This window comes from Gossypium hirsutum, chromosome A08 (assembly GCF_007990345.1).
Source record: "Gossypium hirsutum isolate 1008001.06 chromosome A08, Gossypium_hirsutum_v2.1, whole genome shotgun sequence".
Taxonomy (NCBI): Eukaryota; Viridiplantae; Streptophyta; class Magnoliopsida; order Malvales; family Malvaceae; genus Gossypium; species Gossypium hirsutum.
Window position 1 is genome coordinate 10810810 of NC_053431.1, and position 72089 is coordinate 10882898.

General features: G+C 33.4%; 1 protein-coding gene and 2 non-coding genes across 16 annotated transcripts; 1 reads left to right on the plus strand and 2 right to left on the minus strand.

The window, feature by feature from the left end:
- Positions 1–24193: 24193 nt before the first annotated feature.
- LOC107950993 (uncharacterized) lies at positions 24194–27910 on the minus strand. Of its 14 annotated transcripts, none has more exons than XR_005900133.1 (5): positions 26775–27910; positions 26497–26689; positions 25399–26341; positions 25266–25320; positions 24194–24662 (listed from the first exon to the last, which is right to left on the minus strand). XR_005900133.1 is itself a non-coding variant. In XM_041075841.1 (3 exons), the coding sequence occupies exons 1-3, from the start codon at positions 27195–27197 to the stop codon at positions 25731–25733; spliced, it is 1230 nt and encodes a 409-aa protein (XP_040931775.1). In that variant the 5' UTR covers positions 27198–27715; the 3' UTR covers positions 24194–25730. The 14 variants fall into 14 exon arrangements, 2 of the variants coding, with proteins under 2 accessions (XP_040931775.1, XP_040931776.1); XR_005900131.1 differs by having other exon boundaries at positions 24194–24578; positions 25399–26344; positions 26775–27715; XR_005900128.1 differs by having other exon boundaries at positions 25399–26344; positions 26775–27715.
- Positions 27911–53767: 25857 nt separating this feature from the next.
- Positions 53768–53874, minus strand: LOC121205162 (small nucleolar RNA R71). Its single transcript, XR_005900247.1, has one exon. It is a non-coding gene; the product is annotated as a small nucleolar RNA R71 (small nucleolar RNA).
- A 12825-nt stretch (positions 53875–66699) lies between these two features.
- Positions 66700–66806, plus strand: LOC121205429 (small nucleolar RNA R71). Its single transcript, XR_005900507.1, has one exon. It is a non-coding gene; the product is annotated as a small nucleolar RNA R71 (small nucleolar RNA).
- Positions 66807–72089: the final 5283 nt, after the last annotated feature.

Here is a 72089-nt window from a genome sequence, read left to right on the forward strand (position 1 = left end):
TATAATCAATAAACATTGAGTTAAATGGTAAATACGTATTAGTTTTGAATTTGATGTCATTGAATTGTACGTGAATTAAATGGAAATTTCTAGTGATATGATTTAAATTATGAGCATGAGAAATTGCGAATTGAATGAAATGGAAATGAAGCATTAAATTGCATGAGTATGTATCGGGTCTCGCAGGCCCTAATTATTATGATTATAATATTTTGAGGATATATTGTGAAAAGTTATAGAAACATGTTAATTATTTTTGAAAGTTTTAATTTTGATGAAATTTTATAACTCGGTTAAATACGTTTACAAGTGTATGTGTTTTGGTAATGCCTCGTACCCTATTCCGGTGTTGGATACGGGTAAGGGGTGTTACATTTAGTGGTATCAGAGCTACGATTTAGTCGGTTCTCGGACCAAACGTAGCATATGTGAGCCTAGCTATACATGCCACGTTATTACTCTTGATGATGTGATATCTCCGGGCTCTAACGAAATTGCTTTGTTAAGACAGAGATGATTTTCAATCGAGCTATTTTCGATAATGCTAAAAATGATATTGAGATAAATGAAAAATGCTCACGTTATGTTGGAATTTGGAAAGGTAAGTATAAAAATTTGTGATATGGATGTGTTCATGTATGAAAAGAGATGACTATAAGTTAAAAAAAAAAGTTTATGTTGTGATAAGCTCATCCAAGTATGTTGGTGATTATATAATGCTATGTGCTCAACATATTTGATTAAGTGAATATGATAAGCAAATTTACTTAAATAGATGGAACGTGTGTATGTACATCTGCTTGAATAAGTGAAATTAGTATGTTCATATGATAGAATCTTATGTTTAATTGTTAAATTAAAGATAATAAGATATTTTGTTTTATGTCTAAACCATGAATATTATAATAGTATGAAAAATTGAATTGGAAGTCAAATGAGTAGAACGCAGGAATGAGTACTTTCGTTCACTGATATGTGATGAATTGACGGAAAAGACCATGGTTTGACCATGGCAACATGTGAACATGTGATTATGTGATTCCGTGTAAGACCATAGCTGGGCTATGGCATCGGTAAGTGATATGTGATTCCGTGTAAGACCATAGCTGGGCTATGGCATCGGTAAGTGATATGTGACTCCGTGTAAGACCATAGCTGGGCTATGGCATCGGTATGTGATTTGTGATTACGTGTAAGACCATAGTTGGACTATGGCATCGAGAAAACGAAGTACTCAATTCCGTAAGACGTTCTCTAATTTGGCAAATGTCGGTAAGTAAAATAGAAGCCAAGTATTGGAATTTAATTAGATATTAACATTGAGCTTGAGTAAGTAAATTCGTTGTGTGAAATTGTGAGTGACAGAAAACATTTGTAATAAATAGATGTGTTAATTTGCTTGGAATGAATTACGTGGTTTTGATGGTATTACATTGATGATGAATACAAAATCATATATATATATATGTATCTATGAGAGCAAGTTGAAAGATTTATGACTTCACCAACACCCCCTTATCAGTATTGTTCTATGACGAAAATTATCTTGATGAGACAGATATGTTTTTCAACTGAGTTAATTCTAATAGTATAGAAATAAATACTAAAATGTTTGAGTGAAAATGTATTAATTATGAGTTGAAACTCATAAAAGTATGGATCAAAGAATAAAACATTTTTTTTATTGATGAATGTTATAATTATACAAGCATATGAGTTATGATATTTGGATTATGATGCTATATAGAAATTTTGATTGTGAATTAGTGATTTGAGTTAGAATTTTGTGTTGAGAACAAAAGTGATTAAAAGCAAATGTTTATTAAATGCTTTGAGAATGTGAACTTAGTAATGAATTGGCTATTTGTGATGGTATGTGTTATGCGCATTTATGTGTAAGATAAATTTGAGGCTTTACTACACTCACCCCCATATTAGTAAAATGTTACAATGAAATTTGTGAGATTCTGGTTGAATAAGCTTACGAGTGTAGTGTTACAGAAGTTCGTGTACGAAAGAATAATAATGTGGTCGGAAAAGTGAATGAATTAGAAAATGAGGACAATATAAAAAGAGAGAAATATTTGATAGTTCTGAAAACTACTCAGATTATCAAAATGGATATCATTCTATATGGATTGTAATTTTTCGATACTTTGTGTAGCTTCAGATGCTAAAATATCGCTATCCTGATTTTCTTATGAATCTATGTGATTATCTGTAAAAGATATGAAAATCCAAAATCATGTGCGAATTTGAAATATACTGTGGAAGTAAATCATTAACCTACCATCTGGTAAGATTTTCGGGGACGAAAATCCCTAAAGGGGGAGAGTTGTAATAGCCCGATTTTAGGCTTAGTCGGAACAGTGGTTTCGGGACCACAAATCCGACGAAAAAAAAATGTAATGGCTTGAATTTTCAGAGGTGTCGGAACGGTGATTCGAGATCACTAAATTCGACAAATGGGTAGAAAATATTATTAATTTAGCAAGTATAAGTTAAATATGAAGTTAGGAAAATTTTTGAAATAGTGAATAGTGCACTAGAAATAAATATTAAAATAATTAGAATCGAAATGAGGTATCAAGACCTCGGGGATTTTAAACTGAGCCATAATATTTTTATAAATATTTATGGAGTGTTAAAAGTTAGTATTAAAGTTTCGTTAAGAAATTTTAAAGTTCCGATAATTAATTGAACAAAAAGGACTAAATTGTAACAAATGCAAAATTTTGGGAAATGATTAAATAGCTTAAATGATAAAAGGAAGAGGGCTTAAAAGCAAATAGACCCAAGGTCTATTTGGGCTGGACGGCAGAGGCATGAAATCAGCAAGAAAGTAAGCAGAATTAAGGGCAAAATTGGAAAATTGCAAAATTTGCTTAATAAAGTTAGGACCCAAGTGGAATTATCTAGATTTCTCTTCATTTTTCTGAATTCTCATCAGCTAAAACACCATGGAAGGGCTTCTTCAAGCTGGTTCTTCATATATTTATTACAAGTAAGTTCAATTCTTGATTATTTCTTGAAATTTTTGTATTTTTATGACTTTTACAACTAGGCCCACTTGTTAAATTCATTAGTTTTGATTTTATGAAAGAAGTTGAAAGTTGATATGAATATGTGCTGGAAGTATATGATGATTTAGCATGAAATTAGAGCTTTAAATTGTTCATATGCTGATTTTATTGAAAGAATTGAATAGAAAGTGAATGTTTGGGACCTAATAGTAAAAGAGTTTGAAGATAGAGTTATATGTGGAAATTCTGAATTTCTATAGTTGTGTAACAACTTATAATGTCTAGTAAAGTACTAATTGAGAAAATTAGATTAATTGAGGGGTTAATTGAGAAAGGACCGAATTGTATAAACTGTGAAATTTGGGGCAAAATGGAAATCAACATTTTGCACTAAAGCAGTTTTGGACAGCAGCAGTAGTGTAACTTTGAAAAATCACCAAAAATTGTAGAGATTGAATTAGAGGATGAATAAAATATGAAATTAAATCTTATTGAGTCTAGTTTCTTATAAAAGAAATGATGTGAGCAATGGAATTGTAAATCATGAGATATAATAGATTTTGTGAGACAAGGTCAGAATGAATTCGGGTTCCCCTGTTCTGACTTTGGAAAATCATTAAAAATTGTACAGAAATGATTATGAGTTATAGTTTATATGGTTATAATCCTTAATGAGTCTATTTTTATAAGAAACAAGCTAAAACATCATCCGAATTCTGTACAATGAGATAATTAATTTTTAGTGAAGAGTGGTCGGAACTGTCAGACAGCAAAACAGGGGAAACTTTAAAGAATAAACTGTACTATTTGGCTGAACAAAAAATTATGAAAATTATATGGTATGAAGATATGTGAGTCTAGTTCCAGGGAAAATTAACGGATCTTAATTTGGAGCTCTCTAGCTCCGGATAAAATAATTTAGTGACTCTGACTCGGATAAACAGCTTTGAATATACATGTTAGTGAATATTGAAATTATGGTTAATGTTGTTTAAGTGTGTTATACACATTAAGGATGTGGAATGGAGAGGAGGAGGAGGAAAATTGGGAAATATATGAATGATTCGTGTATAAATGGTCATATGTTTGATTATAACTCATAACGATAAAATATGAATGATGCTTATTTTTGTGCATTATTGGTCATGGTTTAAGCTCATGTATTGAAAATAAAGTTTCATAGTATGTGTGTATGGTATATTCAGTATATGATTTGGCATGAAATAATACCATGAATGGTTTATGAATTAACATATGTTGGTAAGCCTGATATATGAATAAATGATCAAATTGAGCGGAACGCCGGATTTGAGTACTTCTGATCAAGTGATAAAGTGATAAGTGGTAGCTTTAGCTACACTTATCTGATCAAGTGACAAGTGGAAAGTGATAAGTAATAGCTTCGGCTATACTTATCTGATCAAGTGATAAAGTGATAAGTTATAGCTTCGGCTATACTTATCTGATCAAGTGACAAAGTGATAAGTGATAGCTTCAGCTACACTTATCTGATCAAGTGACAAGTGGAAAGTGATAAGTGATAGCTTCGGCTACACTTATCTGATCAAGTGACAAGTGAAAGTGATAAGTGATAGCTTCGGCTATACTTATCTGATCAAGAGATAAAGTGATAAGTGATAGCTTTAGCTACACTTATCTGATCAAGAGACAAAGTGATAAGTGGCTACACTTATCTGATCAAGAAACAAAGTGATAAGTGGCTACACTTATCTGATCAAGGGACAAGTGATAAGTGATCATACGTAAGACCATAGTTATACTATGGCAAAGTGAAAGTGAAGTACTCAATTTTCCGTGACCGTTCCCTAATTTGATTAAGGATGGTAAGTGACAAATGGGCCCAAAAGAATTAAGTAAATGGACAAGTGGTAGTGTATTTATATCAGGACGATGTTGTTATTCAAACTAAAGTGATATTTTCATTGCTAAATTGAGAATTTCATAAATGTGTTATTGAATGGTATAATCAATAAACATTGAGTTAAATGGTAAATACGTATTAGTTTTGAATTTGATGTCATTGAATTGTACGTGAATTAAATGGAAATTTCTAGTGATATGATTTAAATTATGAGCATGAGAAATTGCGAATTGAATGAAATGGAAATGAAGCATTAAATTGCATGAGTATGTATCGGGTCTCGCAGGCCCTAATTATTATGATTATAATATTTTGAGGATATATTGTGAAAAGTTATAGAAACATGTTAATTATTTTTGAAAGTTTTAATTTTGATGAAATTTTATAACTCGGTTAAATACGTTTACAAGTGTATGTGTTTTGGTAATGCCTCGTACCCTATTCCGGTGTTGGATACGGGTAAGGGGTGTTACATTTAGTGGTATCAGAGCTACGATTTAGTCGGTTCTCGGACCAAACGTAGCATATGTGAGCCTAGCTATACATGCCACGTTATTACTCTTGATGATGTGATATCTCCGGGCTCTAACGAAATTGCTTTGTTAAGACAGAGATGATTTTCAATCGAGCTATTTTCGATAATGCTAAAAATGATATTGAGATAAATGAAAAATGCTCACGTTATGTTGGAATTTGGAAAGGTAAGTATAAAAATTTGTGATATGGATGTGTTCATGTATGAAAAGAGATGACTATAAGTTAAAAAAAAAGTTTATGTTGTGATAAGCTCATCCAAGTATGTTGGTGATTATATAATGCTATGTGCTCAACATATTTGATTAAGTGAATATGATAAGCAAATTTACTTAAATAGATGGAACGTGTGTATGTACATCTGCTTGAATAAGTGAAATTAGTATGTTCATATGATAGAATCTTATGTTTAATTGTTAAATTAAAGATAATAAGATATTTTGTTTTATGTCTAAACCATGAATATTATAATAGTATGAAAAATTGAATTGGAAGTCAAATTGAGTAGAACGCAGGAATGAGTACTTTCGTTCACTGATATGTGATGAATTGACGGAAAAGACCATGGTTTGACCATGGCAACATGTGAACATGTGATTATGTGATTCCGTGTAAGACCATAGCTGGGCTATGGCATCGGTAAGTGATATGTGATTCCGTGTAAGACCATAGCTGGGCTATGGCATCGGTAAGTGATATGTGACTCCGTGTAAGACCATAGCTGGGCTATGGCATCGGTATGTGATTTGTGATTACGTGTAAGACCATAGTTGGACTATGGCATCGAGAAAACGAAGTACTCAATTCCGTAAGACGTTCTCTAATTTGGCAAATGTCGGTAAGTAAATAGAAGCCAAGTATTGGAATTTAATTAGATATTAACATTGAGCTTGAGTAAGTAAATTCGTTGTGTGAAATTGTGAGTGACAGAAACATTTGTAATAAATAGATGTGTTAATTTGCTTGGAATGAATTACGTGGTTTTGATGGTATTACATTGATGATGAATACAAAATCATATATATATATATGTATCTATGAGAGCAAGTTGAAAGATTTATGACTTCACCAACACCCCTTATCAGTATTGTTCTATGACGAAATTATCTTGATGAGACAGATATGTTTTTCAACTGAGTTAATTCTAATAGTATAGAAATAAATACTAAAATGTTTGAGTGAAAATGTATTAATTATGAGTTGAAACTCATAAAAGTATGGATCAAAGAATAAAACATTTTTTTTATTGATGAATGTTATAATTATACAAGCATATGAGTTATGATATTTGGATTATGATGCTATATAGAAATTTTGATTGTGAATTAGTGATTTGAGTTAGAATTTTGTGTTGAGAACAAAAGTGATTAAAAGCAAATGTTTATTAAATGCTTTGAGAATGTGAACTTAGTAATGAATTGGCTATTTGTGATGGTATGTGTTATGCGCATTTATGTGTAAGATAAATTTGAGGCTTTACTACACTCACCCCCATATTAGTAAAATGTTACAATGAAATTTGTGAGATTCTGGTTGAATAAGCTTACGAGTGTAGTGTTACAGAAGTTCGTGTACGAAAGAATAATAATGTGGTCGGAAAAGTGAATGAATTAGAAAATGAGGACAATATAAAAGAGAGAAATATTTGATAGTTCTGAAAACTACTCAGATTATCAAATGGATATCATTCTATATGGATTGTAATTTTTCGATACTTTGTGTAGCTTCAGATGCTAAAATATCGCTATCCTGATTTTCTTATGAATCTATGTGATTATCTGTAAAAGATATGAAAATCCAAAATCATGTGCGAATTTGAAATATACTGTGGAAGTAAATCATTAACCTACCATCTGGTAAGATTTTCGGGGACGAAAATCCCTAAAGGGGGAGAGTTGTAATAGCCCGATTTTAGGCTTAGTCGGAACAGTGGTTTCGGGACCACAAATCCGACGAAAAAAAAATGTAATGGCTTGAATTTTCAGAGGTGTCGGAACGGTGATTCGAGATCACTAAATTCGACAAATGGGTAGAAAATATTATTAATTTAGCAAGTATAAGTTAAATATGAAGTTAGGAAAATTTTTGAAATAGTGAATAGTGCACTAGAAATAAATATTAAAATAATTAGAATCGAAATGAGGTATCAAGACCTCGGGGATTTTAAACTGAGCCATAAATATTTTTATAAATATTTATGGAGTGTTAAAAAGTTAGTATTAAAGTTTCGTTAAGAAATTTTAAAGTTCCGATAATTAATTGAACAAAAAGGACTAAATTGTAACAAATGCAAAATTTTGGGAAATGATTAAATAGCTTAAATGATAAAAGGAAGAGGGCTTAAAAGCAAATAGACCCAAGGTCTATTTGGGCTGGACGGCAGAGGCATGAAATCAGCAAGAAAGTAAGCAGAATTAAGGGCAAAATTGGAAAATTGCAAAATTTGCTTAATAAAGTTAGGACCCAAGTGGAATTATCTAGATTTCTCTTCATTTTTCTGAATTCTCATCAGCTAAAACACCATGGAAGGGCTTCTTCAAGCTGGTTCTTCATATATTTATTACAAGTAAGTTCAATTCTTGATTATTTCTTGAAATTTTTGTATTTTTATGACTTTTACAACTAGGCCCACTTGTTAAATTCATTAGTTTTTGATTTTATGAAAGAAGTTGAAAGTTGATATGAATATGTGCTGGAAGTATATGATGATTTAGCATGAAATTAGAGCTTTAAATTGTTCATATGCTGATTTTATTGAAAGAATTGAATAGAAAGTGAATGTTTGGGACCTAATAGTAAAAGAGTTTGAAGATAGAGTTATATGTGGAAATTCTGAATTTCTATAGTTGTGTAACAACTTATAATGTCTAGTAAAGTACTAATTGAGAAAATTAGATTAATTGAGGGGTTAATTGAGAAAGGACCGAATTGTATAAACTGTGAAATTTGGGGCAAAATGGAAATCAACATTTTGCACTAAAGCAGTTTTGGACAGCAGCAGTAGTGTAACTTTGAAAATCACCAAAAATTGTAGAGATTGAATTAGAGGATGAATAAAATATGAAATTAAATCTTATTGAGTCTAGTTTCTTATAAAAGAAATGATGTGAGCAATGGAATTGTAAATCATGAGATATAATAGATTTTGTGAGACAAGGTCAGAATGAATTCGGGTTCCCCTGTTCTGACTTTGGAAAATCATTAAAAATTGTACAGAAATGATTATGAGTTATAGTTTATATGGTTATAATCCTTAATGAGTCTATTTTTATAAGAAACAAGCTAAAACATCATCCGAATTCTGTACAATGAGATAATTAATTTTAGTGAAGAGTGGTCGGAACTGTCAGACAGCAAAACAGGGAAACTTTAAAGAATAAACTGTACTATTTGGCTGAACAAAAAATTATGAAAATTATATGGTATGAAGATATGTGAGTCTAGTTCCAGGGAAAATTAACGGATCTTAATTTGGAGCTCTCTAGCTCCGGATAAAAATAATTTAGTGACTCTGACTCGGATAAACAGCTTTGAATATACATGTTAGTGAATATTGAAATTATGGTTAATGTTGTTTAAGTGTGTTATACACATTAAGGATGTGGAATGGAGAGGAGGAGGAGGAAAATTGGGAAATATATGAATGATTCGTGTATAAATGGTCATATGTTTGATTATAACTCATAAACGATAAAATATGAATGATGCTTATTTTTGTGCATTATTGGTCATGGTTTAAGCTCATGTATTGAAAATAAAGTTTCATAGTATGTGTGTATGGTATATTCAGTATATGATTTGGCATGAAATAATACCATGAATGGTTTATGAATTAACATATGTTGGTAAGCCTGATATATGAATAAATGATCAAATTGAGCGGAACGCCGGATTTGAGTACTTCTGATCAAGTGATAAAGTGATAAGTGGTAGCTTTAGCTACACTTATCTGATCAAGTGACAAGTGGAAAGTGATAAGTAATAGCTTCGGCTATACTTATCTGATCAAGTGATAAAGTGATAAGTTATAGCTTCGGCTATACTTATCTGATCAAGTGACAAAGTGATAAGTGATAGCTTCAGCTACACTTATCTGATCAAGTGACAAGTGGAAAGTGATAAGTGATAGCTTCGGCTACACTTATCTGATCAAGTGACAAGTGAAAAGTGATAAGTGATAGCTTCGGCTATACTTATCTGATCAAGAGATAAAGTGATAAGTGATAGCTTTAGCTACACTTATCTGATCAAGAGACAAAGTGATAAGTGGCTACACTTATCTGATCAAGAAACAAAGTGATAAGTGGCTACACTTATCTGATCAAGGGACAAGTGATAAGTGATCATACGTAAGACCATAGTTATACTATGGCAAAGTGAAAGTGAAGTACTCAATTTTCCGTGACCGTTCCCTAATTTGATTAAGGATGGTAAGTGACAAATGGGCCCAAAAGAATTAAAGTAAATGGACAAGTGGTAGTGTATTTATATCAGGACGATGTTGTTATTCAAACTAAAGTGATATTTTCATTGCTAAATTGAGAATTTCATAAATGTGTTATTGAATGGTATAATCAATAAACATTGAGTTAAATGGTAAATACGTATTAGTTTTGAATTTGATGTCATTGAATTGTACGTGAATTAAATGGAAATTTCTAGTGATATGATTTAAATTATGAGCATGAGAAATTGCGAATTGAATGAAATGGAAATGAAGCATTAAATTGCATGAGTATGTATCGGGTCTCGCAGGCCCTAATTATTATGATTATAATATTTTGAGGATATATTGTGAAAAGTTATAGAAACATGTTAATTATTTTTGAAAGTTTTAATTTTGATGAAATTTTATAACTCGGTTAAATACGTTTACAAGTGTATGTGTTTTGGTAATGCCTCGTACCCTATTCCGGTGTTGGATACGGGTAAGGGGTGTTACACCAAACCCCTATAACACACTATATCTCGATAATACTCTGCCCTGCATTCAATCCGATCTAAACATCAAAATTTGCTAACATTTCTCAATTAACTTTTCATCAACAACAATTAAATATATCTATTTTATCATCTTAAATTGTTTAAAAATTCATATACATATTAAATTTTAAACTGTACGAGCTTAGCTGGACTGAATTGTGGTAGTTGTAGAAGTTTAGGGACCATTCTACAATTTTTCCTTTTCCATGAGTATCTACTGGATCTTGATTTAAAATGTAAAATTTCTCAATTACTAGCTTGCATTTCAAATTCCAATTCATTTTACATTTAATACCCTTTTAATTTCTAAATTTACATAATTACCCTAAACTTTTATAATTTTTATAATTTAATCCCTTAACCCGAAAATCATCAAATTCACTGTTTTTCTCAAGTCAAAATTATAGCCGAATATACTAGGCCTTTATACAGTCCATACTAAACATCAAATTCACTATAAAACCCTTAAATTTTGACATTTTCACAATTTAATCCTAAAATTTAAATCTAACAAAAATCATTTTACAAAATCATCAAACAACACAATCAAAGCTTCAAATATATGGTTATCATAAAGAAACATTAAAGATTCATCAATGGAAACTTCTAAAATTTTTAACAGATTCAAAACGAAGGTGCGGGCTAGTTGGACCTAGTTGTAACGAAATCAAAAACATAAAAATTACAATAAAATGGGTAAATCTCCATACCATGCAAAGTTAAGAGATGAACAAAGCTTCCAAAGTCTTTAATGGTGAGGTTCGACCAAGAAGAAGAGAAAAATGAAAAAAAAATAAAGCCTTTGATTCAATTTTTTTGTTTTGAATAATTTACAAAATTGCCATATAACCAATTTTCTTTAAACTTTTCTTTAATTATTAACCCCATTACCATCCAGTACTAACTAATAAGGTCTAATTGCCTTATTGGTCCTTCCACCTTTATTAATTAATATATTAAATCATCTAACTACAATAATTACTAAGTTTTGCATTTTTTTCAAATTAGTCCTTTTTCTTTAATTAACTATTTAAACGTTAAAATTTCTTGACCAAATTTTAATACAACTCTAATGACTCTATAAATATTCTAAAAATAATATTTATGAGCTGATACTACAGAAATTTGTGGTCTCAAAACCATTGTTCCGTTACCATTGAAAATCAAGTTATTACAACTCTCCTCCCTTAGGAAATTTCGTCCTCGAAATTATTACCTGATAATATATTCAGATACTGTAGTTTCATTGATTCCTTGGTTTCCCAGTTAGCTTATTCTGTTCCATGATGATGCCACAAGACTTTTACTAACAGTACCTATTTATTCCGCAGTTCTTTAACTTCTCAAGCCCAAAATTTTCACTTGTTCCTCTGAATACGTTAAATCTGGCTGTAACTCAATGTCACTATAAGGAATCACATGTGAAGAATTAGATCTGTACCATCTCAGCATCAAAACTTGGAATACATTATGAATTTTCTCGAGTTTAGAGGGCAAAGCTAATCTGTAGGTTACAAGGCCGATTCTTTCAATAATCTCGTACGGTCCAACAAAATCTCAGACTCAGCTTTCCTTTCCTTTCAAAACGTAGTACTTTCTTCCATGGAGAAACTTGTAAAAATACTTGATCGCCAACTGCAAATTCTATATCCTTTCTTTTTAGATCTACGTACGATTTCTGATGATCAGATGCAACTTTCAAACAATCTCGAATAATTCAAACTTTGCTTTTAGTTTCTTAGATCAAATCAATTCCCACCATTTTAGATTCACTCAATTCAGACCAATACAATAGTGTTTTACACTTTTTCTTGTAAAAAGCTTTGAATGGTGCCGTTTTTATATTGGACTCATAACTGTTATTATAAGCGAATTTAGCTAATGGTAGATAATTTTCTCAGCTACCTTCAAACACAAGTTTATAACATCTCAGTATATCTTCCAAAATCTGTATCACTCGTTCTGATTGCTCGTCTGTTTGAGGATGAAATACGATGCTGAAATTAAGCTTAGTGCCCAAAGACTCGTGAAGTTTGCTCCAAAATCTCAACATAAATCTTGGATTACGGTCAGAAATAATAGATGTCGGAACTCTGTATAATCTCACAATCTTAGACACATATAATTCCGCTAATCTCTCAAGAGAGAAATCTGTTATAACTGGAATAAAGTCTGCCAATTTAGTCAATCTATCACTAATCAACCAGATCAAATCTTCTTCTTCTTTTTTTTTTCGGAGTTACAGGTAAACTAGATACAAAATCTATCGTGACTCACTCCCACTTCCATTCAGGAATCATAACAGATTGTAGTAAAACTGATGGTACTTGATGCTCCGTTTTTACCTGGTGACATATTAAACATTTAGCTACGAACTCACAAATTTCACGTTTCATACTTGGCCACCAATACATCTGTTTCAAATCACAATACATCTTTGTGCTTCCTAGATGAATAGAATACGTACTACTGTGAGCTTTATACAGAATAGTATGTTTCAAATCTAGATCATTCGGAACGCAAATCCTATCATGATAATGCAATGTACCATTATCATCAACACTGTACTCAGTATTCAAATTATTTTGAACCAGTTGTCATTTCAACATCAACTTCGGATCATCATTTTGCAATTCTCGAATTCGTTGTAGAAACAAGGGTTTAGTTCTCAACTCTGCCAGAACAAAACCATTTTCATTCATAACTAAATGAGCGTTCAACGCTTGAAGTGAAAACAGTGATGACTTTTAACTTGAGTACATCTGCATCCGCAACTGTATTAGCTTTTCCTAGATTATAATCGATAACCAGATCATAAACTTTCAGTAGCTCTAACCAACGTCTCTGTATCAAGTTCTGTTCTTTTTGAATCATCAAATACTTTAAACTTTTGTGATCCGTAAACACGTGACATTTCTCGCCATATAAATAATGTCTCCAAATCTTCAAAGCGAATACAATCGCAGCCAATTCAAGATCATGAGTAGGATAATTCTTTTTATGTGGCTTTAATTGTTGAGAAGCATAAGCTACTAATTTTCCTGCTTGCATCAACACACAACTTAAACCATTGAGAGATGCATGGCTATAGACAACATATGCTACCCCAAACTTAGGTTGCGTCAATACTGAAGCTTCTGTTAACATGTTTCTCAGCTGATGAAAACTCTGTTGGCACTTATCAGACCAAACAAACTCAACATTTTTCTGTAATAATCTAGTCATCGGTGAAGCAATGATCGAAATGTTTTTAACAAGACGACGGTAGTAACCTACTAAACCGGGAAAACTTTGCATATCAGAAACATTCTTCTGAGTTTTCCAATTCATCACAGTAGAAACTTTACTCAGATCGACTCGAATCTTGTCAAATGATACTATGTGACACAAAAATCCAACTTCGCGAAGCCAGAATTCACATTTACTGAACTTTGCATACAATTATTTTTCTTTCAAAGTTTGTAATACGATTCTCAAGTGTTGAGCATACTCGGATTTTGTCTTAGAATAGATCAGTATATCATCGATAAACCAACCAAAAATCTGCCCAAATGAGGTTGAAGAACTCGATTAATCAAATCTAGAAATGCAACAGGGGCATTTGTCAAACCAAATGACATTACTAGAAACTCATAATGATTGTAACAGGTTCTAAAAGCAGTCTTTGACACATCACAGTCTTTAACCTTCAATTGATAATATCTAGATCTAAGATCTATCTTTGAGAACACTATGACACATTTTAATTTATCAAATAAATCGTTAAAACGTGGCAAGGGGTACTTATTTTTTATCTTGACTTTGTTCAACTGTTTGTAGTCTATACACAATCTCAAAGAGCCGTATTTCTTTTTCACAAACAACACAGGTGTACCACAAGGAGATACGTTGGGTCGAATAAACCCTCTGTCTAACAACTCTTGCAACTGTGTTTTCAACTTTTTTAATTCAACTGATTCTATGTGATATGGTGGTATTGGTATCGGTGTAGTTCTAGGAACTAGATCAATCACAAACTCAACTTCATGATTAGGAGGCAAACCCGACAATTTTTTAGGAAACACATAAATAAACTCACTAACAACTGGTAACTCATCTAACTTCAATTCTGAATCTCTGGTATCAAGAATGTATGCTAAAAATACTTCACTACCTTTACGTATTAATCTCTGTACAGAAATTGCTGAAATGATTCTAACAGTAGTATTCGACCCATCTGATTCAATTGAAACCATCTTTCCTATCTGACATCTCAAATCAATCCGCTTCTGTCTACAGTTTACCATAGTATTATGCAATGATAGCCAATCCATACCCAGAATAATATCAAATTCCTGAAAGGGTAATAACATCAAATCAGCAGGGAATTCAAAGCCTCTAACTTTTAGCGGACATTTACGACAAACTAAGTTAACTATCACACTCTGACCTAGCGAACTAGTAACTTGAATATCATATTAGTTAATTTAACAGGTAATTTCTTTTCCATTACTAATGCATTGCAAATATAAGAATGAGTTGATCTAGGGTCAAGCAGTGCATACACAAAAACATCAAAGAGATAAAATATACCAGCAACCACATTAGGTGAAGCAACTTCTGCTCTAGCTTGAAAAGCATATGTACGAACAGGTGCTCTAGCCTTTGACGGAACAACGGTGTCTTTTGCTCCCGTATGAGAAGTCCCAGCAGTATTGTTCTAGCCTGGATGTCTACTTTTCTAAGATGCAGACATTTGTTTTCCATTCTATTCTTCATTTTCTTTTAACTATTTAGAACAATTTCAATGAAAGTGTTCAGTCGACCCACATCTATAACAGACTACCGACTTAGCTATACATTCTCTAGGATAATATTTCCACAATGTTTACAATTGGGCTTTGGAATGTTTCTTACACTTCCTACACTATCAACTGGTTTGGTAGGAGTTTTAACATCATGCTGAATCGATTTATTTTTGTTCAGATACTCAGACACTGAAGTAGCTCGACTAAAATCTTCTTTAGTCTTCTTTGCCGGTGATATAGAAAAAGACTCAGAAGAACTTCTCTTGTGAAACTCTTTAATCCGTCTATCCCTTTGTATCTCGTGGTTGTACACTTCTTCCATTTTCTGTGCACGATTGAACAAAACAAAAAATTCTCGAATTTCTTTACCGCCAATCATCATTCTGATTTCATCGTTCAGGCCATCTTCAAATCGGATACACATCTCTTTTCCAATAGGTACAATTTCCCAAACATATTTACTAAGATACATAAACTCTCTCTCCTACTCAGCCACCGATTTATTTCCTTATTGTAACTTAAGAAATTCTTTTTTTTCTTGTCCAGATACCATTTCCTGACATACTTTTTTTTAAACTTACTTTGAAAGAAATCCTAGGAATTTTTCTCTCTCGGTACTATAGTTACCAATGTAGTCCACCAACTATATGCTTCCTCTTTTAATAATAAAACGTTACATATCAGAAAATCCTTAAGAGGGCACGTCATTTCTTCGAAAACTCACACAATATTTTAAGGCCAATACTCAACTTTAACCGGGTCATCTTCCGATCTACTTCTAAATTCTTCGGCACCACACTTTCTAAGCTTCTCTATCGGAATACGTCGACTAGGCTCAATCACAAGAAGAGGTAGAGGTGCAACTAGAGGTATAACAGGAGGTAGAGGTTGTTGAGCCAGGGTATTAATTTGCATAAACTCATTGAACCACTGGTACATAAATCCAAAGAACATGTTTTTATGTTCATGTTCCTATACTTGTAGAATCAGTATATTACTACTCGTCTCATGATCAGAGGTCGGTACATTACTATTAATCTTATCAGTGTCAGCATTATCAGATCTGTCTGACATCTTTACGATTTAAAAGAAAAACAAAGGTTAGATCAGATCAAACACGTCACACTATCACATGTTATATGACATGTAATTCTAAACATTTCACATGTTGTCTTCAGTCTGAGAATCGACTAAACCGTAGCTCTGATACCACTAAATGTAACACCCCTAACCCGTATTTATTTTGGATTAGGGTATAGAGCATTACTGTACAAACAAAACATTTAAACGTACATTAAAACCTACAAGGGACATACGACCATGTAGCTAGGCCGTGTGTCACATACGGTGAGTCACACGCCTGTGTGGACCCAAAATGAACCTTAAATAACAAGTCTAGCATTTCAAGCTTACTTGGACTCTAAGCAATCCATTTACCAGCCAAAAGACCTATTCAAAGTGACTTTAAACAAGCCAAAACATGCCAAATTAACATCCTAAGTGCCTAACCAATGTATCCTCATAGATACCACAAGTATATACAACTATACAACAAAATAAAACTTCAAACACAACGTATCAATTCATCCAATCTAACATCTAACCACTGTACCTATCATAGGTACCTCAATCACAATATATCATTAACACATATCATTGATTTTAGCACTGGAACCTTACCTCATTCAGATGTATCATATAAGTTGGCAATTTACACCGAAGATCATACTTAATATTTACATATCCTAAAACATTAGTAAAAATAACACAAAAGCCTATTAAATGCCATATAATTCGAAATGAACATTTGAAAAACTACCTAGATTTATGGATAGTGTGACTCGTGTGCCAATCCAATCATCCAACTTTCTGAGTATCTACAAGAACAATAAATATACAAGTAAGCTCAATGAAGCTCAGTAAGTTGGACGTGTTAAAACAATAAATCTTACCGAAGTAAGTACAACTATTCAAATAATAATATTTCAACCATAAATGTTTCCTGTACATCCAGAACCTCAACCGATAAATCATAAAAGTTCAAATCAATACTCCAATATATATAGCAAAAACATCATAATCATAAAAAAAGTTATCTTACCAAGATTTTCAATTCGTTGAACGACTTACAGATACGAACACGTCGACAATCCAACCAAAACACACCAGATGCTCACAAGAGCCAATCCATCGACACACAAATGCTTATAAGAGTTAATCCCTCTGAAACACACTAATGCTTGTAAGAGCTAATCCCTACGAAACACACCAATGCTCATAAGAGCTAGTCCCTCCAAAACACACCAATACTCATAAGAGCTAGTCCAACCGAATCATACGAAAATAGGGAGTATAACACGAGAGTTCACAACAAATGCTGAACCTCGGTCCACTCGGGAAACATTCTCTATAACAATCTCCACTCCAAACCCTCATAACACACCATATCTCAATAGTACTCTACCCCGCATTCAATTCGATCAAAACATCAAAATTTGATAACATTTCTCAATTAACCTTTAATAAAAAACAATTAAATATATCTATTGTATCATTTTTATAACACCCCAAACCCAGCCCAGACATTATGGCCGAATTTGGTGATGTCACATGGAAATATTTTGAAGACGGATTAACTTAATTAATCAATCAATTTTAAAACCCATATTCCATCGTGATTAATACAGAAAACATTACTTAGCAGTTTATTTGCCAATTACTTACTATAGCGAAAGCTTTAATCATTCATGTTCGATAACGCAGTCGTTTGTAGGAAATTCATTTTTTGCATAAAACTATTTTTTTAATAAAATGTATTACCAAAGTAATTAATTCCAAACCAAGTTAAAACGAACAGTACAGAGAGTCCTAAAAAATTACAACTCTCAAATCAGTCCAAAATTTAAAATAACTTAAATACCAAGTTTAAAATAGTTTTACTGTAATGTGGTCACCGCTGAGCCAGTACAACACCGATCCGCCTAAGTTTGTAGATTACCTGAACAGAAGCAAACAAATAGAGATGAGTTTACTTAAACTCAGTGTGTAAACCAATAAAATTAAGCATGAAAGCATATAATCTTCAAATACATAGCCAGTAGCAGATGCCGATCCGGACTCATGTCCTTTTCAGTTACAGTAACAGAATCAGATACAGATGTAGATATGTAAAATCCTACCCCCATCCTCTACACACCATCTTTGTCCGTCCCATCACACCATGTGGGGTTAAAAAAACACCCACTCATCCCTACACACAATGTCGTGTCACTAAGACACATATCAAATATAATATACAGCTAAGCTGCCAGAATGTAGGCGTTTAACACCGATCAAAATACTTCCTCATACAAATCCCACCCCAAAAAAATTACAAAGCATACATACAAATTTAACAGATAAATCATACTTAACATTCTTACATAATCAAATAACAGATACACATGACATAATCATACTCAGAATAGTGTTTCAGTCTTACAGATCATAAAGACTTAAGGTTTAATTAACCTTTACCGACCCTACGATTGGCCCACAGTCAATTAGGATGACCTGTGCGACCTGTCAGAGAATTTTAGTAAAATGGGCCCATATGCCCGTGTGGCCTACACGCCCAAGTTGGCCTTGCCCGTGTGGTCTACACGGCCTGGCCCAATAATCAACACGTCCATGTAAAATGCCCGTGTAAGCCCATACGCCCAACTTGGCTTAACCCGTGTGGCCCACATGGCCATAACTTTGTCGATCATAAGGCTCGACAGTAGTCATTTTCAACTTTTGTCGAAACTTAATTTCTCATGTTTTGGGTACACACCATTACGATTTTGATGCGAAACTAGCCCCGAGACCACCAGAACCCGAACACTTCGAGCAATACTGATTACGATTCAACCACAGGAGAGCCCTGTTCCTCATGATTCTACTTACCAAACGCACAAGAGTAACGAAGAATCGAAAATCAAAATTGAAGGCAGAATTTCAATTGGATTCCAACCGCAAGAAAGTAAAAAGAAAAAAAAGAAAGAAAAAGAGACGTAGGGAGAGGAAACAGAAACGTTAGAGTCTAGAGGGAGAGATTTTTGGGAAAACTAAGTTTTACCAAATCCCACTACATCCACTATCATAACCACCCACTATCTGAATTCTAATTACATCAAAACTCCCTCACAGAGTCGAACTAATGAGACATATACAAAATAACCAAAACCTATACATGCCATTGAAACAAAATAAAGTATCTATATACCAACACAAGACAAGTTGATAGTGTTGACAATGCTTTAATCGTCTTCCAATCTTCACGAGTCTACGAGCTCTGTAAAACAGGGAAAAGAGTGGGGGTAAGCATTAACATGCTTAGTAAGTTCGAATAACGGGAAAGTAAACTTACCGGTTATTTAGCATGCAACCATATAAGACAACCAGACCAAACATTAATAGTAAAATTTCCTATCACATGTATTCAACCATCAAGTTAGTCTCACACCAGTACAATGTAACATCTTTCATAGATGAGCTCATCAATTCAAACATGTGTATTCTTATTTAACATTTTAATCCCGTCGAATTTCTTGGAATCTCGATGGATATCTCGTTTACCATCAAATTATGCAAGTGCTCTTTTAAATACGCACTTCTATGAACCTCACTTTTATGGCAGGATTACCAGTCCAGGCTAAATCCCCTACAATGACATATACTCCTACGAGTTCAGGTCTGAATTACCAGTCCAGGCTAAATTCAGATCCTATTCGGATTACCCGTTCGGGCTAAATCCATCAAAGCTCACATATTATTCGAGATGCTAGATCACTATAAGATCACCCGTCCGGGCTAGATCCTTTATACCATTATTTCATTTTCGAGTAATCTATCAGACATTCCTTTTTATTCAGTCGGAACATTTCATCATAACATTAATAATTCATGAATTGTCATATAATAAATATTACTATTATAATTTATACATGTACATACATCTTTAATGTATTTAAAGATAGTTTACATTCGAGTTACACAAATTTACCTGGTAATTGCTTAGGTTTCGTATTTCAATTATTCCAAAACCTTTCGTTTTCCACGATCGATCTCCGGAATCGGTTCCTCGGGGTTTATATCAGTAAAAATAAATTATTAATACCTCATGCTATTTATTTTGGACCTAAAATTCACCCCTAGATAAAATGACCATTTTGCCCCTAACATTTTAAAATTTTACAACTTAGTCCTTAGGCTCGTAAAATGCAATACATGCAATTCCTTGGTTACCAAAGCCTAGCCGAATGTATTATAAACTCATACTAGCCCACATTTTCCTTTATTTTACATTTCTACCACATATTTTGTACCTTTTGCAAAAAGGTCCTTTTAGGGGTTTTTCATGAAAATCACTTAGGAAAAGATGTTTAACACACATCTAACTTTCATATTCCCCCATAAATCATCAAAGAACAAATCCCCCATAAATCATCAAAGAACAAACATGTCACACATGGGTCATTTTGCATACACGAACACTAGCTTAAAATATGGGTAGAAATGGAGAGAACATGTTTCAAGGATCTCAAAAATAAAAGAACATTAAAAATGGGGCTAGGAGTCACTTACTATTGAGCTTGGAAAGTGAAGAAACCCTAGTTATGGTGTCCCTTGGAATTTCGACAGTAGAGGGAGAAGAATGGTTGATTTTTTCCTTCATTTCCTCTTCTTATTGATTTTATTACCAAATAACCAAAATGCCCTTCCTTATTAAACTTCCAAAATTTTCCATGCATGCCCAATTTTCTTTTCAAAAAATTAGAAATTGGGAAAATTACTCTTTAAGACCTAATTAATAATCTAAATCAATTTCATGCAAATTGCTTCTAAAATCCAAGTTTTGCAATTTATTCAATTTGGTCCCTAATTTCAAATTGGACACCTTACACTAAGAATTTCTTCATGAAAATGTAACACATGCTTACTTTCATATTCTAGGCCTCATAATAATCATAAAATAAATATTTTGATATCGGATTTGTGGTCCCGAATCCACTATTCTGACTAGGCTAAATTTTGAGATGTTACAGCATCGGCATCGTACCTTATGTTTGAGGCTTAGTGATTATCCTGTGGTATTCCAAATGGTTCAACAGGAAACTTAAAGTTTAAGTCGAAATGATAGAGCTTATGGCTATGTTGTGAGTGGTACAGGTACTTACATGAAATTGATGAGATGTGAATTCAATTCATATTGTATGATTAGTAAGGAATGAATATGAGCATGTTAAGTAACATATGTATGTATGCCAAGCTCATTAGAAATGATTTCGGTTTATGATGTACATTTGGTGAAGATGTAAATAGGTAATTCATGCCTATGGGAATGATTTGTGGTGACCTTGTGATTATAGGTCTATACTTATGATGTATTAATATGTATCTTTACCAATGTGGTGAAAATGAATTAATAAAGTGTGATAAGCTTAGTATCATTAATTTACACTAAAATAGTTTTGGACAGCAGCAATAGTCCGACTTTGAAAATCCACCAAAAATTGGGAAAATTGATTTAGAGGTTGAATAAAATATAAAATTAAATATTAATAAGTCTAGTTTCACATAGAAGAAACAGTGTAAGCAAAAGAGTTTCATATTATGAAATATTTAAATTGTTGTGAGATAGAGTCAGAATTATTTCGAAATCCCCTGTCCTGATTTGGGAAAATCATTAAAAATTATAAAAAAATAATTATGGGTTACAATTTATATGATTAGAATCCTTAATAAGTCTGTTTTCAGAAAAAAAACAAACGTGAACATCATTCGAATCCTGTGTGAGTAGATAATTAATTTTTAGTAAATAAAGGTTGAAGCTGTCAAACAGTAGAATAGGGGTGACTTTGAAGGATAAAATGTACTAATTGGCTGAACCAAAAATTTTGAAAATTTTATGGTAAGAATATATATGAGTCTAGTTTCTGAAAAAATTAGCGGATCTTAATTTGGAGTTTTGTAAATCCAGATATAAATAATTTAGTGACTGTGACTTAAGAAAACAACTTGACCTGAACATAGGTAAAAAAGGCAATTATGATAGTATTACCTTGAGATCATGTTGTAAGAATTGGCGGAAGCATATTGATAAATTTCTTATTATTTTCATGGACTTACTAAGCGTGAAGCTTACTCCCTCCTTTCCATTTCTTTTAGCTTGTCAGGTTAGCTCGGGATTGAAGATCGTCAGAGGCAGCATCATACTATCAAGTCACTATCTTTGGAATAATGAAGCATATAATAAAAATTTCAAGTGAGTGGCATGTACAGAGATCTAGTTTGTTGACATGTGTTATTATGCTTTTTCCAAATGTATTGGCTTATATTGACTTATATGTATATGGCCATGAAATGTGGCTCATATTGATTATGGTTTGTAAACCTAGCTATTCTTTGTCATGTCTAATGTTTATGATGTGATTATGTTTGTTTGCCATGCATGGTTGGTAATATGATATGTGTGTTGGATGTATGCTTTATGACTGATTGTTGCAAATCGTGATAAGTTTTATAATTGATGAATGTCCATTCTTCAAAACTAACTATTATCACGACAAAGGCAAACGCACCTTATCGAACAGTAGTATAGCATATGGCAAGACCTGGATGTCGAACCCAAATGAACTAAAAGTACTAGTATTAACTTTCTTTTTATTATCTAGCCTAAAAATAAAGGGGTTTGTTTTATCTAAACTAATTACTAAACTAAGAATGTACAGAAAGTGAATTGGGAAAATAACTTTTAGGAAAACTGAATGATTTGGACAATACCTAAGGAAAAATCCACCTAGACTTCACTTGTTATTGACTTTGAATTAGACGATTTATTCATTTGACTTGATCCGTAGAAATCCTTAATTTATTTTATTATCTCTCTCGAGACTAGCAACGTCTAACCCTAGGTTGATTAGTAGAAATCTCTTTCTAATTAAAACTCCTAATGTTGCATTAACTCGATTTATGGATTCCCTTATTAGGTTTCACCCTAATCCGGCAAAATTATGTCACCCTATCTCTAGACGTGCAATCAACTCCGCTTAATTATGTTAAATCTACTCTTAGATAGGGACTTTTGCTCCTCTGAATAAGCACATCAAAACTTGAATTAATATCCTGGAATATCAAAGCAAGAATTAAGAACACATAATTAAGAACAAATCAAATATTTATCATATAATTCAAATAATAATAACAAGATCCATCTTAGGTTTCATTCCCCTTAGGTATTTAGGGGGTTTAGTTCATATTTATGAAAGAAAACATCTCAAAAGAATAATGATAACAAAACATAAAGAAAACCTAAGAACTCTTGAAGGGAATTGAAGGGAGATTTTCAGTCTTGAAGGTGAATCCGGCTTCTGAGATGGATCAATCGGCTTCCTTTGAGTAACTCCTTGCCTCCTACTCCGTGTGTCTACCTCCTAGGGTGTTTATATAGGCTTTCCAATACTTCAAAACCCTTAAGAGTGACCTTTTCTGAATAGGACTAGACTTGGACTCGACAGGGACACGCCCGTGTAAGGTGGCTTAGGCCGTGTTGCAATCTGTCAAATAGACACGGGCGTGTGAACTACCCGTGTGAGGAAGTCCAGGCCATGTTGATTTCCTACGTTGACTCGTTTTCTTCGTTTTTGGCCCGTTTCTCTCTCTTTTTACTATGTGGACCCCCCGCCTAAATCAGTACGAGGCACATAAATTAACACCATTTGCTGCACCTTACTAATAACTGAAACCAAAGAAATTAGATTTAGATCCAATTCTGCCTCCGCTTTGAAATTTAATCTCTCCTTTTTTTTTTAAATTTCTTTATTTGCTTAATTTGAAAATTAACCATTATATTTATAGTTGCTTTTGTGAATTGCGTGTAGTTTCAGTTTCATCTATTTTATTAATTAATTTTATATATTTATAGAAAAATGGGGAAAAAAAGAAGAAGTCAACCAAGTATATCCGAAACAATAACTATATACAATTACAGGATCACAAAATTAATATGTTCTTGCAGGTAGGAGGTTTCCATAAGTCACAGAATTGCAAACCGATTGCCCGACTTGCAATTAAAATACATTTTGTTTTTCCAAACAAAAGCACTCCCACTATCCCCACTGTGAAATTAGGTCATTAAATTCGGGAATTATCAAAAAAGTTAAAACGAGGGAACTTGTGGTAAAAGCAGTTTCAGAAATTCACATTCTTATGGATATCTTTGGACTATCATCCTCCCCTACCAGTTAACCAAAGGTAGGAACTGAAGCACGAGTCTTTAAAATCTCTAGGTAGGGGACCAACAACACCCACCAAAGCCACAAGGTGGCTCCACCCGTCAATAGCTACCTAACACAGGTCTTCGAAGTCAGTTGATAGATAAAATCCATTATTCAAATGGAGATTATGCTGTTTTCAGTTTCACATCCTTTCCTTCATATTGGGCGACAAAAAATAAAAGAAAAAAAAAAGGGAAAAAGAAAAAGGTAAGAAAACCGACACTAGGCCACATTCATATGGGCATCTGGCAATAAATCAAAGTCAGGATAAATATATAGAAAATCCCAAACTACTAGATACACAGAAATGAGAAAACTTCATTCAGAAGCCAATATTAACCAAATATTAAATTTGTACTACAAGAAATGAACCCAAATTAATCTGCAATTAGAATATCTTGTATACTTTTAAAGCAAAAAATATTACTATCAAAATCGTATCCCTTTAAACTTTAATTACCGTCAATAGAAGTTTTAAAATTTCAACGCTTTATCTTAACACCGACCAACACAGCTACAAATGACAGTTAGGTTCGCATATCTATCTTTCTAATCAAACGTAATTAGAAAATGAATTTAGTCTAATGATGAGAAAGCAAGGTAAATGGAGGAGTTCAATCGAAAACCCTCTAGCCAGACAAATAATTGCAAAATTATTTCATACTATCAATAAAATAAAATAATGCATAGAAAAATGTAAAGAGCAAAGAATCAGTTGAAGAAGCAAATAAAAAATAGCTTAAGAGTCAGGACTAACCTCACAAAGCTCGAGACTGCACAGGCTGCTTCCATCATTATAAAATTTAGTTCCTCTGCTCCTTTAAAGATAAGAACAGTAAATAAAGATTTGGAAATGATAATATAAAATGAAATGGAGGGGGCGAAATCACCTTTTCCTCTTTGCTTTGGTTCCACACCTGCAGAGAAAATATATATTTAAAAAAAACCTCAACAAGAACACAATTACATGAGAATACAAAAATGAACCTGAAATGGAAGAAAGAATAAGAGGCACCAACAGAAAATAATATATATTTTTTATTTTATTCTTTACTATTTTTATAACAAAAATTATTCATATTAGTAAAAATCAGATCAACCCTTACATAAAAAAACTGAAGGGGATTCAAACAGTTAAATCATGTACTATAGTATATTTGATTTTCCAATAACCCAAATGGGAAAAAAAGTAAAAAAGAAAAGAAAAAAAAAAGTCCAAAATTTATTGTTCATCTTCTTCAATTGCTGAAGCCAAACCAGCCACGATCTTAACCCCAATCTGTGAGCTCCTGGGATTTATCTGAGGTGGCTTCCTTTCTTCTTTCTTCACATTTTTTTCATTCCGTTCTTCTTCAGAACTCTCTGACAAAGCAAATATGGGTTCCCCCAAATCAGCATCGTCAACGGAGTTTTTACCCTCAGGATTCAATTCAAACAAAGGTTGGCATTGTTTTTTAGCTTTGGGATCAAGCTCAAATTCTTTGAGCGTTCCGGTTATAGATGTTGATGTTGGAGTAGGTGAAGGTGAAGGTGAAGGTGAAGGTGAAGGCGTGATTCGATTATAAGGAGAAAGCCATTTGGCCTTGATATACTCGGCCTTTCGCCATGGAGGAATGTGCATTCCCTTCTTCTTCAGGCATTGCTTTACCGCCTCTGAAACAGTAACAATTATCTTCTGGAGACGATCAGCTTTGCCAACGAAGATGAAGGGAAGCATTTGGAGGATTGATTTGTAAGTCTTCGTTGATCGGGCGAGTTCGAACTCTGATCTGAAATCGATGTCGATCAACATTCGTTCCCCCTCAATTATCACGTCTATGTATTCGTACTCCCCTGCTAATTAAAAATAGAAAGTGTTATTATTTCTAAATTGTTAAAATAAAATAAAATCAAGCCATTAGCATAGGAATCGGATACTAGCATAAATATCTGTATGACAAATTTGAAGACGAGTTAATAATACAAATAAAAAGGGAGAAAGAAAGTACCGGCGGGGCAAGAGGGAGATTTTTCCCAGCAAGATTTGCAGATAGAAGCATCATATCCAAGGGTCAGTAATCCATCAGTGACCATTTTCCTGCAAAAATCATCTTTACTCTTACAGATCTTGTTCTTCTCCACAATCTTCGCCGTATCCGCCAATAAAATCTTTTCACTCACACTCATAGGACAAATCAAATTCTGTTCCATAAAAGATGAGCTACACATTTAAAAAATAAGCTACAATTTTACAATTTAAGGAAAAAGGCGGAAAATATTGTAATACCTTTAGGATTTCAGATGCTTCAGCGGGAGAATTAAGATTGGAGTCACCAAAGAAACTATCCATATCGTCTTCGGAGCTGTCGCTGCAGTTACGGTTGAAGCAGTTACAGCGGTTACGGCTGCATCTAACAGCACAAGATTGTTGTTTCTCGTTGTTTTCTTCTATGAAATTCTGAACCATCTTGGCCAAGCAAACAGAGCTCGGCTCGAACTCACCGGCGTATTCCTTGCTTAAAGGGAGCTCATCGGCGGCGATGGTACCGATCTTATCCGTCGTGGAATTTCTTAGAACGCTAGGGAACGGCCGTTCAAACAGCCGCTTGAACCTCGATTTCACCAAAGGCTTTACTGTTTCCGACCGCGGCAGCGCTGCCTCTTCTAGCGTGTTGAAATCGATCGGCTGGATCTTCATTGGGAAAGGCATGTTTCTCGGTCTTCAAAAAAAAAAAGAAAAAAAAAGCCGCTTCTACCTTTACTACGGCAACACTTCAAACTCTCGTTGATTCTTCTCTTTCTGATGAGATCAGCACACGCAATTGACACAGAAATTCATGTTGGAGAGACAAAAAATAATGCAGTTAATCAAGACACGAGACTCTTAACTCTTAACGTTGATTATAATATACAATTATTTGCTTCTCATTTGCCAAACAAGGGATGGAATAACTTCATAACTCTGCTAAGTAGAGTCGCTTTGCTTACGAGTTTTTTTTTTTTTCACTTTTTTTTTCAGATACGGTTAAAGTTACCGAAACACGCAACAGCCCGAGAACATAATGTTATTTCCATGGGAATTCACGCGAAGATTGTGAGTGACCAGCGAGTCCATTTTTCCGGCAACAACTCGCCGGCGAAGAGAACGAGAATTAAGAAATAAAACCGATGAAACAAGAGGTGGTGAAAAAGCCAGAAAATGGAAATGAGATGAGACTGTTAGCAGGGGCAGTGGTCCAGGGCCTTATAAAGGGTGGAGGGGTAGGGATATCTGACGTGGACCTGTTGACAAAATTTTGAAGTCCTACGTGGCGAAATATTTAATCCGTTGAATTTGGGCTACGTGTTGAACCGTGAACCGGTTCATTTTTAGTGGTGGTTACACGATGCCACGTAAAGGAGCGTGACGATAAGGTGCCGGTTTCCGTAATGGAGTCCCATGGTACTCAGGCGCTGTTAATTAGTGAAGTTAATTTAATAGGGTTTAGATAAAATTACCTAATTGGACCTCAAAGGTTGTGGTTAATTTGCTACGTCAATAGTCATCATGACTAGGAAAAAGCAATGAGAGTGTGGGTAGGATAGTCTTTTCAGTAAATTATGGTAAATTAGTGGGAAAGTGATAGGGGAGGTTAAAACTGGAAAGTACAAGTACATGGGAAAAGGTGAGGTCCACAAATCAATGACGGTTTTATTGCTTTTTTGGGATTAAAGGGGGGTGTTAAAGTAAAACGGGAAGACTGTGGGGGGGGGGGGGGGGGGCTAAATAGGGAAATCAGTGGACTTTTCCTTCCGATGCATTAAACCAGTTACCTGATGTCGTTTAGGATTAAGGAGGACACGAGTTGTTTGGGTTACGAATGAGATGTCATTTATTGCGTGTCTATTCCCAAGTTCCTATACTTTAAAAATGTTTCAGATTTAATTCTTGTATTTAAAAAATTAAATTATTTTATTTTTTCAATTTAAATATCCTAATTGTTAGTATTTTTTAAAAAAAATTGTCATTATATTATATTTATTTTTTAACAATCATATGCCTTATTATAGTTTAATTAACATGGTAAATTTTGATATAAATATTAATAATTTTAATGATTAGTTCAAAATTTAAAATTAAAAAATTAATTAAATTTTTTTTAAATACATGGGCTAAATGTCAAACTTGATCAAAACACATGGATTGTATTTGTGTATAAATTATAATATTAATAGGATAATACATACATATTTTCTCCAAGGTTGGTTTCATATTTGCAAATAAGTTTTATGTGATTCCCACATGACACGTAACATTTTTATTAAAATTCTATGTAGTCAAATCGATATGGAGAATTGGTTTAATATCTATGTTCATCTCTCTCTCCCTTGTTTTTTCAAAGTCAAAATAAAAATTGCTTAAAAAGTTGTCAGTAAATAAAGAGTGATTTTTAAATAATAATAAAAAATACAATTTAATCATTTTAATTTTAAAAATTGTGATTTGGCGGTTAAATGGCACATTTTTTTTATTAGAAAAGAAGAAAATCAATTATTATATTTTTATGAATAATATATGTGTGAAATGCATGTATTCATATTTATATATCTTCTTATAAAATATTGTTTTCTAATATTATTAATTTTTATTAAAATTTAGTTTTGAAGGACAATCTGACACCTTTACAAACTCTTTATCTTTCTACTTGTTTGATATGAAATCTGATAATATGATATTAGTTGGGAGTAATTGAGTATATGATGGGCCATTGATATATTATTGTGTGGGGACTCCAAGGAGAAGAAAGGACAGCCATGTGTTTTGATCCCAACATACATCTCTCTTATTATGGGCCTTGTTAAGAAATGATATCTCCTCAATTTAAGGGCTATATATCTCCATTTTATCAACTTTTTAAGTTCACAAATGAAATTAAAAAAATCCTACCAAAAAGAAATTAGGGGAAAAGAAGTAAGAAAGGTAAGATGTGTGAGTTTCACCGTGAGGACCCCACAAGAAAGTGAAGGGTATGTACATTTTAGTGGCGATAATATTGATATGCCTTCCGCAACATTTGGGTTGTACAACATGGTCAGATATCATATCGATTCCAAGTCTAGAGAGTGTGGAGTAGAAAAAATAAAAAGGGCAACCCACAAAAGCAAATAATTATTAATTTATTATCATTATTTTGGTAACTGCCTACTCTTTATTTCAATCCACCAACCATGGTCTTAGTTTTACCCTATCACCCTAGTTAGGATTTTCTTTTTCTTCAGTTGATTTTGTAGACAAATGAATATAAATTCCTCCACTTTCAACATTTCAATGGAATGTTGGACCTTTCAAATAAAAGATTAGATCGATTGAATCAATAACTAAATCGTTTTTTTAAAATATATTTTTAAATAAATTTTTATTAAAATAGATAAATTAATCGAATTAATTTTATTTGATTTCATCATCAGTCTAGTTCTAAAATCCTTCTTTACATTAACCCCAAGACATATATTTATTGCTTAAAATTTTGTTTTCTTTATTGTTTTATTTGGGAAAATCCAAATTTACTATTTAATAATAGTGAATATCATTTGAATTTAATTATAAATGTTTATGTATAATTTTTTTAATTAAAAAAACACAATTGTAAAGTCGGCAAAATAGGATTAAGCCCAAAAGTATGTTTGTTTGATCCAAATCCTTAATAATTTGAGTTTGAAAAAATTCAAATTTATAACGATTAAATTCCAAGAAAATCTGAAATAAAAAAATTAGAGTTAAAAGAATTTGTTTGAGCTTAGCTTATTTAAGTCTAAGAAAACCAACGTTGAGCACATAAAAATTTAAGCAAAGAAAGATTTAGGTCTGAGATAGATATGATCCTAAACTCAAAATACTCAAATTTATAACTAAATAGACGTTGATGATAAATATAATTATATGATAATATTTAAATTAAAAATAAAATATAAATAAATGATAATTATTCAATTTGTGAAAATGCATTTATAAATATTATATAATTATATTAAAAATTATTAACAATAAAAGTATTTATATGAAATTTTTACATTAAATTATAAATAAAAATACGTTTAAATAATATTAATTATGAATATAAAATATATTTTAATACAAGAATTATGTATACATAACAAATATGAAAATTAATAATTATTCAAATTTATAAAATTAAAATTTAATGATTATATAAAATATATAATTATACAATACATTATTTTAAAAATAAATTTTATGTGCAAGGGAAATCTACCTCCCAACCCTTTTTAATATAAATATGCTTGTCTAACAATAAGCTACCATGTTTCAAGTCACCCTTATGTTCCTATCACTTCTGAAAAGAAAAAAAAAATTGAAACAATGTGGAATTCTAAAGCTACTGGTATGTAATAGTCCGTTTTCTACTGGTTTCGGGACCATAATTTCAATGTGTATTCGTAAATATTAATTAGTTAATTAAGTAATTTTAACGTTTAAATAGTTAATTAAGTAAAAATGACTAAATTGTAAAAGTTATAAAAGTAATTGTTATTAGGGATTGTATGAGAATTGGTTATAAATGTATAAGTGGATGGTTTCATAGGGAAATTATGCCATTGTTAAGGTTAGTGGCCGGCTAAACTTTAGTGTTTTTATAATTTATATGTTTTGGATTAATTAAATAGGTTAAAATAAAATGAATCTAAGTTGAAAACAAAAATTAGGTGCTATCATCTTCTTCTTTCTCTCATTCCATGGTCAAACACCATTGTTAGGGAGAGGGAAGCTTCGGCCTTGTCCATTTCTTTGCATGTAAGCTTATTTTCACCTGTTCTTAGTAATTTTTATATTTTTGTAATCGTTTTAGCTTAATCTAGCTAGCCCGGGGGTTCATTTGTAAAACCGTTAAATTTTTGAAAGATATCATTGATGATTTTGGTGTGTTTTTTAAGTTTAATGGTAGAATATTAATCTTGCTTGTTGATTAAGACTATTTTGTAAAATGATTTTAGTTAGTTTTTAGTTAAAGGATTGAATTGATAAAATATTAAAATTGACATAAAATTATTGTGAATTTTGAATAATTATGGGCTATACAAATATGAGTGAAAATTTGGATAGCATAAAAATTTATGAATTTGTGATAAATTTGAATGTTTTGGGTTTAGAGACTAAATTGTATAAAATGTAAAAGTTTGGGGCAAATGTGAAAAATTGTGAATAGGAAGCCAATGCATTAAATTGAATATTATATGAAATTGAGGCTGATGAATTGAAATAAATTACTCTAAAAATCAAGAACTAGTAGATAATCGAGGAAAAAGGAAAGTTGCTGACTAGCCCCTGAGCTTTACTATCTCTGTAGTTTAGCTCTGGTAAGTTCGTTCGGTTTAATTTAGTATAATTTGAACTGTTATATTGATTGTGAAATTGGTTATGAATTGAGTAAGTATTTGTTTTGAATGATGTTAAACGATGATATGTTTTGAGTCGGATGAACGTAGGATAGAGTACAATTGGCATGCCAATAGGTTATAATGCACGTGGTATGGGATTGACTTGTGATGAGATGATGATTATTGACTTGATACTGTCCACTGAATATATTGAAGTCCAACATTTGTTGTGGATTATCGTGTTATATTTACAGTGATTCTAGCGTGATACTGGGGGTAGATATAATGCCTTCGAGCTCGGCAATTGGTGTCCAAGCGTGTTTTCGGAGGGATGATAGCCTACGGTCTAGGCACTTGGTGTCGAGGCATATTTTCGGTTGGATTGGCTCGTTTGAGCTTTTTGGTGCATTTCAGGTGGATAACTGCATACTTGTATTTGTTATATCGTTCATCAGGAAAATTTTCAATGATAGTTGACTTGTTATTGAATTGTATAATGGATTGCATGATTATCTGATATTATCATGACTTGATATTGAATGATCTCATGTGACTGAACATATTATGCAACTCATAAATGTATATGTATAAACTCACCTGTTGAATGACTATGGTTGACATGATTTATATATTTTGTTAATCTTGTTAATGAAATTGCTATGTTTATATGATGAGTTTTATCGTTTTAACCGTTGAACTTATTAAGCTCTATAGAAGCTTACCTGTGTCATTTTTCTGTTTCTTTGTAGATATCGTTTTGTGGAATTAGACGATTGGATCAACTTGAAGATCACACTATCCAGAGACCTATCGATAGATTTTGACATGTTTATCTTAGGGTTATATGTCATGTAATATGAGTCTTGTATGTGTTTTGAATACTTATCCCATGTGATGCGTTTTGTACTTGGATGATGTTGTTTTAACTTGGTTTTTGGTTTACTTGTTTATGTCGTTAGCTTTTGGTTTGTAAAGTTCCATATATATACAAGTTTTGTCATTTTAGTTTATGCTATTTGTGAATGAATGGGTTATGGTAGAAGTAGATATGAATGGATTGGCTGAAATGTTAAGTTTGACATGTGTTAATGTATGAACTTGTGAACTTTGAATGCAAATTAGTTTGGTATGAAATGTGGTTTTGGTTTGATAATTGAATTGTGGTGTCAATGATGGCACATTGGTTAGGCACTTAGGTTGAATATTTTGATATGTTTTAAGCAGGTTTCAAGTTGTTTTGAATGTATGGAAATGTTTTTTTTTTAGGTTTGGCTTAGTGCCTAAGTTTGGATGAAGCTTTGCCTTGTTTTGAAAGCTATTTAAGGTGCACACGACCTGGGACACAGGTCGTCACACGGTTGTGTATCATCTTGATTTTAAGTGCAGGATTTTCCACTTGACAACAGGCTGTTACACGGCTGTGACCTTATTTCGATTTGTACTCAAGTGGACATGGTCGTATGACCCTTACTTCAATTTGTACACGATTTGGCCACACAACCATGTTTCTGAGCCATATGGTTTGGGCTCTGTCACACAACAATGTAACTCATGTTTCCAAAATTTTTAAGTTTTTTCCATATTTTTTTTATTTTGTTTCATATTAGTCTCTAATTGTTCCTAAACTATTTTAAAGGTTCTGTAAGCTCGATTTAAGGCATGTTAGTGTATTTATGCTATGCTTAATATGTGGAATGAATATTGATATTTAATTTAATATTGAAATGGTTTAATGACATTATTTGATTTGATTTATGCTGTAATACTTTGTAACCCTATTCTGGTGATGGAAACGGGTTAGGGTTGTTACACGGCAGATGTTGTAGATGCTATCAGGAAGAAAAAAAAATGTCTGGTTGAAAAGAGAAACCAAATGTTCTTGAACCATGCCTATTCAAAGAAGTATGTCTCTATGTTAAAGAAAAGTTTTATTGAAGAGCAAAACATTGAGAAAATTACTTTCCCTGAAAACAATGAGTTAATAGGTTCAGTTAGTTTTGTCAAACCCTATGTCTATAGTAGTGTCTTGGAATTCTATACTAATATGCTTTGCAACATTAGTAATAAGGAAAAAAAATCCATCACAAAGACTTTGTCAAAGGTAAGTGGTATGATTTTAGCCCAACAGTAATTAGAAAGGTGTTCAACTGTTATTGCCAAAACATGGTCAAGCTAGATGAGACTATGGATCAAACTACTATTTCCGTAACCAACAACATTCATTTGACTTGGTCTAAGAAAGGTACTATTCATGCTTCGTCCCTTTCTACAATTTATGCTGTTCTATATGCTATTGAACACGAAAAATTGGCTTCCCAAAAACTGAGGTGAATTAATGTGCAAGTTACTATCCTTCTAAGAAAAATTCTATAAATGGTAGAGTTTGATCCAAGGTAAATGATTTTTGATAAAATCATCAAGCATGCAAAAAAGGTGCGTGGAAGATATCTATTGCCATTCCCTTCCCTGATCTTCTAAGTCCTCCATAAACAAAACTCTTAAATTGTCTATACCACTAAGCACTATGAAAAGCCAATACTTAAACTTAAATTTTCCCAAAAGTGGCCAAAGGGTAAACATACTATTAATGAACTAAATGAGTTGCCAATAAGCACTGAGGAGGATGATTAAGAGGGGGTGCTTCAGGACAAAGAAGTGACTGATCTACCGTAATCCGATATAGAAGATTAAACTAGTTTTCACACTTGAGGAGCTTGAATACAAGCACTTTTATTATGTATTAAGTAAGTTTTCCTAGTTTTGTTTACATTGAATAAAAAGTTTAATTTGAGTCTTTTATAGACCTTAGGGGTTGAATGAGTCCTAAGGGTGAGCTAATATACTTAGTGAGTGTGTAGGAGACCATCAGAGGGCTTACAAACTCAATAATGGTAATTGTGTTGCAACACGGGGAGTTTGATGTCACAACATAGGGAGTAGATTACAAGAATTCTGAGGCTGCCTTCAGTGTTGCGACACAGCCAAGGGATGTTGCAACACACCCTTGAAGCCACCCTGAATTTGAGCGTACTACTTTTGATGTCGTGACATGGGCACTAAGGTGTGTCGCGACATCAATCCTGTACAAGAAACACTTATGAGTTAGAGGCATTTTGGTCCACATAATCAAATGTTTAATACGAGAGCGTCAGCTGACCTAGGGTTGAGGACGACAACAACCCTAAATCTATAATTAGGCTCATTTAACACTTGTTAGGGGCAACTTTTCATACTTTAGAATTTTCTTTATAATTTCAATTTTCAGTTTTTCCCTTTTTTTAGGTTTTAGGTTATTTCTAGTTTTTATATTTGTATTTGTCAGGAGATTTGATTTGTAGACTCGACCAACTCTTTGTGGATTCTGCACTTCATTCAATACAATTCAGGATTCTCTTAAACCTTTTCTCTTAATTCATTATTCATGTTTATCTTTCGTATCAAGTTTATTTTGTTTATGGAATCCATGAGGAACTAATCCTCCTATAGGGGATTAGCGAGTGGAGGTATGGCTAATTAGTTTTTGTGTAGGGATTTCTTCTGATCAACTGTTTGGGAAAGAACTTAAACCCTAGGCTTGACAATCCTAGAAAGTTATTTAGGTGGGAATTAACCCAAAATTAGTATGACTTATCTGTGAATACCTTAGCCTCGAACCAATCTGGACTGCGAGGTCGAGAGATAAGTAGTTCTTACTTACTCGTCAGTTTAGTGGAAGATTGAGAGATCCTGCTAGGGTGATGACTAGTTGATTGAATAGAAACTCGAAGCGACAGTTAATTATGATTACCAAAACAAGATAATGCTTCTGCTTAGATTTGATTTAGTTTACATAATTAGTTTCCTGAAGTCTCTTTATTTATGTTATTTTTTTATTGTTATAAAAATGCCAAAAATCTCTCTTTATGTTTATTCGTAATATAATTTATTTAAAGTACTAATTAGATCTATTTGCGTTTAGATTAGGATTAGTTTAGTATTCGCCTCTCATGGGTATGATCCTTGGAGCACCTATTTACTTCGTTGTAACTATATTACAACCTGACTCGTATACTTGCGGATATCACTTATTTCATATCTTTTGTGCAGGTTTCTTACTCTAGACGTTGGTATGTTCAGAGGCGGTCAATGCCCACTTCCCTAGTGTAACAGCCCGGTTGCTAGTGGTGTCGAAGAAAGGCGGAGTTATTATATAGGTGAATCAAATTTTAGATAAGTAATTTAGTCGAAATTATGTTTAATTAGGGTCAAGGACTAAATCGTAAAGTCCAATCAATATAGTTTTTTAATTAGAAAATGTCTTGAAGACTTAAATTGCAATTAACCTAAGGTCTAAAATAGTAATTAAACCATCTTAGAAATGTTATAGTGGACGATAAAGGTTAAGAATTAATAAGCTAGATTAGTGGTAAGATTAGTTTATTAATTAATTAAAATTAGACCTTAATATATGAATATATATTAATAGTAAATAGACTATCACCTCAATTTTTTGTCATCTCTTTACCGTCCGTAAAAGAAGAAAACCTAAAGAAACCTGGTAATGATTCAAAAGTCAATGGTGTCAGAAAATATGGTTTTGGGATCTCGTTTTCGTAAATTGAGCCCATAAATATTTAATAGAAATATTTATAGGGTTATTATGTAGGTAAATTGAATTTTTGATAAATAATTTGTTGAATTAGAGATTAATTAATGCATAGGGACTAAATTGTAAAGTCAAATCGCTCTAGATTTTTAAATAGAAAATGAACTGAGGATTTAAATTACAATTAACCAAAAGACTAAAATAGCAATTAGACTATATTGAATTATGTATAGTGGATGATAAACATTATTTAAATATGATAAAGTTTTAATTTAAATGAATTAAATTGTATAATATAAAATAAAATATGGTTTAATAAAAAAATGGAGAGAAAGAGAAAGAAAACATTGTCTTTCTCATTCTCATCACCGAAATTAAAAAAAGAGGAGAAGAAAACTTTTGGCCTAGGGTTTCAAACCTTAAAGCTTTAATTGGTTGGTTTAATTTTTATGTTTTTGAAGTCATGTGAGCTTAAACCTTAAAACTTTTCTTGTAATTTTTTTTGTTTTTGAAGTCATGGAGCTTGATTTAGCTAGCCCATATACCAACTTGTGAAACTGTGAAAACCATCATTGCCAGGAAATTCAGGATGACAGGTCATCATTTCCGAGCAACTCGAGATGACAGATTCGTTAAACTGTGAAAACCATCATTGCTGGACAATCCAAGCTGGTAAACCATCGTTCTTGGATAATCTAGGATGGTAGGTCATCGTTATCGGGTAACCCGAGATGACAGATTTTTTGAATTGTGAAAATCATCTTCGTTAGGTAATCCAATGTGGTAAACCATCATTGTCGGGCAACCTGGGATGGTAGGTCATCGTTGTCAAGCAACCTGGGATGACGAATTCATTGAACTATGAAAATCATCATTGTCAGGCAACCTAGGGTGGTAAGTTATCGTTGTCGAGGTACCCCAAATGAAAAATTATGGAATTTTCAAAAACCATTGTTGTTGGGCAATCCATTCGTTCAAACCCCACTCAAAGCGAGTGCACATATCAACTTCAATGGGAACTATCTTTCAAACATATTTACTAAGTTGAACAAACCTGGCTAAATTAAATTGTCAACAATTAGGAAGGTATCCTAGAAAGCAATCGAAGAAACATCATTCTCATCATTCTTGCAATAAATTTCTAAAATGAAATATGAATAAAAAGTTAGTATAACAACCCATTTTTCAGTGGTGATGGAACAGTGGTTTCGGGACTACAAATTTTCGTTATGTTAGCCCATAAATATTAGTTATAGAATATTTATGGAGTCATTAGAGTCATACTAAAATTTGGTTAAGAGATTTTAACGTTTAGATAGTTGATTTAAGAAAAAGGACCAAATTGAAAAAGGTACAAAACTTAGTGATTATCGCATTTAAGTGATTAAATAGCTTAATTACTAAAATTAGGAAGGACCTATGTAGCAATTAGCCCCTATTTATTAATGTTGGATGGCATTATGAATGAAAATCATAAAATAATACATGTTTTAATGGCAAAATGGTAAATAACATAAAAAATTAAAACAAAATTAAACGAAGAAAAAAAACATTTTCTTCTTCATTTCTTCATATTGATGCCAAAACACCATTGAAGAGAGCTCCAAGCTTTGGTTCATCTTTCCTTGCGCATGTAAGCTCAATTATAATTTATTTCTTGTAATTTTTATGTTTTTAAGATCGTTGCACCTAGGTCCAGCTAGTCCATACCTTCGTTTTTAAATCTGTTAAAAATTTTAGAAGTTGACAGTGATGAATCTTGAATATATATATTTTTTGATAATTATGTGTTTGAGGGTTTTTTACTAGAATAATATAAAAAAATAAAATACAAAAATGGGTTGTTGCTAAAATTAAGTACCAAAATGGTACATTTGGATGGATGGAGGCTGGTGCGTACGCGGCACCACCCTCAAATATAATAGATTATGATAATAAATTTTTTTTTGTTAGTATTATGTAGTTTTGTGTTATTTTTATGTTTTGTTTAAAATTTATTTTGTTTATTGTGATTTGTTAGTAAGTTTTATGTTTAGATTATTCAGAATGTTATCTTGAAATTTTTTTAATATATTTGATATTGTTAGAAATGGCAATAAATTTGATATTGTTAGAAATGGACTATTATCATTCATTAATTTTTTTATGTAAGTATTTTTATGCTGTTCGAAATTGTTTTGAGATTTTTTGTTAATTTTTAATAGATTGAGTATTTAATATGGATAATCAGTTTTTCATATTCATTTATTTCAATGGAATCATCTTGACAACAACCGTTGGATGTATATTTGAATGTTGGCAACAAATAACAATGAGATTTAATAGAAATGTCTCGTTGGATGATATGAAAGGAAGGATTAACGCAAAAATTGTTAGACGTTGTGGGAGAAGGATTTCGAAGCTTTTCTACAAGTTTCCAGTTTCGATAGATCCCATAAAATTCACTGAAATGGAACTTGTAGATGCCGAAGACGTGAAGACAATGATCGCTCTTTACTGTGGGAATCAGAGTGACAAAAATGCACCAATTCACTTATTTGCTGAGTTAGCCGGTATAGAGCAAAATGATGATCTCACTGTATATGGTGAAGAACATGGATCTCAAGAACCATGCATGGTGGCTCCAATATCGTACGTTCATAGTGAATCAACTATGTGCAGGATCGATATCGATCTTAATGTTACACCCGATATTTATGTGGCTGGTGATAATGGATATGATAGTAATGATCCTTGTGATCAAGAGGTCGATAGTGGTAGTGATCCGGATGTGGATGAGGTCCCCGATGATATTGACAACGAAGATGTGAATGACAATGGAAATATTAATGCGTCTTCAGTCGGGAACCAGATTTAACATATTGTGATACACAATAATCCTAGGTCATACATGTCGCTCATAGACCTCGACGCGACGCACATAGCCAAGTTTCAAAAGTACACTGAAATACTTCTTGCTCACCGGCTGACCATAAATTTTGATCCTGAGGAGTTGTTCGTAGGCTAGAGATTCAAAAGTAAGGAAGAGTGCGTATTTGCTATTAAGCGGTATAACATAAATATATTAGTGGACTACAAAGTCGCAATGTCTAAATTGACATTATATATTGGGGAGTGTTGGAAGTCGCAGAAGCCTACAATTGGCGGGTACGAGTTCAAAATTCGCAGATGTGGGAGATACAAAAATTTGTTGGGCCTTAGACATGCACATCAAAATATATGATAGAAGATCATAAAAAACTTGATTCCAAAACTATCTGTACGTATATCATGCCAATGGTGAAGGACATGCCGACCATTATAGTTTTGGTACTGATTGCCGAAATGCAGGCACGATTCTAATATCGAGTATCATAACGAAACACATGGATAGCTAAACAGATGGCAATAGAGCAATTTTACGGGGATTTTGATGCATTGTATAACGAGCTACAGGGATGGATAGCCGTTATGCGGGATTACATATCGATGACTGTTATTGAGTTACAGACACGACCTTATTACGGCCCGGATGACCAACTACAACCGGGAAAAAGAATTTTCCATCGGATGCTCTGGACGTTTGATCCATGTGTGCACGCATTTCCCTACTACAAGCCAATTGTGCAAGTGGATGGGACCTGACTATATGGAAAATATATGTAACACCCCTCTCCCGTACCCGACGCCGGGATAGGGTTCGAGGCATTACCAAGACATTACATTTTGAAATGTACCAAATTGGGTCACCAAGTTTTACTCAAATTTTAAGCTTTTCATCCATGAACAACTCGTCCCTTATATAGGCCTTCGAGGCCTATAACATACCTAGAGGCAGTGCGGGACAAATTTGGGTGCGTTCGATAAACCTTGGGCTCCTTAGGAAATTTTTCCTTATCATAAAGTGTCACACGCCCGTGTAGGTGGGCCGTGTGGACTCACATGCCCGTGTGACTTGGGGCATGCCCATGCCCTTCAGTCGTGGGCAACACTGACTTATCAACACGGCCATGGTACACACCCGTGCTGCCTGCCCTTGGACGACACTGTCTTTTTTAACATGGCCATGGTGCACGCCCGTGTGGCTTACCCGTGTACAACTTTGAGCTAAAATTTGAAGTGCAGGGGACACACGGCCATAGCACACGCCCATGGGATGGAACCGTGTGTCACACACGGCCTAGACACACGCCCGTGTGTCTAACCATGTGAATTCTAATTGGCTATTTTCCAAGCCTTTAGTCACCCCTTTCTACTACTTGTACTTAGTGGTTACCAAATTCAAAGTAAAACACAATTATGCACTTGTAAATGATCTTGATTAAACTAGATGTATGGAAACCTCATATCATTGGTTTCATACATGATAGGTTATTTCTCATTTAGTGTTTATGGGTTTCCGTGTCACTTTAATTCATCCGAAATTGGCTCATTCATGTGACTCATTGCCAATTGGTAACGACCTATCACTTGTAATTAAACCCATGCATAAATTCATAGGTCATAGCCTACTTCAATTAAGCTAATTTTCGTGGCCATATACAAAGAAATAAACATATTTTTACATGCCTTCATTTGGCAAATCAAATGACACATATAACAAAATACTCAAAAATACTATACATGCCATTGAACAAAACAAACAAAGTCTTTATACCAAAGCTTGTCTAGTTGATAGTGTGTTGACTTTCCAATCGTCTTCCAATCCTTTCGAGTCCTCGAGCTCTGTGAGACAGGGAAAAAGAGAGGGTAAGCATTTACATGCTTAGTAAGCTCGAATAACCGGAAAGTAAACTTACCGGGTAATTAATATACATCCATTTTTAAATCATGAAATCATCAATTATGAAACGATTCCCTATCACATGCACTCAATCAATGAGTTAGTGACATAACAAAGCATCATGTAATTTATGTAGATGAGCTCATCATTCATCATCTTATAGACATACATCATATTAATCCCGTTGAGTTTCTAGGAAATCTCGATGGAATTCCCATTATCCGTCAATTCTCACAAATGATCATTTCACATATATGCACTCCCGCGAACCTCACATCTTATGGCAGGATTACCAGTCCAGGCTAAATCCCTTATTGCGACAAACACCCTTACTGAGTTCGGATCTGAATTACCAGTCCAGGCTAAATTCAGACCCTAATCGGATTACCCATCCGGGCTAAATCCATAATGCACACACATATTCTTCGAGAGGCTTGATCATTCAAGGAACAGCCGTCCGGGCTAGATCCTTTTCATACTTGAGATCGCGGATTACCCGTCCAGGCTAAATATTTACTGCAACACATGCAGGATCTCTTTGCACATATCAATGAGGGTTTATCCATCGAATTCCCTTTGTCAATCTCAACCAAGACATTTTTCAAATGTTACCATCAAATATGTATATCCATGATATTTCATGCCAATAATAAATGCAATCATCATGTATTCATAAATTATTCAATTATGCATATTAGGGGTTTACTTTAAGTTATCCGAACTTAGCTGGTATTCTTTTCGGAGTTGTGTTTCGGTTATTCCGAAACCTTGTGTTTACCTTGATCGACCTCCGAAATTTGTTCCTCGAGGTATATAACAATAAAATTAACTCATTAATACACTACATTACACATTTCAAGTTTAATATTTACCCCCAGTCTAAATGACCGTTTTGCCCATAACCATTCACATTTTTACGATTTAGTCCCTAGGCTCGTATAATGAAACACATGCACTTTCTATCTTACCCAAGCCTAGCTGAACACTTTTCCTTCTTATGGTAGTCCACATTTTCCATTATTTTCTCATTTCTACCACACATTTACATCTTTTGCAAAATAGTCCCTATAAGGGTTTTTCATGAGAATCAACTAGGAAAAGATGTTTAATACACATTCATCTTTCATATTCCTCTATAATCCATCAGAATACAAGCAACTCATACATGGTTAAATTTTTTAAACATGAACCTTAGCATGAAATATGGGTAGAAATGGAGAGAGCAAGCTACCGGAATTTCAAAAATACAAAGAACATTAAAAACGGGGCTTGGGAGCACTTACTATTGAGCTTGGAAAGCTTGAAAACCCTAGCTATGGAAACCCTAGAAATTTCGACAGCATGGAGAAGAAGAATGGCTGATTTTTGGTTCATTTTTCCCATTTTATTTCACTTAAATGCCAAATGACCAAAATGCCCTTAAGCCATTTCTTTGAAATTTCATCCATGCAAGCCCATTTTTGTCCAAAAATTTAGAAATTGGGAAAATTGCTCCCCAAGACCTTCTATTTATAATCTAAAGCAATTTCAAGCAAATTGCTTCTAGAAATCAAGTTTTTCAATTTAGTCCCTAATTTCCAATTGAACACCTTACTCAAAGAATTTCTTCATGAAACTTTAACACATGCATATACTCATATTCTAGGCCTCATAATAATCATGAAATAAATATTTTGATGCCAGATTTGTGGTCCCAAAACCACTATTCTGACTAGGCTGTATTTCGGGATGTTACAATATATACAGATCCTACTTCTTACGGTTGCTTAAGACAAAAACAAGAATGTGCTCCCGATAGCATTTGCCATTGTAGATAAGGAGAACATAGAATCGTGGAATTCTTCCTTTCCAACCTGTGGAGGTATTTTATTAGCAACGATAATATTTGCATCATCTTCGATAGAGGGAAATGATTAATTGTCGCCATTAGGCGTTCCAATATGCCATGGAAATCCGTTTACTGCATCTGGAACATCACGGCCAACTTCCATCGAGATTATAAGAATGCAGACAAGTTGTGAAAATCGGTAAAGGATAACCTTATCTTTTCAATATAAGTTTTAATGTTTTAGTGCAATATTGTAACACATCTTTTCTTAATACATATACAGCACACGAGCTAGAGCCACATATTTTTTGCCAAAGAATTACTCGACTTGAGAGTGACATGGAGGGTCAAACGAACACATCTTTTTTACAGTGGTTGGGTACCATGAAGTCGTGGCAATGGGCTCAAAGTTTTGACGAGGGCTTTCGTTATGGTCAAATGACCACAAACTTGGTGGAGGGGATCAACGCTATGCTGTTGAAAACATGATATCTTTCGATTTCATCTGTCTCCTCGGCTACATTCTACAAGTTGGCTACCTTGATGCCAAGAATGGGTCAGCAACAAGTTAACCAGATTGAGGTGGGACACGTGTTTGTTGAAGATGTTAGGGTTGCAATGGTTGCAAACCGTCGGATAGCGAGGTCGATGAATGTAGAAATATATTCATGATGTTTTGAAACGTTTCGAGTTACGAAGACAATTTGTCGTCGACCTAGTATACCACTTAGGTCCTATGGAGTTGATCTCCGGAATAGACGGTGTGATAGCAGGAGGTTCCAAACACTTTACTATCCATGTGTGCATGTCGTGGCAGCGCGTACTAAAGTCTCACTCAATGTTGAACAATTTTTCGATGAAGTGTACACACTCGAGCACACATTGTGTGTCTGGGAGAATGAGTTCTCCGTCCTGCCTGACCTGTCTACGTGGGAGGTACCTTCGATGACTTTCGAGCTTGTCTTAGACAGAGGGTTGTGTAAGAATCTGAGAGGTCGTCTGCAATCATCCAGAATCCGTAATGAAATGGAAATTAGGGAGAAATTCGATGATAAGCGTTATGGATTATGTAAATTAGCTGGTCATAATCGGAGCAAATGCCCGCAGTGAAACTATCATGTTGGACAATCGTCACAATCGTGTAGAAATTAAGCTTATGTAATTTATATAAAAAAATTATGGTTGTAATGTATTTAATTTATATAATATAATTTATATTACAGAGTTTGTTCCAATTAGATTATGGTTGTAATATATTTAATTTATATAACATAATTTATATTACAAAACTAAATTTGTTACAAGTTTTAGTGTTTTAATGTTGTAATGTTGCAATTAATCTAATTTATGAGTACAAATTTTGTTTCAATTTTTAAAGTTCAAATTAATCTAATTAAATATATACAAGATTGTCTTTTTCTTGATTTATTTTTTTAGAATAAAAAAGCACAAACTTTGTAATATCAAAACTGCAAGAAACCCTTAAAATTGATGGTTTGATGGTGTGGTCCTAGGGGTATCTTTCTGTGGGGGTCAACGTTCATGTTGTGGGTGGTTGCGGCGATCAACATCCTCTTCAGTCGCAGGTGGGGGTGTGCGAAACATGGAAGAAAAATCATATGCCTCGAACGCCATCGATTAACTTCAGCCGAAAGGAGTGCTATACTGCAGTGGATATGACCCAAGAAGAGTGGAGTATTGTGGTGGACTGTACTGCGGTGGATACGGGCTGGGAGGAGTGTTGTACTGCGATGAATATACTACATTAACAAAAATAAATATATCTTATAAATTCCAACTCAATGGTCCCATTCAGAAATTACATCCCAATGGTTTAATCTTTTACCTACATAAAAAACAAAAAATTTATATTAAAATACTAAAAATAACATGCCAATAACAAAAACATAACATAAACTATATATAATAAATACGAATATTTTTATTATTACTTTAAAATGATAATAAGTAAACATTTTTGGTTTAAAGTACAATATATATAATAACATGGCAACTTAATTATTGTAAAAAAATATACTTTTTTTCATAGAAGTTAAAAATAAATTTCATTTTTATTATTTATAAAAAACATAAAATAAAATTTAAAAAAACATAAAATCTTAAAAAATTAAAACATATAAACTAATTCCTAATTTATCTCATAAATTCCAAATTCCATATCAATGGTCTCATCTTTTACCTACATAAAAAATAAAAAAAATAGCATTAAAATAATTAAAAAAATAACATGCCAAATAAATTTCATAAAAAAATACATCTAATCAACCTAAAACACACATAACAAATAAATTACATAAAATAATAGAACATTCTTTGTACATAACATGAATAGGTTTTTTTACTTAACTAAACTTTAAAAATAAATTATAAATGAATAAAATTATAAAATAAATACAAACATACCTTAATAGCTCTTTTTAACCAAATAATACCTTACAAAATTACATTTAAAAATAAAATCCGAATTAAATAAACAATAATAACCAAAAAAACAAATTAAATTAACATTAATCCATTATAAAATTTATAACAAAAATAATTTACCTTTTCTTTTCTATTTTTTTTCCTTCCTTTTCTTCTTCCCTTTCTCTATTCTCATTCTCTTTTTTTTCTTTCTTTTTCCCTTCCCTACCTGCCCTCTCCTTCTCCTTCCTCTCTTCTTTTGTTCTCCTTCTCTTTCTCCTCCTTCCCCTACGGCCGAAAATGGAACTTTGGGGGACCATTATAAGGTCCCCAAACACACAAAAATACAAAAAAACTCAGCATGCAGCCATCCCATCCCTACTAAAGTGGTGTCGCATCTGCCAGCCCCTCCACCTATGCCGCCTGCACTAGACCCTCCACCCGTGTCCTGTCCCATCGTTTTTTTTACTGTAAAGTGTCAAAAAATGAGGGTGGTGTGGCCTATGCACCACACTCCACCCATCCAAATGTACCATTTTGGTACTTAATCTTAGCAGTAACCTATTTTCGTTATTTATTTATTTTTATATTATTCTGATAAAAAACCCTGTGTTAGAAGCTTTGATTGTGGTATTTGATTGTTTTATGAAGTGATTTTTATTAGATTTTGATTTAAGGATTAAATTATTTAAATGTCAAAATTTCAAGGTTTATTTGTGAATAAGAGGTGTTTTGTGAACTATTTAGAAGCCTTAGATATTTGGCTGTAAACTTTGACTTGAGAAAATGGTTAATTTGATTATTTTTGAGTTAAAGGACTAAATTACAAAAGTGTTAAAAGTTAGGGGCAATTGTGTAATTACAAAAGAATAAAATGGTATAAAATGTAAAATAAATTGGAATGTGAATTGTAAGCTAATAATTGAGAAATTTTACGTTTTAGTTCAAGACCCTGTTAATTTATGTGGAAAAGGAAAAATTACAAAATAGTCCCTAAACTTTTGCAATTATTATAAGTTAGTCTAAGTATGTTCGTACGGTTCGTGGTTTGATATCTATATGGGTTTTATGATGTTATGATATGAAATAATGGTTATAAATTATTCTATTCATAATGTAAGTTGTATTGGAAAATGTGATTAATATCGATACTTGGGCCGGTTGAACGCGAGATAAAGTACAAATGAATAACAGCATGTTACATAGGGCTGGAGTGGACATTGATGTGGTGTGATATATATATTCTTGAGTATATCGAGGTTTAACATTTTTTATGAACCCTCGTGTTATACTATCTCTATTTGGCGTGTTATCGAGTGGATTAGCTCTTATGAGTGACTGGCATGTTTCGGTTGGATTACTTGTGTAAGTCATTCTTCATGTCGTAAATCATTGTATTGTAACTTATTTACTGATTTTGGATGGCATGGCTTGTATTTGACATCTTGAATTAACCCAGTTGTGGATATATATGTTTTCCTGGAAATTACCATTTGAGCTTTGAATTGAATTATACAATTCACCGGTTTGACATTATAGATGACATGAAACACTTGTTGAATTACATTTGATTGAATTGTTATATTTACTTCGGTAAGATTTATTGTTTTTGTTTGTCGAACTTACTAAGCTTTAATAAGCTTACTTGTGTAAATTTATATTTCTTGTAGATGCTCTTGAAGGTTAGACGATCGAATCAACACTCAAGTCACACTATCCATCTGATTTCAATAGCTTTTGAAATTTTTTTTTGGATTATATGGCATGTAATAACTTGTTTTGTCATTACTTTTGTTTTGGTATGTAGATATGTAAAGAGTGAGTCTAAGTGCAAGTTGGTAACTTTAGCATCACTACATGGCCTTGATGTTTACTTGGCAAATGTTTACACAACTGGATATGGATTATGAATGTTGGAAAATGTTTTTGGTTAAACTTGTAGTATATGTATGACTGAAAGGTCTATTTGAATTTTTGTTATTTTTAGGTGCCTATGTTAAGTTGTGTAAATTGTTAAGTTTTGGTTGATGATTTATATTGTTGTGTGAGTGTGTATACTTGTTGTACCAATGAGAGTACATTGGTTAGGCACCTAAGATGAACGAAATAGCATGATTTGAGCTTATTTAATGTGATTTTGAATAGGTCTAATGGCTTTGTTAAATAGGTTACTTAGTGTCCAAGAAAACTTGAAATGGTAAACTTGATGTTTAATGTTCATTTAGGTACACACGGCCTGGGACACGCCCGTTCCACCTAGCCATGTGCTACACACTGCCTGAGATACGACCGTGTGTATTAGCTCAACGTGTTACATGGTCTAGCACACGACGGTGTGTATTAGCTCAATATGTTACACGGTCTAGTACACGACCATGTATCACTAGACAAAAAGTTACACGATTTGGTACACGGCTTACGACATGGTCGTGTGACCCAACTCAGTGAGTTACACAGGCTGAGACATAGTCGTGTGTCCCTATTTTGAAAGTTACATGACCCTGGGCATTCCACACGATTATGTGTCCCCTATTTTTGAAATTATTCATATTTTCCGGAAATTTTTTTATTTGTTTCAAATTAGTCCCCTATAAGCTATTTTTAGGACCACGAAGGCTCGATTTAGGGACTAAATGCTTATGTTTGATACATTTTGAATGAGATTAAATTAATGAATGTTGATGTGATGTGACTCGTGATAAGTTTTATAATTTATGAATATCCATCCTTGAAAACTAACTATTATCACGACAAAGGCAAGCGCACCTTATCGAACAGTAGTATAGCTTATGGCAAGACTGGGATGTCGAACCCAAAGGAACTAAAAGTACTAGTATTAACTTTCTTTTTATTATCTAGCCTAAAAATAAAGGGGTTTGTTTTATCTAAACTAATTACTAAACTAAGAATGCACAGAAAATAAATTGGGGAAATAACTTTTGGGAAAACTGAATGATTTGTACAATACCTAAGGGAAAAATCTACCTAGACTTCACTTGTTATTGACTCTAAATCAGACAATTTATTCACTTGACTTGATCCGTAGAAATCCCTAATTTATATTATTATCTCTCTCGAGACTAACAACGTCTAACCCTAGGTTGATTAATTGAAATCACTTTCTAATTAACTCCCTAGTGTTGCATTAACTCGATCTATGGATTCCCTTATTAGGTTTCACCCTAATCCTGCAAAATCTTGTCACCCTATCTCTAGATGTGCAATCAACTCTGCTTAATTATGTTAGATCTACTCTAAGATAGAGACTTTTGCTCCTCTGAATAAGCACATCAATACTTGAATCAATATCCTGGAATATAAAAGCAAGAATTAAGAATTCATAATTAAGAATAAGTCAAATATTTATCATACAATTCAGATAATAATAACAAGATCCGTCTTTGGTTTCATTCCCCTTAGGTATTTAGGGGGTTTAGTTCATATTTATGAGAGAAAACATCTCAAAAGACTAATGATAACAAAACATAAAGGAAACCCAAGAACTCTTGAAGGGAATCGAAGGGAGATCTTCAGTCTTGAAGGTGAATCCGGCTTCTGAGATGGATCAATCAGCTTCTCTTGAGTAATTCCTTGCCTCCTACTCCGTGTGTCCCTTTTCGGTACCTCCTGGGGTATTTATATAGGCTTTAGAATGCTTCTAAACCCTCAAGAGTGACCTTTTCTAAATAGGACTAGACTTGGGCTCAACAGGGACACGCCCGTGTGACACGCCCGTGTGCGATTGCTTCAAACTATGTTCGAGCCTATCAAATAGACACGGGCGTATGGTCTACCCATGTAAGTCGTGCTCGATTCTACTAAAAAGACACATGCATGTGGTCTGCCCGTGTACGAAAGTCCAGGCCATGTTGATTTCACATGTTGGTCTATTTTCTCCGTTTTTGGCCTGTTTTTCGCTTTTTTTTACTCTCCTATGCTCGCCTAAGTATAAAACATGAAATTAAAGGATTAGGAGCATCGAATTCGCAAAATATAAGGATAATTCATCCAAAAATATGCAAAGCAGGAGGTAAAAATATGTATCAATTACGGTTTATCCAATGTTATGATGGTAAATGTTTTCTGATTGATCGATAATGCTCCGTAACCTTAATCCGACGACGGAGACGGGTTAAGAGTGTAATAGTTAGATAATCAAATTGATAATAAGTTATAAAATTATAACAATAAAACGATAATAATAATTACCAATTGAAAATCACTTAGCTAACATTCAATCATCAAAGCAAACAACGACTTCAATTGTTTTTGGCTTAAGTGAATCATCAAAGGTGTGATAACTTTCTTCCACATGCTAAAAGCTGACTCGAAAGCTACAGTTGATATCAGAATTGCCAAAAGGTCACAAGCCAATAATGAAAGCTCATTATATTGAATTTAACTTTTGCTCTAATAATCCAAAACATCTATTTGGCTATTCAACTCAAGCTTTAGTTCTTCAAAATAAATGTCCAACTGTGACTTTTCACTCTTAGTGCTAGATTCATTTAAGTACCGTTTATAATCATCACCTCATCATAATCTCCCCCCAAATTGGCCATATTAACATTGTGTTGATGCAAACTAGAATCTATAGGACCATTACATTAGAACTCCCAACCAAAGAGGAAGACGTGAATTTGAATTTCTTAACATATTTATCAAATAAGAGACTAAGATTGCTAAGAATGGTTTGCACAAAATTTGAAGCATGACAATATCAACAAATACTCAACCCAACATTTATTAAATTTCTCTTGCATTTACTTAACCATTGGGGCTAAGAATGTGGACCTTTAACTGTATCAAACAAGACCTTGTGAATCTTCCAAACCCCTCTAAAATAAAGATTAGTCATTGGATAATTAGAACCAGAAATAAAAGTCACATCATAAAAGACTTAAAAATTTGCAAAGAATAACATTTCTCCACTCCTCATTAAAAAGGAAAATATTTGATAAGTTTAATCTCGTTGGCCCTAATAATCTAGTACATCTTTATAGTAAAGAAAAGATTCAAGCATCAAATAAGTAGAATTCCATCTCAAGCGCACACACATCTTGACGTAAATTTTTGGTCACATTCAAATGAAAGCTTTTGTCGGCCATATCATAAAATCTTTTCTTACGAATTTTCGACTTTTTAATGTATTTAATTTCATTTTGAATCTTACCATCAACATCATGAACAAGTTCCAAACAAACTTTAACTATAAGATTCAATATATGTTCACCACATCTAACTTGAAAACACACACCATCACACAAAAGAGCTTGGTTCGCATGAAAACAATTTTTAAGAAAAGAAACCATAACATTATTATAAGAAACATTATCCAAAGTGATGCTAAAAATTTTGTTGTTTATAACCCACTGAGATAAACATAAAACAACCTCATCAGCTATGTTCAAACCATCATACGGAAGAGATAAAGCTCTAAACCTTATGATTCTTTTTTGTAGCTTACAATGTTTGTCAACCCAATGAGCAGTAATGCAAATGTATTCATCATTACTATGCTCAAAGTTCCAGTTATCAGAAGCTAGACAAATTAAACTGGTGCTTTAGCCAACTCTTCTTTAACATGGCCTCTTTCTTTTACATAATACATTAGGACATCCATAGCAATTGTATGTCTACTTATATTCTTAAAAATAGGAGTAACAATGCTAATCATGTATCTAAATCTTGATTCTTCAACTATCCTAAATGAATGCTTCCACACACAAGAAAATCAGAAATAGCTCGACAACACTCATCAGCATGAAAATTGTAGTGTTTTTTTTATAAATGGATTGTGAACTGAAAAATATATAGGATTTTAGCTTTATAATTCGTCACCTTTTTACTTAAATTTGTTGTTAAAACAAATTGCTTAATAAATTAATGAAATAAATGAAAATATGAAATTGGGACATAGAAATTATTAAAATGTGATTTTATGCTTTATTATATAGTTTTCATGCAGAAAATGACTTCTTTTTTTATTAATTTGAGCATATTATATTTTCAAGCTATAAAGTGGGCCATGCATGATTAAATTAAATAATAAAATATAAAGTTATATTTAATAATTTATTTTAATATATTTTATTAATAAATTGGGTTTTAATTAATTAAGTAAATTGATTAATTAAAGTGGTTAAATCACATTTTTTTGTCCTCTAAATTATCTACTATTGTTGGACTGGTCTGAGAGCTTTATGTTGATTACAAAACCATACAAATGGAGGACCAAGTCAACCTGAAATTCGGCTGCATGTGGATGTTCATAAATCAAATTTTAGTTTAATTACACAAGGTCCTTGAAGAGTTGAAGAAATCAGAGATTTACCCGAAGATTTGTAATTGACCGAGTCCTGATCTTGAGGATGTTGTGGCACTTAAATCAAGCAAAAATCAGCCACGTTTCCACAAATTATGGCTGGCCACCCTTGGATGAACTTGAAAAAGATGGACACTCCTGTTTTTAGCAAACTAGCTCCCTTGTTTCACCTATAAATAAGACCCAATTTCTCACTTTTCTAATCATCCCTCATCCTTCACTCGTTCATCATTCTCTCCTCTCTCAACTCTCTTAGCCCTCACGCCTATCATCATCTTTACATAAAGATTTTTAGCAAATTAGCCTCTTAAAGAGCCATTGGTTGGCCACCTCGGAGAGCCATCAGCAAAGGAGTGAAGCGAAGGAACGAAGGAGCCCTCGTCAGTCAGAGTCTTGGGTGACAGCCACTTTGATTTGGGTTTAATATTTCTTTTCTTTAATTTAATTCAAAAATGTTTTCTATATGTTTACTGTTCTTGTTTACAACAATGATAGCTTAATTTTCTTTAAGCTAGGATGATTATTTTGATTGAATAATATTTATTTGATTCATGCTTATAATGTTTGTGCTTCTATCGATCATGTTTTCAATTAAAATCAAGTCTGTATTTCGTTCATACGTGATTGAAATGCACTTGAATTAGCTGAGTGATCCTAGCCAGATGATGGCTAATGGACACATAATTGAAATGTGCATGCTCAATTTAGATCCTAACCCGATTAAATTGCAGGTTGCATAACAACCCTAACTAGGCTCTGTTTTCTGCATAGTTTTAGATTTGTGTGATTAAACTGTTTCAAACCTAACATTCCCTATTTCCTCACACAAATACTAAGAAACCCTTAGTAAATAAGGATCAGTAAAATGCGTATTTACTAATTAAAGGATTCCGAAAGGACCTAACGTGGTTTCCAAACTCATGAAAGATCGAGTTGCCATAGAATGCTTTTTCTGAATATTATTAAGCATGTTGATAATAAATTGAGTTTAATTAAAGTAATTGTCCTAGCCTATTTATGTTATAATTGTTGCTTATTGTGGTAATTCTGCTAAAATCTATTTCATTCATATAGTTGCATGTTAGGATAAATCACATCAGGGATCATTGCAATTAGTTTAATATATTTCAATCATCACTTCTCAATTATATTGTTTTTATTTATCAAATTGTTAATATAATTTTACAAATTACTTGACTTAGCACAACTACAATCCGTGCGAAGACGATAACTCGATACTTACTTATTACTTGATAATGACTGTGTACACTTGCACAAACCCGAAGGTTACAAGTTTTTGGCGCCGTTGGCGGGGATTGTCAACTGTTGCCATAGTCATTTTTTGTGAAATTATTTATTTTCAATTTGGTTATTTCTAACAGTACTAACTTATGCTTTTTAATTTTGTGGTTTTTTTCCAAGTGTTTATGAGCATAGATCGGATTATTGATTTATTCCCAGTAGACCCTGAAATTGAGTGAACTTTCAGACAAAGAAGTCGTGAACGAACAACTTAAAGACAAGTCGAGATGGACCTTGGAAATCATAATCAAGACCAAGGTAATGAAGCCGATCATGTACGAAATCCTACCCTTATTGCCGATGATAGGGATCGATGCGTCAGACAATAGGCTGTGCCTCTTTTCAATGAGTTAAATCCAGGAATTAAAAGGCCATATATTGAGGCAACCCAATTCGAATTAAAACCAGTGATGTTTCAAATGCTACAAACGGTGGGCCAATTTAGTGGTATGCCCATGGAAGATCCACATCTCCACCTTCGATTGTTTATGGAGGTGAGTGATTCATTCAATATAGTCGGTGTGACTGAAGATGCACTAAGGTTGAAGTTGTTTTCACACTCATTGTAAGATCGAGCACGAGAATGGCTTAATTCACTGCCACCAAGTTCCATATCTATATGATAAGAATTGGCAGAGAGATTTTTGGTAAAGTATTTCCCGCCTAGTAAGAACGCTAAGTTGAGGAACGAGATCACAACTTTCCAAATATTGGATGACAAGTCTTTGTATGAGGCTTGGGAGCAATTCAAGGAGTTTCTTCGTAAGTGTCCTCATTATGAGATTCCTCATTGTATCTCGTTGGAGACATTTTATAATGGTCTCAATGCACATACAAGATTGATGGTAGATGCTTCTGTGAATGGTGCAATTTTGTCTAAGTCGTATCATGAGGCTTATAAGATCATCGAGAGGATGGCATGTAATAACTATCAATGGCCAAAAAATTGAACAGCTTCAGGAAGACGTGTAGCCGGAGTTCATGAAGTTGATGCTCTCACTTCGTTATCAGCTCATGTATCATCTATTTCCTCTATGTTAAAGCAATTTACCGCTAATAGTTCTAATAATTTTACAGATCAGCCACCAAGTTCGTTTGAAGTTGTTTCCTATGTGTACTGTGGGGAAGGTCATTCTTTCGAGAATTGCCCATTGAATCCCGAGTCAATGTACTATTTGGGGAACCAACACCAAAATAGGAGTGGACAAGGACCCCAGTCCAACTTCTATAATCTTTCATGGCGTAATCACCCCAACTTTTCTTGGAGCAACTAAGGAAATGGACCAATCAATAACTTTATGTAGCATAGACCCAACCAATCTCAAGGGCTTAATCAACAAGCTCTAAAACCAGCCCAAGCTGAATCATCAAATAGTTTAGAGAACTTTTTGAAAGCGTACAAGGCGAAGAATGACGCTTTGATCTAGAGCCAAGCAACAACACTGAAAAATTTGGAAAACCAAATGGGCTAGTTAGCTACGGAGCTTCATAATAGTCCGCAAGGAACATTTCCGAACAATACTGAGAATCCAAAAAACTTGGGTAAAGAACATTTCAAGGCAGTGGCATTGCAAAATGGTAAAATTTTGGAACCCCGAGTGATTGATGTCGAAGACGAGCCTGTTGAAAAGGAGGAAAGTCAACCAGCTGTTGAAATTCCTACACCAAAGGAATCAGAATCTACAAAGACTGACAAGGTAAATCCTAACTTAGTAAATTCATATACTTTAGCATCTTCTTTGGATGCAAATTTACCTACTCAGAAGATTTGTTTGATTCAACCGAAAGTTCCATCACCTTCATATCCACAAAGATTGTAGCAACACAAGAAGAAATAAGAGGTGCAATTCAAGAAGTTTTTGGATGTTTTGAAACAATTACACATCAATATTCCATTGATGAAGGCTTTAGAACAAATGCTGAATTACATGAAGTTTATGAAAGATGTACTATCCAAGAAGAAACGATTGAATGAGTATGAGACTGTTGCCTTGATGATGGAATGCAGTGCGTTCCTGCAGAACAAATTGCCACTGAAATTGAAGGATCCAGGAAGCTTTACGATACGCTGTAACATTGGTGAATCTTCCTGTAGTAAAGCTTTGTGTGACTTGGGAGCAATTATCAACTTGATGCCTAAGTCTATTTTCAAGGTGCTAGGGATAGGAGAAGTAAAACCTACAACTGTGACGCTCCAGCTAGCAGATCGATCTTTAGCATACCCTAAAGGAAAGATCGATGATGTTTTGGTAAGAGTCGATAAATTTATTTTTCCTGCTGATTTCATTATTCTAGATTTTGAAGCAGATAAGGAAGTACCAATTATCATTGGGAGATCTTTCCTAGCCACAGGAAGAATGTTAATTGATGTGCAGAAAGGCGAACTCACCATGGAGTTCAAGATGATCAGGTAAATTTTAACATTCTTAAAGCGATGAAATTTCTTGATCTGACAGAAGAGTGTTCAGTTATGGAAGAGAGAGAAACCTTGGTTTCTATAAAAATCCATTTTGAAGAAGATCCATTGGAGAAAGCCTTAGATTTTGACCCTTTGGAGGATGAAGAAAGTGAAGAAAACATGGTTTTGGTGGAAGCCAATCTGAGAAATTTTATTCAATCTACATGATTTGAACCGTTGAAGTTGGAAGTCAGAGAATTGGTGCAACCCAAATTGTCAATCGAAGAACCACCTAAAATTGAACTAAATGTACTTCCTTCCCATTTTAAATACATATTTAGGTGACTGTTCCACTTTGCCTATGATTATTTTAGCAGAACTGACAAAAGATTAAGAGGAGCAACTAATTTCTGTTCTAAAGTAATTTAAGAAAGCAATTGGTTGGACCATAGCTGATATTCGAGGTATAAGCCATTCATTTTGCATGCACAAAATTAATTTAGAGGAAGGTGAAAGAGCTCGAATAGATAGGCAAATGAGGCTCAATCCTATTATGAAGGAAGTTATGAGAAAGGAAATGATCAAATGGTTAGATGTAGGAATCATCCATCCTATTTCAGATAGTTCATGGGTAGTAAGTCCAGTGCAGTGTATACCGAAGAAAGGTGGAATCACAATTGTTGAAAATGAGCGTAACGAGTTAATTCCAACGAGAACTATTACGGATTGGAGAATTTGTGTTGACTACAAAAAGCTAAATAAAGTGACTCGGAAGGACCATTTTCCTTTTCCTTTTATGAATCAGATGTTAGATCGACTGGCAGGTAATGAATTCTATTATTTTTTAGATGGTTATTTAGGATATAATCAAATAGCTGTAGCTCCAGAATACCAACATAAAACAACTTTTACTTGTCCATACGGTACGTTTGCTTTTAGGCGAATGCCTTTTGGTTTATGTAATACACCTGCAACCTTTCAACGATGCATGATAGCAATATTCGCTGATATGGTTGAAAATTTTGTTGAGGTTTTCATGGATGATTTTTCTGTTTTTGGTAACGCTTATGATATTTGTTTGAATAATTTGGCTAAGGTACTGAAGAAATGCGAAGAGACGAATCTTGTCCTTAATTAGGAGAAATGCCATTTTATGGTTAAAGAAGGGATTATCTTAGGGCATAGAATTTCAAAGAAAAGAATTGAAATTGACAAAGAAAAGGTGTACGTAATTGAAAGATTACCAGCCTCAATGAATGTGAAAGGAATCAGAAGTTTCTTAGGCCATGCTAGTTTTTACTGACGGTTTATCAAAGATTTCTCAAAAATTTCTAAGCCGTTGTGTTTGTTGTTAGAGAAAGATACAATCCTCAATTTTAACAAAGCATGTTTAGAAGCTTTTGAAGAGCTGAAAAAACGGTTAATCTCAGCCCCAATAATTATTACACCCGATTGGAGCACATGTTTTGAGTAGATGTGCAATGCAAGTGATTATGCTGTTGGAGCTATGATGGGTCAAAGAAAAAATAAAGTGTTCCACCCCATTTATTATGCAAGTAGAACCTTGACGGGAGCCCAACTCAATTATTCGGTAATTGAAAAGGAACTATTTGCTATAGTTTTTGCTTTTGACAAATTTCGCTCATATCTTATAGGTACCAAAGTTACAGTAGTAAACTTTGCAGTTTTAAACTTTCAATGTTTGAGAGCACTTTCATATTCATTAAACCAATCGTCCATAGATATTGAAGTGTTCAATATTTTAAAAAGAGATTACAAATAATTGAATAATCATGAATTTTACTTTCAGCATAATTTTATCATCTGTTGTCTGATTTACTCTAAATATTTTAAATATGATAGCAAGGTTCCAGCTATATTAAAAAAAAAGAGGATTTGGGTTAGATATAGTGTTTTGGGTTAGTTATATTAAACATTTTCATTCATAGGCAGTTGTTTGAGTTAGATATAGTGTTTTGAGTTTGATATAGTCTTTCCATACATTTTCCTGATTCTTTAGCATCCAATATAGATTTGGGTAAATATCAAGCTTCTGTACAAAACTACAGACATGAATATGAATAAAATGGGTGTCATTTTGATGTCTTGGCATTTCAAATGCATGTTTATTTTGATGTGAGAAAATCATAATTAAAAAAATGGATGGAATTCACATCTTTTCATCTTTAGAAAGAATACTTTATTGAATCAATGTTACTATTAGGGTCTATTGGTAATAACTCCTTAAGTATTTAAAAGCTTCTTATACATTTGAATTGATATTAAATCTAGTATTTAAGCTTTTATTATTATGACAATAATTACTATGTGAAATATCATTCATTCGATCCATGTAAATCAAATAGGCAAGCACTGCAATTATAATTTCTATATGATATATCTGATTTTCTACAACACAGTGAAATAAGAAGACTATTAATGCAAAGCAAAAGATGCCTTAAAACAAACGAGAATGAGAGAGGGAAAAGCGAAAATGATTACTTTTTAGGAACAAAAAAAGATTGAGAGTATAAGCAGAGCAAAGAGATAAACGAAAAGAATGAAAGGGAAAGGGAAAGAACCCTACAATTTTAAATTTAGGAAAACTAAATCAAACGGGAGAACAATGATGAAAGGGAAAGGGAGAATCCTAACTTGAATTGGGTTCAGGTTCTCAGTCTTACTGTAACTATGGTGAATGACAATGGATCGGTGGGTGCCTGACTGTGTGGTGGAAGAACACTGACAACATAAGAAGCAACAACTTGACTAGAGGAAGCAGCGGTGTCTTGATGGAAGCACTTAGGTTTTTTTTTTTTTGAAATTGATTTGGGATTTGGGAAGGCTAAGGGGAAGAGGGAGGGCTGATTGCCTTTGGACGTACTAACGTCTAGAGTGTGAATACTGTATCTAAAGATGTAGAATTGAGGCGGTGTCCACAAGTATATTAGTAAGCTTGTAATATAGTTTTACAACGAAGCAAGTAAGTACTTCGAAGATCGTACCCAATGAAGGCGGGTGCTAAATTAAAGTTAATCTAAGTGCAAATAGAATTAATTAGTAAATTAAATAAATTATATTACGATAAAACATAAAGAAAGGATTTTTAGGTTTTTATAAAGAAAGAAATAAAAATTGTATAAATAAAATGGACTTTGGGTAACTAATTTCTATTTCTGGTTTCTATTCAATAAACTAGTCGTTACCCTAATAGGATATCTCGATCTTTCACTAAGTTAACGAGTCGGTAATAACTACTTATCTCTTGACCTCACAGTCTAGATCGGTCAGGGCTAAGATGGTCACAAATTGGCCATACCAATTTTGGGTTAATTCCCACCTAAACGACTTCCTAGGGTCATCAAGCCTAGGGTTTAAGTTCTTCCTCTCCCGAACAGTTGATTCGCTAAGAAAATCCTACATAACAATTAGTTAATCACACCTTCACTCACTAACCACCTATAAGAGGATTATTTCCTCATGGAATATGTTAACATAAAAAACTTGATAATAAAGATATGCATAAAGAATAAATCAAAAATTAATGTTAGAGAATCATGATTGCATTTGATTGATGAAGTGTATAAATCCAGTAGCGTTTGATCACGTTTTCAAACCAAGTCCTCCGAAGAACACAAGTGAAAAGAACTAGAAAATAAATCTAATGCCTAAAAGAATAGAAAACTAAAAACAACATTATAGAGAAAACTAAGAATATGAAAAGTGTCCGTAATCAAGTGTTTGAAGAGCCTATTTATAGAGATAGGGTTGGTCGTCGTCCTACTCAACCCTAAGTTAATTGATGTTTTCGTGTTAATTTCCATTGTACGAACTAAAATGCTCTTGCACCATATTTATTTCCCTGTGCAAGGCCAATGTTGTGATACCTAGTGCCTATGTCGTGACATTGAAGGCAGTATACTCTGGTTCAGTCTTGGCTTCAAGGGTGTGTCACAACATCCTATGGCTATGTCGCGACACGAGAGGCTAATATTAAAAATTACTAAATAGTATGAAAATAAAAAATAATATTAAAATAAATATTACAAATCCAGCTCGAGCTCAGGCCAAAAAATCATACCCAAGGTCTGGCCCATTTTGAAATTAGGCCTCATTTTTTGTCTAAGATCATTTTTCAGGCCTAAATTATTAACCAAACCCTTTCACTTTTTGAGCGAGCCTTCGGGTCGGGTCAGGTGGACTGGCCCATAATCAGGTCTTGTCTACTCTTTCTTTTGGAGCCATTACAATTAGCGTAGTCCACCACTGATACATTTTATCTTTCAATAACAAGATAACGCACCTCAAACAATCATTTGACGGACGGACACATAAACTCATCTTGAACCCGTTATGTATTTTCTAGCCAATATTCGGCCTTAGTTGGATCGCCATCTTATTTTCCCCGGAATTCTTCAGCTCCATATTTTCAATTGTTATCTATCAGGGGCATGTGAACATTTACTGGGTATAAAGCTTGAGGATACGAGGTTGCTCGGGGAGGCACATTGAGGGGTGGAGGTTGTGGAACCATTAGTTGAGTTCGCAAGAACTTTGCATACCACTTATTCATCATCTAAAAGAAGGCACAACGCGTCTCACTTTCATGCCCTTGAGTTGAGGACACACTCAGAGCTGCTCCTTGCTCAGTACCTGGTACATTATTATCTACTTCATCAGGTGTAGCATGATTAAACTCAACAGACATCTTTTATCTATATAGAAACAAAAATCTGATCGGATCAAAAGTCATCACACTATCATTAGTTACAAGTGGCATGTATTTTTAGACTCATACGCACTACGTTTTAGTCCTAGAATCGACTAAATCATCACTCTGTTACCATTAAATGTAACACCCCTCGTCCGATCCAATCATAAGACTTGAGCTATAAGAGGTTACCACGCGAGACTCACATGACAAACACATACTTCATAAATACATGGCGGACCGTGACATTGACAAATATGTGGTGGACCGATCCTGCAAGTTGTCCAACTGTGTATTGGATTTCTGATGGCTAAACTACGGATTATCTCGTGGATACATATTACAAAAAGTAAGGCAGACATCTAATTTCATAATTTCCTAAGAATACTTAAAAGGTAAACTGTTTCATGGATACCCCACACTGTGATAGGTCCCACGAAACTTAACAAAACCTGAGTTCATTTTATTTCCATACATCAAGAGAGTCCAAATTAAATGACTTCAATATTTAATATATTTGCTTACAAAATAACCAATTGTTTATATACATGCCACTTAAACAAACCAAAACAAAATCAAAAGTCTACCATAATACTTGGCGAATAGTGTGAACTTCTTACTGATCTGATCAACACGCTCTAGACTTTCAAAATCTACAAGATAAAAGCAACCTAGGCGTAAGTATTAAGAATACTTAGTAAGCTCATACAAATTTAATAATTAACTTACCTCTTATAATAATTATGTGATAATTTAATATGCAAACATGTTTTACCTATCAACCAACACAATTTGTCAACAAGGTAAGTGTATATACTTTATCACATATCGTATATTTAGTAGGCAACACAACATTCTAACACTCTTCATATATGATTCATTCACATACCTTTCTTTGGTGTGGGCTCCAATTATAATAGTCTAGTTTTTCATTACTCCTCATTTATTAACTTGCCAATTTCACATCTCACATGTTTTATATTACCCTATGAACATCGTAAAATAAATCAAAACACTAGTACACTTCACATAAGAGGCTCATCTAAACTAATCACGTACAGAGTTGTTAGGTTACCCGTCCAGGCTAAACCTTTATCGACACAATGAAAGCCTGGCTAGAGTTGTATATACATGTAAGGATACTAGTCTAGACTAGACCTTTAAACTGACATCAGATTACCGGTCCAGGCTAATTTGTATCATATGTATCTTCGAGTCCGTAACAAATACTGAATCTCGAAACCATCAGAAAATAACATTCAACCATGTGTATGAGTCTTTTACTAAATTCATCAGGATGCTTTCGCTTTGTGATCTCATTCACATTCCTTTGTATCATAATTCAATATTTCCTCTCTATATATTTAACAAACCAAATTTGACTTCCCAAATTTTCAATTATATGATTAAAGAACAAAAGAAAAGAAAGTTAAACAAATTTTTTATTCTATGAACTTACTTGGTCGAATGATAACACATTACGGTAGAGTCTATTTAACAACTTTTTCTTTCCTGCGATCTTTTCTCGCTAGATTAAAATCTTGATCTATAACGTAATTTAATTCAATTTTTATCAATTATTATCATTTATCAGCTTATGGAACATATAATTCAGTACAATTCTATTACTCTAGAATCCCTTAAACCTAACACTTTCACTAGTCGAGTCCTTTTTAACAAAGTTTATAGAAATCTTAAGTTGCTTTCAAAATGTCTACACTTTAGTCTTGATATTCGAAACTAATAAATTCTCACTTTACCAAGTGATCCTTTTTCATAACTTATCCAATCTAATCATTTAATACCACAATTTTAAGCATTTGATAATGGTAATTTCATCTTTAACAATTTTGAAAACAAATACCACCGCTAACTATATTGAAGCACAACAATCACAAAAACATCAAATCCAAGCTAGAAGGTGATGAAGAAGATGAAAGAAAGAAAAATTAATTTTTCCTTCCCTCTATACACTATGCTACGATATATATATGTCTAATCTAATTATTAATTAAAATTAGCATCATTATAGGTAAGGTAAAGCCAACACTTGTCCGACCACTATCTACAAAAATGGCTAAATTATCATTTTATTCTTTAATCGATTAACATATTATCATTAGAAAAAAACAAATCCATAATGGTTAACTTTTACCACCTTTACGATTTCATCCTTGTACTATGATCAACTCTCTAATCAATTGATTTTTTTGGACTCATATAACACTATATTGAACAAATGATTATTAAATATTAATATCTACAGACTCGATCATTGGAGAACGGGGTTCCAAGACCACTATTTTTGGTACCACTAGAAATGGGTTATTACATGAGGTCGCGATTTCAATTGAATGTCATCTTGACGTGAAAAGCCCTATAATGTCACGTTGTGACGATGATCACGATTTTCGTGTGACAGGTTTTAAATACTTATAATTAATCGTTCTTGAAACTAACTATTATCATGATGTAGGCAAGTGTACCTATCGAACAGTAGTATAGTTTTAGCAAGACCGGATTGTCAAACCCAAAGGAACAAAAGTACTAGTAACGACTGTCTTTTTATTATCTAGCCCAAAAATAGGGGGTTTTGTTTTAACTAACTAATTATCTAAACTAAGAATTCGCAGAAAGTAGAATTGGGGGATTACTTTTGGAAAACGATTGAATTAAGACAATACCTAAGGAAAAATCCACCTGGACTTTACTTGTTATTCTGGCTCCGAATCGGACGATTTATTCATTTAACTTGTTCCGTAGAGATCCCTAAGTTATGTTATTATCCCTATTCAAGACTAATAACGTCTAATCCCTAGATTGAATAATTGAGACCTTTCTCTAATTAACACCCTAGGATTGCATTAACTCGATCTATGGATCCCCTTATTAGGTTTCACCCTAATCTGGCAAAATCTTGTCACCCTATCTCTAGGCGTGCAATCAACTCCGCTTAATTATGGCAAATGTACTCTTAGACAGGGTCTGTTCCTCCTCTAAATAAGAGCTTATCTTGAATCAGTATCCTGGGATATCAAAACAAGAATTAAGAACACATAATTAAGAACAAGTTAAATATTTATCATACAATTTAGAAAATAATAACAAGATTCGTCTTAGGTTTCATCCCCATTAGGTATTTAAGGAATTTAGTTCATAACTAAAAAAGGAAAACATCTTAGAAGAATAATGACTACAAAACATAAAGAAAACCCAAAACTCCTGAAGGGGAATTGAGGGGAGATCTTTAGTCTTGATGATAATCCGGCTTTTGAGATGGATCAATCGGCCTCCCTTGAGCAGTTCCCTACCTCCTTCTCTCTGTGTCCCCTTTCCTCTTCCTCTAGGGTGTATTTATAGGCTTTGGAATGCATAGGAACCCTCAAAATTAGCCTTTTCCGAATTGGACTCAACTTGGGCTCAGTAGGGTCATGCCAGTGTGACACGCTCGTGTAAGTCGTGCTTCGATTCTGCTAGATTGACATGGCCGTGTGCTTTGCCTATGTGAGGAGGTCCAGGCCGTGTTGATTTCATACTTTGGCCCATTTTCTTTGTTTTTGGCTCGTTTCTTATTCTTTTCGCTCTCCTATGCTCACCTAAGTATAAAACATGAAATTAAGGCATTAGGAGCATCGAATTCACCAATTCTAATGAAAAATCATCCATAAAATGTATTAAGAATGGGGTAAAAATATGTATAAATTACGGTTTATCAAATACCCCCACACTTAAGCATTTGCTTGTCCTCAAGCAAAATCCTCAGCTCATAATCAAAATAAATCCTTCTCAACTTATAATTTCTATCGATAATATCTCGAAATAATCCACAAGGAATCATACATTGAGAATTCAACTAAAAGAACATCAAAGTTTCAAACATTCCAAGTTGAGCATTTTATCCTGAAAACATAGGTGTCTTTCCTCATCTAAGTAATTACCTTTGATTTAGAATGTCACAGAGTTTCACATCCTCACTAAAGATTCACTCAAATCACTCGAGGTGTTTAAGGGCAATAAATGAAGCACTCAATAGTCAATAATGAAAAGTCATTACTATAGGCTTGCATGAAAATCAAATCTCCACCACCTATAAATTGAGATGAAACATCAATCGAAAGGTCTTTAGAGGGTTATAGCGCTGCTTGGTTAGGGGGTGCGGTCATAAGCTGAAAGAAAAGGTTAGAATCAAGATTGAATTGAAAAAATGCCTAACTAGAAAAATAGCTAGTCATCAATTGCGTACAACAGAGCTTTTCTCAGAATATGGAATTTAACTTCTTTGGCTCAAAAGATTACTACTACTAAGATGTATACATTTTTTTTAAGAACAAGTTAAATACAAACTAGAATAAAACATAGCTAAGCAACTATTTCAATTCCAATCTCGACAAAAATAGGGATCAAATTAATTTAGGGGATTTCAACAATAATGGGTTAAGGGTTATATTAAGGGTAATACAAGAAATGGCTTGTTAGCTCAACGGGGTTTACTAAGGGTTAATCGTGGAGGTAGGCTTTTCATAGCATGAGTGGGTTAATCCTAAGTGCCTTTCTCATTTTGACATATCAAATCAAAAAGTGTGGTCTTGACATGCATAATCCGGCAAGTTCAAGAATAACAGTTTCAATTACTGACTCACTCAAAGAAATAATAAAAGTGAGCATGAAAGAATTAATAGATGCTCAAAAGGCTCAAAAATCTCACAAAAATTAAGGCTTTTTGATGTTTAAAACTTTTTAATTCCAACTCAAAGTAATACCTAAACTTTGAGGAAAACAACCTAAAATTTTAAATTCTTAAAAATCAACTTATCATGCTTGATTCTTTAATGTCTTAAAGTTTAAACAATCAATGCATAAATGCCTATGTTTTAATTCAACATATATCAATAAAAATCATAAATCAATCATTCAGGGATTTTTCTGATAGTGAAATAAATACCCCCTACACTTAAGATGTATATTGCCCTTAATGTACAAAGATAGATATAAGAATATAGAAATAAGATAGGGAGAAAAGTGAAACTTCCTGAGTTAAAAATGGATGATATTCCTGGATTAGCTAGAGAGAGTTGTTGAAAATAAAGCTAGAAGACAAACATGATTCTGACGGGCAAAAGGAGGATTGAGGGAATAATTTGATAGTAATCATAAAGACAAGCCGTGTTTAAAAACAAAAGAATCTTCAACAAGTAATAAAAGAAAAATAAAATAAGATAGATAATCTAATTTTTCAAGTGGCACGGCCGGCTAGCACGCCCGTGTGGATCGTGTCCAGCCCGTATTTGTCGCAAAGTGAGATATCGTCACACGGCCTTCGGGCACGCCCGTGTGTCTAGGCCGTATGGCTATATGATCATGTTACACGACCGTGTGGAATGTGGTTCAGTTCTCCCACATTTGTGTAGCTCTACGTATGCCCGTGTTATTTTGACAGTGTTTTCCACGGGTGGTAGACACGGGCGTGTCGTATTAAAGAAGCTCCTTTTATTTGTTAGAAGCTCCTTCAAAAATTTTGTGTATGTAGGCATCTGCAAGATGGCTTTAACAAAAGGTAAGTTGATATGTAATTGCTTAAAAAGTTCAAGAAACTTACCGAATTTTGCATCAATGCGGTCTTTTTTCAATTTTGCTGGGTATGGAACTGGTGGTTTATATTCCTTCGGCACTGGTTTGTCACTATTTTTGGGTTTTTCTTCCTCACTTTCGCTTACCATAGCTTCTTGTGTTAGCTTCTTTTCAGATTCCGCTAATACTTTCCCACTCCTTAGTGTAACTACTTTTACATGCTCTTTTGATTCGGTGTTACTAAGTAAACTTCCTAGTGGTCTTTCCGAAATCTGTTTGGACAGCTGGCCTATCTGAGTTTCAAGCTCTTGTATTGACGCTTGTTGATTTTTAAGTGCTGTCTCAGTGTTCTGGAAATGAGTTTCTGACACCGATATAAAGTTTGAGAGTATCTCTTCAAGGTTCAACTTCCTTTCCTATTGGTAGGGTGGTTGTTGGTAGCCTAGAGGTGGTCTCTGATTTCCTTGGCCTCCCCATGAGAAATTTGGGTGGTTCCTCCAACCGGCATTGTAAGAGTTACTATATGGATTGTTTTGAGATCGAGAATTATTACCCATGTAATTTAACTGTTCGTTATCCATGTTGTGGCCATAAGGTTGGTATTCTGAATTGCTTGATCCACCTCCACTTGCTTCGCACTGCATTACTGGGTGAACCTGTGAAGAACTAAGAAAACCATCAATTTTTTTATTCAAGGGTTCTACCTGATTAGAGAGCATGGTGACCGAATCGACTTATAAACACCGACTGTTTTTGTTGGCTTTGTCCTCATGACTTGCCACTGATAGTTATTCAGTGACATCTCCTTTATAAACTCATAAGCATCTTCAGGTAATTTATCATTGATGGTTCCGCAAGTAGCTGCGTCAACCATTTGTCAAGTCGAAGGATTCAGGCCATTATGGAATGTTTGAACCTGAAGCCAAAGCGGTAACCCATGGTGAGGACACCTTCTCAGTAAGTCCTTGTATCTCTCCCATGCATCGTAAAGAGTTTCTAAGTCCATCTACACAAACGAATAGATATCATTACGTAATTTAGCCATTTTAGCCGGCGGAAAATATTTTAATAAAAATTTTTCGGTCATTTGTTCCCAAGTAGTAATTGATCCTCATGGTAACGAGTTCAACCACTGTTTAGCTTTGTTCCTCAATGAAAAAGGGAATAACCGAGGACAAATGGCATCATTAGAAACACCATTAATTTTAAATGTATCGCATAGTTCCAAAAAGTTTGCTAAGTGAGCGTTGGGATCCTCATCCTGCAAACGATCAAACTGAACAAATTGCTGTATCATTTGAATAGTGTTAGGTTTTAGTTCAAAAGTATTTGTAGCTACAGCATGTTTAACCATGCTTGATTCAGTTCCTGTTAAAGAAGGTTTAGCATAATCATACATAGTGCGTGGAGCAGGATTTTGATTAACCGCAATTGCAGGAGGTAGCTGATTGTCTTGGTTTTTAGCCATCTCTTCGGTTGGGGGTTGAGTATCGTCCTCTTGCTCGTTCTCTGTGTATCTTAAGCTTTGTCTTATTTCTCTTTGGTTTCTGCGAACTGTGCGATCGATTTCTTCGTCAAAGAGTAGTGGTCCTGACGGGTTTCTTCTAGTCATAAACTATAAAAAACCTGCCAAGAGAAAGAAAAAGTAAATTAATAATTAAATTAAATTAAATTAAATTTCAAGAAAAATAAATGGCTAAAGCAATAAAAATTGAGCGTTCCTAATATCTTAGTTCCCAAGCAACGGCCCCAAAAACTTGATCGCGATTTTGTGTGACAGGTTTTAAATACTTATAATTAATCGTTCTTGAAACTAACTATTATCATGATGTAGACAAGTGTACCTATCGAATAGTAGTATAGTTTTAGTAAGACCGGATTGTCGAACCCAAAGGAACTAAAAGTACTAGTAATGACTGTCTTTTTATTATCTAGCCCAAAAATAGGGGGTTTTGTTTTAACTAACTAATTATCTAAATTAAGAATTTGTAAAAAGTAGAATTTGGGGATTACTTTTGGAAAATGATTGAATTAAGACAATACCTAAGGAAAATCCACCTAGACTTTACATGTTATTCTGGCTCCGAATCAGACGATTTATTCATTTAACTTGTTCCGTAGAGATCCCTAAGTTATGTTATTATCCCTATTCAATACTAATAACGTCTAATCCCTAGATTGAATAATTGAGACTTTTCTCTAATTAACACCCTAGGGTTGCATTAACTCTATCTATGGATCCCCTTATTAGGTTTCACCCTAATCCGGTAAAATCTTGTCACCCTATCTCTAGGCGCTCAATCAAATCCGCTTAATTATGACAAATGTACTCTTAGACAGGGTCTATTCCTCCTCTGAATAAGAGCTTATCTTGAATCAGTATCTTGGGATATCAAAACAAGAATTAAGAACACATAATTAAGAACAATTTAAATATTTATCATACAATTCAGAAAATAATAACAAGATTCATCTTAGGTTTCATCCCCTTTAGGTATTTAGGGAATTTAGTTCATAACTGAAAAGGAAAACATCTCAGAAGAATAACGACTACAAAAACATAAAGAAAACCCAAAACTCTGGAAGGGAAATTGAGGGGAGATCTTCAGTCTTGATGATGAATCCGACTTCAGAGATGGATCAATTAGCCTCCCTTGAGTAGTTCCTTGCCTCCTTCTCACTGTGTCCCCTTTCCTCTTCCTCTAAGGTGTATTTATAGGCTTTGGAATGCCTAGGAACCCTCAAAATTAGCCTTTTCTGAATTGGACTCAACTTGAGCTCTGCAGGGACACGCCCGTGTGACACGCCCGTGTGAGTCGTGCTTCGATTCTGCCAGATTGACACGGACGTGTGGTTTGCCCATGTGAGGAGGTCCAGGTTGTGTTGATTTCGTACTTTGACCCATTTTCTCTATTTTTAGCTCGTTTCTCGTTCCTTTCGCTCTCCTATGCTCACCTAAGTATAAAACATGAAATTAAGGCATTAGGAGCATCGAATTCACCAATTCTAAGGAAAAATCATCCATAAAATGCATTAAGCATGGGGTAAAAATATGTATAAATTACAGTTTATCAGACGACGAACCCCATAGCCTCAATAAGGCCAAATGGTGAGTGACATCATGACATGAAAAACTACTTTGGCGACGTCACGACATGATAATAATGACATCATGACGTCAACCCTGTGTTTTGAAAATTTTACAATTCAGTCCTAATTCGATCTCAAATAAACTTTAAAGCTTTTGTAAGCTCGTATAGGACCTGGGAATGTATAGTTATTACATTGGTTGTCCATAAATCTTATATTTTTATGATTTATTATGTGTATATGTATCTAAATTGATCATAATTGGTTCGGCAACAAATGTGACACACTATAGCTCGGACCTGAGAATTGGGTTAGGTACAGGGTGTTATCAAACTTCAAAGTGTTCGAATTCATTTGGTATGTGATTTAAAGTTATTTTCTTGCAATTCTTATGTTCTCGAGGTCGTAGGAACTCGATTTAGCTACCCCATGTACCAATTTGTAAAATTTTTAGAGTTTTAGAAAGTTTTAATTGTTGATTTCTTGAAGTTTTAGGTGTTAAATTGATAGATTTTATGCTCAGATGTGAAAAAGGACTAAATTGCAAAGCTAATTTATAGTTTTGTACATTAGGGATGAAATTGAATAAAATATAAAATTGATAGCAATAATAGGAAATAAGAGGAGCCTAATGAATATATGTGTAATTGGATTTCAATTTAGAGCTGTAAATTGAAAGTTAGGTTAGTCTCAGATTTAGAGACTAAATTGAATAAATTGCAAAATTTGTATAAACTGATAATTGATTGGGAACTAATAATACTATATGTTTTATGTTAGTTCGTAGCTAACGTCAATTTGTATTTATCAAGAGGGTAAGGAAAATCTAAAGCCATCGAAAAGTAGCTCAGAATTTCAGTTTGTGTTTCTATGATTTGGGAAAACTTAATTTTCTACATGTGTATGTCATTTTGCATTATATGGAATTCGAGGTGAGTTACTAATGGCTACTTGAATCGAATTGATATTTTTGATATTGACTTTAAGACAGAGACTAAATTGAATAAAGTATAAATTATTTGACATTTGAAATTAGGCAGGAATTTGCATTGACACAAGTTGTATATGCTTTGAAATTGTGAAATGTAGTTGAATTGGGTTTAATGAAATGTAAATTGAACTATATGTAATGAGATGGAAATTAAATACCCTATTAGTTGTTCGGACCGAGTTAGATATAGTTGGCATGCAATAGGGTCAGACTACTGAGTGAAACCATCATTGCTGGGCAGTGTAGAGTGGTAGATATTGTGTATTAAGTCACCCTTTTTAGGCAACCCGAGGTGACAGATTGATTCAAATGAGAAAATCAATATTGTCGGACAATTTGGGGTGGTATTATGTATCGTTATAATGTCATCGTTGCTGGGCAACTCGGGGTAACAAATTGGATATTCGTTCTGAGTACATGTCGAGTTAATAGGGTTAGAAACATGTGAATTGGTTGAATGGTAAATGAACGGAATGGAATGTGAAATATGAAAATATGAGAAATGAGCTAAAAACAAGCCTTAAGGGCCAATTGAATCAATGAGCTCTTAGGCTCAGAAGTGATTAAAGGAAAAGAAATAACATTGTGTAGCGATGCATAAAATTGAAGTACCTAAATGGTTATGCATATAATTAAACTGTAACATGAAATTTGAACAACTATGTATATATATGATGGTAGGATGAAATGATTATGTTGCTTTCAATCTATAATGTCGAATGGCATAAAAGTATAAGAAATGGAATAATGGAAGATCTTTATAAAAACTATATGTGTAATGTATTTTGAATTGGGCTTGAATTAAAGGTATGAATTTTCGTAAGTTTTTTATATTATCTTGAATCATAGATTTACCACTTTCTATCATTTTAGATAGAGAACCGAGAATTTTCTCCAGATGTTGGAGTAAGTTACACAAAACTTTAGCCATGAAATTGAATTTTAGTACAACCTTTCTTCCTCAGACTAATGAGCAAACAAAACAAATGATTCATATATTGGAAGTTATTTAGTGATGTTGTATAATTGAATTCGAAGGTAGCTAGGGAGAAATTTCTATTGCTAGCTAAATTGCATATAGTAACAACTATAAGTGAAGTATTGAAATTGCATCGTACAAAGCTTTATACGAACATAAATACAGAACTTCATTGTATTGGTCAAATTTGAATGAAAGAAAGTTACCAGGAATTGATCTGATACAAGAGACAAAAGAAAAAATAAGAGTTATACAAGACTATTTGAAGACTGCCTCAGACCGACAGAAATCGTATGTTGATTAGATGAGAAAGATATTGAGTTTTAAATAGTGAGAAAATTTTTCTGAAAGTTTTGCTCTGGAAGAAAGTTCTGTCTTTCAACAGGAAAGCAAAGCTCAGTCCAAGATTTATAAGGCTGTATGAAATTCCCAAAAAGATTGGTCTAATTCATTAACCTTTTCTCGAGTGAAAAAAATTCGAGTATGAAATTTCTTAAATGGGGAGAGTTGTGACAACCCATTTTTCAGTGGTGTTAAAAACGATGGTTTCCCCATTTTTGATGTTCGAGTCCGTAAATATTAATATTAAGGTTAGTATAAAGTTTGGTCCCTTAATTTTGTTATTCTAAAAGTTAATTAAGGTATAAGTACTAAATTGTAAAAGTGGTAAAAGTTAATTGCTATAGATTTTTAAATTAGCTGAGGAACTGAATGACCAATTGAGCAATTAGACCCTTTTTATTATGCCAAATGGTGGTGGAGGCTTGTTGTAAGCCATCCACCTTCATAATTAAGTTTAAATTTAGTTAATTAAAGGTTAATTAAACTAATAACAATTAATTAAAAGTTAAAGTAAATATATAAGTAAAAATAAAAGAAAAAGATGACAACTTTTGTTCATCTTCTACCTTTGGCTGAAACAAGAAAGAAAGAATAGAGGTTTGGGTTTCAAACTTTAGTCCCCCAATTGGTAAGAAATTTTAAGTCTATTTCTTGTAATTTTTATGTTTTTGAGGTTCCAAAAGCTTGATTTAACTAGCCCATGTATCAATTTGTAAAATTGTTAAAGTTTTCAAAAGTTACCATTGTTGAATACTTGATGAAATTGATGTTAATTTGTTAGATTTTAAGCTTAGAAGTGAAAAAGTACTAATTTGTAATGTGAAAGTTGTTAGGTTTGAACATAAGGACTAAAGTGTATAGAATTCAAAATTGATGTTAAATTTCTATAATTATAGATATTAGTGGGTTGTAGAAGGATG

What these genes read in the sequence shown, in the direction of transcription:
- LOC107950993 (XM_041075841.1), bottom strand. Translation starts at nt 27,197, where the DNA reads ATGCCTTTCCCAATGAAGATCCAGCCGATCGATTTCAACACGCTAGAA. An exon ending in AAGCATCTGAAATCCTAAAG is followed by an intron (nt 26,690 to 26,774) that starts GTATTACAATAT and finishes TTTATGGAACAG; the next exon opens with AATTTGATTTGTCCTATGAG. An exon ending in ATCTCCCTCTTGCCCCGCCG is followed by an intron (nt 26,345 to 26,496) that starts GTACTTTCTTTC and finishes ATTTTTAATTAG; the next exon opens with CAGGGGAGTACGAATACATA.